Below are 72,089 nucleotides of genomic sequence, written 5' to 3'. Positions count from 1 at the left end.
TAATGCTGATCAAGAAACAAGCAAAGAACTACAATAATGACCCCCAAATTGAAGGAAACTGCGAATATTCAACAGGGTGGTTGCAGAAATTTAAGAAAAGACACAATATTAAATTTTTAAAGATTTGTGGTGATAAAATATCTCCTGACACAAAGCATCAGAAAAATTCATTGATGAGTTTGCCAAGATCATTGCTGATGGAAATCTGATGCCAGAGTAAAACATCACTGTTTTGGCTTTATAGCCGCGGAAAGACACTGACCACAGCTGATGAGACAGCCACTACAGGAAGTAAGGGCGCCAAGGACAGAATAGCTGTGCTAGGATGTGCTAACGCATAAACTTGCTATGCTAGGCAAAAGTTTTCATCCTTCCTGCTTTCAAGTATATTTCTTACCAGTCCACTATTATGCTACAAAAAGACATGAATAACCAAGGACATCTTTTCTGATCGATTTTACAAACAGTTAGTACCCGTGGCTGTACTCACCGCAGGGAAGCTGGATTGGATAATGACTGCAAGATTTTGTTGTTCCTTGACAACTGTTCTGCTCATCTTCCAGCTGAAATACTCATCAAAAATAATACTAATATCATGTATTTTCCCTCAAATGTGACTAATTAATTCAGCCATGTGATCAGGGTATCCTTAGATAAAAGAACACTTCCTTGAATAGCATGCTAGCAGCAGTGAACAGAGGCATGGTGTGGAAGGTTTCCAAAGGAGTTTAGCATGAAGGATGCCATATATGCTGTGCCAGTGCTTGGAACACAATGACTAAAGACACAAGTGTGCATGTGTGACTATGTTCAGTGATGATTATGAATAAGGTGGTGACTTTGAAAGATTCCTGTGTTAAGTGAAAAAAAAAAATGATGTCTGGCCTCCTTACACATGCAAAAAATATACCTTCAGAGTCTGTCATCTGTCAGTAAGCTAGAAGAAGTGGATATTAAAGAAATTTGAACATCAATAATGAGGCTCCAGTTGTTCATTCATTGACCAATGGTGACACAGCCTAAATAATTCTGAATCAAGTTGGTTGTGATAATAGTGACAATGAAGATGAGGTTGTTAACACTGTAGAAAAAGTGCCTACAGATGACATGATAGAAATATGTGATAGGCTTCTTGAAGGACTAGAGCAGCATACATTCATAACAAAATAAGAAATCTTGTCAGTTTATAAAATTAAAGAGAGACTTCCAAGACAAAAACCATTTTTTTTTTAACTGGAAAACATCTTTCATTTCACCTTCACATTTTTAAGCTAATATCTACAGCAAGTACAGACCAAAATTTTACTATTTCTCTGACTATGATCACCAATTGCTTCTTGAACCCTTGTTTAAAGATCTCTTTAAGGCACCTAAAGATTTATCTGAAAAACCATTGTTAATGAGGCAGACGACACTGGAGAAAACATTTTGAAAAGCCTTCCAACAGAATGCCTCCTCATCCCTAGAGGACTCACTTCTGGTCTCTCAGATGCTTCTGATATTTCTTCTCACCTAAAAAAAAAAAAAATTACTGTATACTGTAACCTTTCAATAAAAATGCAGCATCCTAGGTAGAGACTGAATGCCTTCTATTGTTTGTTGTTGTTACTGTTTAACAGCTGATGGAGGTATTCTGGTGGAGCTGTTGTGTTGCTTAGTTAACCTGAACACACTATTTTTTCATTATATTAATGGTATGCCATCTTTTTTTACTAAGTACTTAAGTGTAAGAAAATGATTGTTTTTTGGTAGCATATAAATTCAGAGTCAAGAGTGATGGTGATGTCAAACAGTAACAGATTGTCCACATGGGTGACAGAAATCATGACACCTTTCCTTTTTGATGGTTCAATATACACAAACTTTGTTTCATGCACAAAACTATTAAAAACATTGTATAAAATTACCTTCAGGCTACGTGTACAATGTGTCTATGAAACATAAATAAATTCTGTGTTTAAATTTGGGTCCTACCCCAAGATATCTCATTATGTATAAGCAAATATTCCAAAATCTGGAAAAATCTGAAATCTGAAACACTTCTGGTACCAAGAATTTCAAATAAGGGATACTCAATTTTGTATGTGTGTGTGTGTACACCAGGGAGAGATATATATCAGTGGCTGATGTGTGTGTGTGTGTGTGTGTGTGTACTTTTTCTAGCAGGTAACTTGATGAAAATAGTGCTTGATTCTTGCATATTTATTTTTCTTATATATAATTTGAACATAAAACCAAAAGGCACTATAAGAATATATTTAAAGCACATTTGGACAGGGTAAATTAAGGTGCAGGTTATTTTTTGTTTCATTAGCATTTGTACTAATTCTATGGATATTTAGAATTTTCTAATTGGAAAAGCCATAATAAGACGATTTTCAGACCCTCCTTGGTTTTTACTTAGAAGTGAAGACTCTTAATAAATTTGCTGCCTTACTCTTTTATTGCTACTTCTATTATTCTTGATTCTTATGACAGCTCTAGTTCTAATTCTTTGCTAATATATCTTATCTGTTATAAAAAAAATTAGTAGCAGTCCAATAGTTGGACAAGCCCATAAAGATTTTCAACATCTTTTCTGTCAGACATTCTATAAAAGTGTCTGCCAGCAATATTCTTAAATTGAGACATTTCATGTGAAAATCTGATATGATTACTTAATGAATATGTAAATCCAAACTTGACTGGACATACTTAGTGTCAAATTTAACTATAAGATTTAGCTTTCAGTAAAAATTTAAAAGTTATAACAACACAGTAATAACCAAACATTAAATTAAGACAAAGTTGATGATTTATTCATTACAACAATAGTAGCTAACATTCATTGAACTCTTCTGGGCACTTTACATAAATTATTTCATTAAATTCTCACAGAAATTCTTTAGCTTGATATTATAATTATTTATATTTTGAAGATGAGGCCCAGAGAAATGTAGTTTCTCAGAAACACAAACTGATGATAAGAGTTTTTCTTATCTAGTTATGCCTGTTTGTAGCTTAATATCTTAACCATCAATCTGCTTTTCTTCAATTATCAAATATTTTAGGCAATAATAATCCTGATTTTTTTCTTACTAAACTATAACCACCTTAATTGTTTCATTCATTTATCCAATATATATCAATTGAGCAGCTATAATGTGCAAGATATTTTTTAGGAATCAAGGACAAAAGACATAAAAAGGGAAGACATGTTCCACTGCTTTCACGAATCTTCCATCTGATAGGTTTAATAAACACATACTGAGTGGCTGACTAATGGAAGTAGGCCTGCTCATCTTTCTCCTTTAAATTTCTGTTTTTCTACTGTTTGCTTGAAAACCATAAAAGAGAGATTTTTAGAATTGTTTGTAAACTAAAGATATGGACTTAAATAAAGGATTGAAGAAATCACCTATAAATAAACTAAATCAATCAATTAGGATTCTTTTGGTTGCCAGTGACAGAAAACTCACATGGATGTTTGTAAATAATTGCATGTTGTAAAAAGAAAAGATATTGGCTAACACAGGGGTAGATCAGACAGACATTAAACTTCACCAGGATAAATTTCCAGGCTCTGCTCCCTTTGGAGACCCTGATGGTAGTTCACCTCCCATCCTTTAGCAAAATTCCTTGTTGCTTCCAAGCCACTGATCATTTCAAGTCCAGCAGTGAGGAGAGGATCTACCTTGGCATTTTCACAACAAAACTCCTGAAGTGTACTTTGATTGGACCAGCTCTCCTGCTCACTACTGAAACAAGGTCAGTGGCCAAATCACGATTGCTTCTCAAGCTAGTATGAGTCTAGCCCTGAAGTAGGGAAGGTAATCCAATTCAAAACTCTTGGTTGAAAAATGGTGGGGTAGGGAAAAGTTCCCTATACATGGGATAAGCTTTATTGTATTAATTTTTTTATGTCTATTTTGATTGCTCAGAGACTTTTGCAAATTATTATTTTTTCTTTTTTTTTGGCCAGGTTTTAATTTACATAGAGTAGGCTGCCAGTGTGCTTAATTCTAGATAATTGTGTTATTATTGAAAAACTGTGCTGAACCAAATCTTTTATTTAGCAAATATTGACTAAATGCCAGCCTTCTATTGGTTAGGTATACCAAGAAATTAGCCAAAAGAGTATAAGACACTGTTTTTGGTTTTGAAAAATAGCTATTCTTGGACTTAATGAACTATAATAAACAATCTAGCCAAGATTATCTAAAGCTTGCTTTTCTAAAAGTAGTTAAAGCACTGACTAGGGGATGGACATGCTTGTAGCTCTGATTCAGGTGGGGCAAAGGCAATATATATAACCTAAACTTTTGTTGCCCCATAATATTCTGAAATTAAAATATATATACATACAAATATATACACACATATTTTAAAAAAGCTTATTAAGCTTGTATTTTGATTTTTTTTCCAACATGGAGAAAAATTATTTTAATGGGACTTTGGTTATGAAAAAGTAAAGCAAAGATACTATTTTGGAATGAAAAAATTAAAAAGATAAAGAGTTACCAGTTTTGTATAATATTGTAAATACTTTCTTTCCTGTGAGAGAAACTGCATTAATGCTGATTGTTTCCTTTATGAAAATGGATCTTAGCTAAATTTAGATTTAAGACAATGTCTCTGAAAATTATTTATTTTGAAGAGACACGTCTATTTGTCGTCCTGCCCTTATTTAAACAGTTACAAGGAATAAAACAGGACAAGATAAAGGTGAGAAGCAAAAATTGACCTTAAGCAGACGGAATGACTCTGTAAGAGCAGGACTGAGATTGCTGAACAACTTGGATTGTTCAGCTGCAGTTATCTCACATGATATTCTTCTATACCGGGAAATTTACCCATGTAGAAAGATACTGTGTCCTGGTGGGTATACTCGGTTGTATATTCTCAGGTGCGTGTTACCTAGAACAAGACCCACTATATTAATAAGAGCCAAGATTTCCGAAGTTGGCATTCCAGTGGTCATTCAGGATGGAAAGGAAGGATTTGGAATTAAGACCTGAGCATCTAGAAAAAAGAACTTCCTCCAATGAATTTCTTTTTAAATAGAAACTGATCTTTGTAACCAGAAGCCAAGAACAGAAGTAGCCAATAGGGTACCCACCCAAACCCACTGAAGGCTTAACTATTAAACCCTGGGAGTATTCATATGTAGTTTTGAGCTTTAATTATTTTTTAAAATTGTATTGAAGCTTTCTTCTATTATTCCCCAAGTCTTAAATCAAGTCTTTTTAAATGCTAAGGTAGGGGAGAGAGAAAGTTAAGAAATGAGCCCATATCCATATTTGAAGCACCATTGCCACACCCGCCTAAAAGTGACAGAGGAAGGGAACATAAAACAATAAAAGTAGGGAGTTAAGATGGCAATAAGCAACCCATACAAATTTGTAGGCTATCTAGGCATTTGGGGGTAACTTGGTGGCACTTGGAATGAAGATCATTTTGCAGACTAAGCTCCCTGAAATCATACAGAATAGGAGTTCAGATTATTTTTGAAGTATGAATCCATAAGTAGATACAATAATACAATGTCAAAACAGATACAGATAGGTAGATTTAGAGTGTTAGGCAATGTTGGAATCCTATAAAACATGATTTGAAGAACAATGTATAATCACACAAAAAGATGTTCAGTAAACATTGGTAATAATACAAGGTAATATGAATGCTAATACTATAGTAAAGTTTTATAAACATATATAAGTATTATAGAAAGAGAAAGGAGTAGACGGAATTATACAAAGCTGTTAAAAGACTTTATCAATAGTTTATAGGGTTATGTTTTTTCTTTCATTTTGTTAACTAGTATAGAATTTCAATAATAAATATGTATTACTGTTAGGTAGACAGTGAGGGACCTCCGGCTCTCCTGGGGACAAAAGTGGGCACCTGTAGCAATCGCCACACCTGGGTAAGGAGGGAATGCCCTACCAAACTGCCAGTCAGAACTTAATATGCCAACTGCAAAAGAATGCAGAGGATTCCCTAGCCCCGGAGCCAAGCAACACAGGCACAATAGGGTCTGGAAGGTGACCTAGAACAACCTAAAGCTAATTATTATGTCATTAGCTTAAATCTACATTGTGATTCAGCCCCACAAATGGGCTTTCAGAGAGGTTCACAGGAGATTTGCATTCACAGTAAGACTCAGGTTATATAACTTCCAACTGTCTATCAAAGTGATTCTACTGTGATGTTTGAACTATGAGGAAAGTCCAGCCTAGGCACTATAAAACAGGACTCCAGACCATAATGAGGTCCCTCCTGTTATGACAGGGGGTCTCTTCTTTGTTGCGAACGTATCTTACTTTACTCAATAAACTTCACGTCATGCTTGCCTTAGTTTGGTGTGTTTGGTCATTCGTCGGCCAAAAGCATACCAAGAACCGAGAACAGACAACTTACTAAAATGATCCAACATTACCTTTGGAAAATAGAAATGGACACTTTCAACTAAGTTATAACTAATTTTAAAAAATGTGAGTACTTAGAGTGACAGTCCAGGATATTTGTGGGACAGTAATATATAATAGTCGAACACTGTACTTGAATGCCTTCTCACTATAATAGCTCATCTCATAAAACTTCTCTCAAGTTGGATATAAAATAATTTTATGAGTCAGGTTTGAAAGTGAAGTTGGAAATGGGGTAGAGGGAATAAAGAGGAAGTAGTGTCAATGCAAGTCTCAAAAAAGTCTCCCCATGATGTTAGAAATCACTTTCAATGAACATTTTCTTGTACATTGAATCATTTAACCTGAGAAAGACTATCAGTATGTTTGAATCCCTGCCAACATTGCTAATGGTGGCATCTCAGCTATATCTCGGTTAACGTGGAAAAAAAATCAATTTATTATAATTACTGAATTAAATAATTTATATTCCTTTTATTTTAAGACATTCTAATCAAGTAGAGTTAAACAACAGATAATCACCTTTCTTAAGAAGGAGCTGTCTGAATGTTTGTGTCCTGCCCAAAATTCATATGTTGAAATCCCAACCCCTCAAAGTGATGGTAGTAAGAGATTAGGGCCTTTTGGCTTGTGAATAAGTCATGAGAGGGTTAGTGCCCTTACAAAAGAGGCCCTAGATAGCTGCCTTGCCCCTTCTACCATGTGCTGACACAGTGTGAAAGAACCATCCATGAGCCAGAAAATGGGACCTCACCAGATACTGAGTCTGCTGGTGCCTTGATCTTAAACTTCCCAGATTCCTGAACTATTAATAATAAGTTTTTATTGTTTATGAGCTACCCAGTTTATGGTATTTTATTAAACCAGTCTGGATGAACTAAGACAAGAGGAAAAGATGGGAAAAAAATATTCCCTTTAGCAGCTGAAAGAAAATTAACCATAGTTCTTTCTTTTAGCCAATAATATGTCACATTAAGGCACAAAGGAAAAAAGAATATTAAAAAATACTTCATTTTTTAAGTCTACTTGATTCAGTAGCTCATTTTTTCAAAAAGTAAATAAGAAAATAATTCTTTCTAAATATTACCATAAGGATAACTATTATTGCCTTAAAGTATTATTATTCACTTTTACATGCCTGCAATTTTAACACATTTTGGTAAATTTAACTTACCAAGGCATATATATCTATTCAACCCATTCTAAGTAATTTATTTTTATAAAATTAATTTTAATAATTCAAAAATATGATCCTTTGAAGGATGATTATCTAATTTGTAGGCTCCTTGACATTTTCTTTTTGGTCTTTTATACCAGAAGACTTTTGATAATTTTGCTAAAGAAAGGAGAAGTTGGACAGGCACAATAGCATGGAACCCAACAGTTTCTATTCCCAAGATGAAGAGTTGAAAGGGAACCAAAAGGGACATACACTTCACATCAATGTAAAGTGACCAACAATCAGAAAAAAAGACAAGGTTCTTGCTCAAGAATGGGAAATATATGGTCTAACTCCCAGCCTAAATTAAAACATATTTTGGAACCAGCACATAAAGGATTTGATGTTGAAAGAATAAGAAAAATCTGTTAATAATGAATATATTAAGAGATCTTTCTAAATATTTTTAATAGAAAAGTACAGGTATAGTAACAAGGGCTCAGTGGAATAACAGAAATGCTAAAATGCATTGCTATGCAAAAGATGAGCTAGTCAGGAGGATAGAGTACATAATGGAATGAAGAAAAATAAGATATAGGCAATTCTTATTTTATGATTAAACTTTCATCCTCCTATCATCCTACTAGTTAGTCTAAAAATCACATACACGACAATTTCTCCAATTTGGGGCCCTCATTCTTCAGTTTCTGAAGGCTTAAAGCAGACAATATTTTGCCTTGCTTAGGACAAACTTGCCATCTAGTGAAAATAACTGGTAACTACAGAATGTGAGAATATGCCCAGTGCACTCAAACATGCGTACACTACCTCAAAACTTAAACTATCTTTTTCTTTTTGAAAATTCAATTATAAAGTTCCTCTTATTAACTGTCATTTGGAGATACAATGATGGTCAAAAATTAACATGGTTCTTAAAAGTATATGGGAGAAGATAGATGTCATTCAAATAATCACCAATTATATGTAAAAATGACAACAAATATAACAACTTCTATAGCACTATGTGCCATATTAATTCATCCAATATTCATAACAAGCCTATGGGATATATATATCATCATCTCTATTTTACAGATTTGAAAATTGAGGCACACAGATTCAGTAACTTACCCTAAGTCACACAACAGAGCAGGAATATAAACCACAGATACTGACCCCAAAATCTGTGCTTTTAGCCAGCTCTGAATGTAAAACTGAAAGTGTAATAAACGCAATAAAGATAAATATATGATTGGACAACCTTCATTCATTCATTTCTTCATTTGTTTATTCATGTATTCAGCAAGTATTTATTGAGTACCTACAATGTGTCCAGTACTATTTTGGGACAGAGGATAAAGTAACAAACATGACAAAGGCCCTAACCTCATAGAGCTTATATCATAAACACACACACATTAATATATATTTCTAAGCTGTTATATTACAAGAAGTTATCATGGTAGAGTAAGTGATTAATGATCAGTAAGTGAGGAGGAACACCATTTCCAGAGCAGTCATGAAAGTCCTGAGGAAAAGACATCTGAATAAAGACTGAATAAATTTGAAGGATATGAGCATCCAGAAGAAGAATGTTAGAGAGAGAACAAATGGAAAGGACATTCAGAGGGATTCTATTTTTTGTTTGACAACCTCACCCCTACTGCAGCAAGAGTGACTAAAGGGACATGCTCATGAAGCAGGGTAGTAGGACATGAGATTACACAAGTACCTAGAAAGGCTTTGTATCACAAAATAAATACTTTAGATTTCGTTCCAATTGCAATGAGAAACCAATTAAAGATTTCAAAAAGGGAAGTAATGTGATATAATTTATGTTTTTAAACAACACACTGGTTATTGTGAGAAGACTGTAAAGTACCTAGGGTAGAAGCAAAGCCTCTTCCAACATTCCAGGTAAGAGATAATGACGAAGAGATAATGATGAAATCTAATAGTCAATCAAAACAAATTTGCAAATAATTATGTAACAGTGAAACTATAAGTGCCATAACAGAAGGCAAAGAGTATACAGGAAATCAAATGAAGTCACATTTGATAAGGTCACATTAAGATAAGGATCAAGAAAATCATTATGGGGTGGCATACGTAGCAAATTGAGTATAAAGACACAAGAATATGTGGATGTCTTCAAGGTGTAAATAGTTCAGCTTCAATATAGCATAAGGTGAACATAAGGGTGAAACAGGAATCAAATGGAAAAATTAAAAGGATTAGGGTATAAAAATTAATCTCTCCTTTATTTTTATTTGTTTTCTCTTCTTTCTTATACAGCTTCCAGAAGAGCCCTGCCACAACTCAGTTATACGCTGGTTTCTATGTAATATGGTATACAGGACTTTTTAATGTCTCCAAGAGTGTTGGGCACAGAAAATGTTTTGCAGACATTACTAATAAATCTGCTCAAAGACCACCAGATTATGACAGATCTATGGTCTGAAAAAGTTAGGGTTACTAATTTGCTGCACGTAAGAGGAATAGCAGGACATTTCACCAATGAAGAGCTAGCATTCTAATTGGTTTTGGAGCAAAGTGGGATTTAAATAAAATTTAAATGAACAGTTCTTTGACAGGCTGAAAGCAAAGCAGAGCTGTTATTTACCATCAGGCCCAGACTGAGAAGTAGGCATGGGGTCCCGTTTCCTTGGAAACTATAAAATTAAGATGAATGTGGAATCATGTGTTTGAAGACGCATTATTCGAAGCTTTGCACCTGGGTAGAAAATTGAGACTGCTTCTCTGTGTCAAAGCACCGACACAGCTCAGCTCCCCAGGAAACAGTAGGCTGTTCCCATCTCACTCACATGATTTCATAAAGCAAAGTTTCTGATAGTCTATGATTTTAGAGAAAAAACTTTTTCAGTGCTGTCATTGGAGTTAATTAACAAAAGAAGTCTTTTTTACAGTTTTATACCACTATAGCTTTTAACGTATTTATTAAAGTTTAATTTTATAAAATCCCTTGGTTTTGCTGTGATTCCGGAGTAAGCCTGTCTTGGGAATGAATGAGGAGGAGACCACAGGAACTTAAGAGAGGTAAGTCGGGGAATACACTGTCATTTGCTCAGGCCACTTGTAAGCTGTTCCTAAGAACTTTGAGCCTTCCTGGAAAATAAATGACATCCAGACCAGCAAATCACCATAGGAGGTAGCTGGACTCACTCCAAGTGTATAGGGCCCTACCCAAGTTTCTCTGCTGGGATGGGGTGAATGACATCAAGTGGTTAGAAAGAAAAACTTAAGAGGAATCATGTAAGTGGTCAGCCAGAAAGTATATCACTGGTATCATGAAACTATATAGCAGAGAGATTGCAGGGCCCTCTAAAGCAGTGGTCCCCAACTTTTTTTGGCACCAGGCACTGGTTTCATGGAAGACGATTTTCCAAAGGGGTGGGGGGGGGTAGGTTGGGGTGGGTGGAGCGGCTGTAAATACAGATGAAGCTTCATGAAGCTTCCCTTGCTCTCCCTCTGCTCACCTCCTGCTGTGCAGCTCCTCACCACCATCACCACCACCACTTCCTCAGTTTCGTAGACAATTTTTTCCACAGGTGTAGGGGGGGACAAGGGGGAAAGTGGTGGTGGCGGCAGAGTTCTGGGGCCTGGTCCCTAACAGGCCACAGACCAGTATCGCAGCTCTAAAGGACAACTAAAGTGCCCCATATATTTGGTTGCCTGCCATGAGAGGACATTAACACCCAAGAGAGAACTGCCTCTTTTCCCAAAGGATTCTCAAACAGGAAGAGAAGGAGGTGAAGGGACAGGGAAAGAAAAACTGTTTCCTTCACCACTACAGGTTTTTTCTAAGCTTAGAGAAATATTTAAGCTTAGAAGTGAGATTAGTATTTAAAATTTGACTGAAAGGGAATCTTAATTATAAATAAAAGACTGTATTTAAATTCAAAATCAATAGGAAAGCTAAGCATTATGGCAGAGAAGGGAGATCCAATACAGCATATTTGAAGCTGTAAAATAAAGGATTTTTTTTGTTTTTGTTTTTTTGAATTTTTTTTCTGGCAGGTCCGTTAAGTTCAGCTAATTCAACCGTTCATCAAATTGGTTACATAGAGATGCTTTTACTTCTATAAGATATATTTGAAAAGCAGAATTGCTGGGTCAAAAAACATGTTTACATTTTATCCAAACAAATACTAGGATTTACTTTTCCAAAAGCTTGTGACAAAAATTTGCCCTCACATACACACCATTAGATTTTATGGCTTTGTAAAATGTTTTCCAGTTTGATAATTGAGAATTAGTATCTTCTTGTGGGGTCTAATTGGCATTCTCCTTACTACTGGTGAGGTTAAACATCTTCCCATACATTAATGGGCTGTCTAGATTTCCTTTATTTGAAAATTACCTGTTTATATTCTTTACACATTTTTTCTATAAATTTGTCTTTGTTTTCCTAATTATTCTGGTAACAACTATATTTTCTGACACTTTAACATTTGTCTGTAATTTAAGTTTTACATATTATATGAGAAGGTAGTCTAGCATTGTCATCTTACAGAAAGACAACTATTTATGCCAATACCATTTATTGATGGAACCATTTACTCTAGGCATCTTCTGAAATGTTTAACACATTTCAATTTTTTGATTGACCAATAAATATTTAAATGTATAGGCTTATATGTAGGAAAATAGCCTTCCAGGTGGCATGTATTTTAAAAATGTATATGTTAAAAAATGGATTACTAATTATAAATGTAGTTAAGAAAATATTTTAGAACACAGATATTTTTCTGGTGCTACTTCCCACGGCTGGATTCCATGCCAGAATAGCAAACATAAGCAAGTTATATCCCATTATAAAAGGTTGATTATCCTAGCAATAGCCAAAAGTTCATATAAATCCAACCTCTGTTCACTTGTTATTTAAAGGCAAGAAATAAACCTATAAATGACTACACATAAAATCCATACAGTCATCTCTCAATAAGTAACAAAAAAAATGACATTTTTATCTTTCTAATAATTTTGCATGGAAATCTTTGAGTTCGTTTCTTAAAGTTGTCATATAAACCAATGCGTATATAATCCCTGGCTGTCAGCATGATGTATTTTATTTTCTTGTGAATAACACTGATTTACATGTTTTAACATTAGTGATCATTAAGCTATTTGTGAGGCACTATGTTAATGCTTGGAGGATATAAAGATGAATATAGCAATTCCTTCTTCAAGGAGTTTATTATTAATAAGTAAATTATATACACAATTAATAATAAAATCTATATATGGTAACTTCTATGACAGGTGAAAACTACTATAATTATAAATGGGATGAAGACATAAATTCTGCCTTAGGAAAAAGAAAAAGTCTTTGGTGATGTTTGTTTTAAGTTACTAAGTTTCGAGGTAGCTTATTATACAGCAACAACCAAATCACTGAAAAATCTAGTCTCCAGTCTTTCAGCCCCTTCAATACAGAGAAAAGAACAGAAGAGGCAGAGATGGTGCTGACTGAAAATAGACAATTCATTGAGACGGTCCCATTTGAGCACCTGAAGAAAGCCAGAGAGCTAACCAGGCAGCTATCTGTGGGAAAAACACTCCTGAAAGAGAGAATAGCAAGTGCAAAGATCTCAGTCATGGGTCTGAAGAGTTCAAGAACAGCCAAGAGGTCAGTGTGTCTATAGTAAAGTAAAAGAGGAGAAGAACAGATGAAGTCAGAAAAGTAATATATTGGGGGAGTCAGATCATGTAAGGTCTTATAGCTAAGAAGAATTTCAGCTTTTATTCTAACTAAGACGAAAAGCCACTGCAGGGTTTTGAGGATTTAACAGAATCACTCTGGTTGTGATAAAAATATATTGAAGAAGTGTATTTTTAATCACAATAGAATGGACTTTGATATGGTAAAAATTAATCCTAAAGTATCAGTGCCTTTAACATAAAAAGTTATTTCCCAATTAGGAAAAGTTTGATGAGAGTCAGGCAATTCTGTAAGGAAGCTGTCATTGATGTGGTGACTTGGTATTCTAGGCTATGTTTATCTTGCAGCTCTACCACCTCAATATGTGGCCGCCTTGCCTGGTCACCATGTTCACACCCACTTTTCTGTGCTAGTCTGAAATTGAAGCATGATGTTTTCACTGACATACCATTAACCAGAATGAATCACAAAGTCCCACCTAACAACAAGGGAGTTCAGAAATGTAGAAGGACACATGAAATAATTATTGAGCCTTACTGTGTCTGTCCAGTGGGCAATGGCAAAAGTAGGAGACTAGCCATGAAGCTATTACAATATTCCCAATCATGCTGCTTGGACAAGGATGGTAATAACAGTGGAGATAGTGAAAAATGGTCAAATACTGAATATATTTTAAAGAAAAGGCAAAGAAAATATGCTGAATGGCAAGGCATGTGATATAAAAGACACAGGAGTCACAGGTGACTAAAGTGGAAAACAACTGAAGAAGTTTTCAAGTATATCAAGAGCTCAGTTGTAGACATATTACATTTGAAAAGCTTATACAAAACCGAGAGAATGTCAAGTAAGCAGTTCAATACATGGATTTGAAGAGTTTAGGGAAGAGGTACAGGCTGGAGATGCAATTTGGTAGTCATCAATATACGGGTGGTTTTTAAAGCCATAAAACTGGATGAGATGACCTGGCTAGTATGCGTAGGCAAAAAGAAAATAGATCTAGCCCTGGGAAATTCCATCCTTTGGTGGTCAAGGAGATGAGGCGGAACCAGTAAAATAAGCAAAAAGAATGAGCAGAATGATAGGAGAAATATTTGGCAAGAATGCTACCCAGCAAGCCAAATAAGGGCAGTTTGGTTTTTTTCGTTGTTTGTGGGGTTTTTTCTTTGTTTTTTGGGGGGCGTTGTTTTTACAGCAGAGAGTGAACAACTGTGTTTAGTGAGTGAAGCTTATAAATAAAGTAGGATAAGATCTGAGAAATGACTCCTAGATTTGGAAATATGTAGAGGTCACTGACGACCTCAAGAGGGAAAATTTCAGAAGCATAGTGGGAGGGAACAAACTTGACTGGAATAGACTAAACAGAATATGGGAGAAAAAAAATTGGAGACAACAAATAAAAATCACTGTTTCTAAGAGTTTTGCTATTAACAGAAAGAAAAGGAGTGGCAGCTAGAAAGTGCAAAAAGAGTGTTTTAAAAAAATTATTTTATTTATTCACTTTTGCTTTTACAAAAGGGTAAATGATATTATATGTATGTACTGATGAGTAAGACTAGTAGATTACATGAGAAGGTAGGCGATCTAGTTCCCAAGTGAGAGGTTACTAAACATACATAGGGAGGACATGAGGGCAACTTGGCTGTGACATCTGTCACCTATTGATGACCATGTGGATTCGGCTGATCTGGCTGCATAGGTGGGGGGGTTCCCCTTCCTCCCTCACTGCTCCACATGCATCCCTCCCAAAGCCACACACTCTATCGAGGAAGATGGGCTTACTTGATACAGAAGGACTATTCTCTTGTAAGGACATACAAGCAGCAGCGCTCCCCTGCTAGAACCTCCGAACAAGCCCTGAAGGAAGACAGGGAAAAGCCTGCAATGGATAGTGTTTAAAACAGCATGACCACTCCAATCAGTTTGTACCACTACTCTGTCTCTATTTTATTTTTCCAATGCACTATTATTCTCTGAAAGGAATTCTATTTACATGTTTTAGTCTGCCTTAATACTAGAATGTAAGCATCAACAGGGCAAGGATTGTCTCTCTTGTTCCTCCTCTCAACTACTCAATGTTGGCATTCCCCATGTATCTATACTGGATTCTCTTCCATCTACCCTCTCTCTCATCCTTTGGGTATAAATACCATATAGGTTAATGACAGATAAGTATCCAGTGGTGAACTTTCCCCAGAATGCCATATATACACATCCAACTACCTAACTGAAACAGAGATACTGAACAGGTACCTTAAACTTAACACATGTTCCTCCAACCCCCATACCCCCACTACAGTTCCTGACCTAGCTACACTTTAGGCAGCCTTCTCATGCTCAGTAAACGGCATCATCTTCTACAGATACTAGATAGTTTGAGACTTAAGCCAAAAATTCAGAACTTACCATTGATTACTCTCCTTCATATCCAAGCTCCTATCAATTTTACTTCCAGAATATCTCTAAATTCTAGCTCTTTCTCTGCATGCCTACTTTTACCAAACTATTTCCAGCAGTTTTTTGGTTTTTTTTTTTGCCTGGACTTCTACAGTAGTCCAGTTGGTCTTCCTGCTTCTAGTCTATACTTCTAGTCACAGTACAACCAAAGAGAAATTTTCACACCTAAAATTTGATCACCCCTCCACACACACACACACACACACACACACACATCTATTAATTTGCTTTTCCGATAATCAAGGTTCTGAACAAACCTACGTGGTCTGGCTCTGCCTACTTGATATTTTGAGGGGCAGGGGGTTCTCCTCATGTTTTTTTTTCCTCGTTTTGATTAATGTCTATCCCTCTCCTGTCCCCAACCAATAATGCTCCATGAAAGCAAAACTTCGATATACTGTTTATCGCTGGATCTTTAACATCCACGCAAGTACCAAATAAAATGAGCAGTAAGAGGCACCCTGGTTTTCCAGACTATAGGAGCTGCACCTAGAATAGTCTCTCTCCTTAGAATCCTCAAGGCCCTCTGATTGGGGTAAAGGGATACACTTCCGACCCTCTTGGAATGATCTGTCTCCTCCCTCTATTGAGAATCTAGGCAGAATATTGGATCAGAGTGTAACCCACAGTCAGAAAACCAGGAGTCAAATCCCAGTTCTTCCCCTCACTAGCTATGTAACTTAGCATCAGTGTTCTCAACTGTAAAACGGGGAAAAGAGCACCTACATACATACGTATAACTTATTTATTACGGTACCTCTTCTTGCAGGCTGCCAATTCTGTGAAATGAACCGGGGCAGGAACTTACCAGGTTGTTAAATGCCCACTGATTCAAGGAAACACAACACTCCTCGTCTCAACTTTTTGTCCTTTACCCTTTCTTCTACATGGGCCCCAATGTGCTAAAGAACCGGCTAGCTTTACGTTTAACCACCCAGGACTGCAGAACACACGCCGTATTTCCCTATCACGTTCTCCTCCCAGCCGGCCAGGCAGATTCACTCTCGCAAGGCGGGGGAACATCCCAGCCCCGCGGCTCCAGACGCGCTCGCCGCTCGCACATGCGCAGTAGTCCGTCCTTGTGTCCTTGGACGCCCACCTTCTCTCCTTTAACAATTTTTGTTAATCTTGGCGCGCCTCTGGGACAGTTTTTGCTTTCAATACTGAAATCAGCAGCTACGTGGAATTTAAATCACTTTGCTTTCACATCACTGTAGCACGCGCCCTTCATCCTGAGGAGTCTCTGACCAGGCGCCGCTGACTTGTGGCCCAGTTCTCGCGAGAAGGCGACTATCTCGCGGTATTTCCTTGTTTCCAGAATCCTTAGCGCGAGGCGGAAAAATACTCTTAGCTTCTGGTGATGCTGCAGTCTGACTAAGGCTCCCTCTCTCGATTTCTCTGTTGTTGTTTGTCCAAGGAAAATGGCAGCCCCCGAGCAGCCGCTGCCATTATCAAGGGGATGCCCGAGCTCCACTTCGCTTTCGTCGCCTCGGGGTGACCGAACCCTTCTGGTGAGGCATCTGCCGGCCGAGTTGACCGCTGAGGAGAAAGAGGACTTGCTGAAGTACTTTGGGGCACAGTCAGTGCGCGTCCTGTCGGATAAGGGGCGACTGGTAAGGGCGCGCCCCTCCCGAGTGTCCCGGGAAGGCCCTTGGACAGTGACCCGGGGAAGGGGAGCGCATACAGAAGGAGGAGGACAGAAACGGGTGGGGACGATGCGCTTGTGTGGCGGGAGCTTCCCCATCTTTCCTCTTTTGTATCAAAATATCTTGCGTGCAAAGTGAGGTTGTAACTGGCTCGAGTCTGGCTTAGTCACAGCACTGCGGAAAAGGGCAAGTGAGAACGGCAAAGCAGAAAGGAAAATAGCTTAGTTATGTTCCCTTTTCGGACCCATCCCGAGAACCTCTCAACGCTTCTCGATTTGGGGGTATTTCTTTTATACTCAGAGTACTCTTGCAAGTATGCAACAAGGGATTTTTTTTTTTTTAAATACTGGTTCATTTACAAGCCAGTGTTAAGTCATTCACCAAAATAGAGTTTAAACTCCAGCTGTCATTTAAGTAATCTCGATCCAAGATTTCTACTAGATTTTTGATAAGGAGGCTCGTGATAAAAAAATTCCCTATGGCATCGTCTAAAGAACAGTATTTTAAGACTGTTAAAAGTTCCTGCGCAGGAAGTTACACTATTGCTTTATTTTGCTTTATACCTAAAGGTGTTTTAGATGGATTTGTCTTCATTAAAATAGCAATAGTGCTGTTATCAGTGCTTTTAAAGTCTTCCCAAGTGATTTTAATGTTAATGCACAGCCAGAGTTGAGAGTCACAGAGTTAGAAGACCAGTTTTGATCCGTTTAAGTGTCGTATTTACCGACAAATACAAATAGAAGATTCTATATGGTTTACATTAAGTACAGTTAATTAGGTCATCTTGGATCAGATTAGACAAAATAGAATGTGTGATATGTTACTCAAGCCACTTCCAATAAGCATGGACAAGAACTCTTCCTTAGCATAATGATTCATTTACTTTTGACTTATTTTCCTGATGGTTTAGACTTCTCTTGTTGAACCTTATTACAAAGATAAAGCACAAAGGAAACATACACTTTGAGGAATGATTTCTCTGTTGGTAAACGTTTTTAAAGTTTGCATTGGGATGTATAAAGGAAAGTGTAAGATCTCTAGGTGTGTCATAAACGGGAGATATTATATATTTTTAGATGGTTAAGCATGATTTCCTATGTGTAGTAGAGGTTTTTAAACTTCTGGTCTGTTGAACTATTTGTAGATATAAAATATGCTATGTATGTATAAACCTTTGTCTGAAGAAGTTTGCATAGCTTTCATTTCAGAAGTCTGACCCCAAAAGTATTGAAAACCACTGCACTGAAGTTAATAATCAGTTAAATGGTCTCAATTTTCCAACCTTCCTTATGATTTTGTGAATGTGTCAAATCACTCTACGGATAAAATGTAAACTTCGTTATGGAAAACTGAAATTATTTTGGAAGTAATTTGTACCTTAACACCTTAATTGTTTTTCAGAAACATACAGCTTTTGCTACTTTTCCTAATGAAAAAGCAGCTATAAAGGTATGACTTTTTCTTTACTATTAAAGTTATCAATAATATTCTGTTATGTGATCTTGGTCCAAAAGTGGGAGGCAAGTTAAACTGTACTTTTTAAAGGCAGAAGGATTTGTATTACAAGCATTTGCCTGACAGGCTACATTTGATTTGTCAGTTGGCAGATCTTGCCTAGTGTTTAGGCATTGGGATGTAAGAATAGTAGATTAACTATAAAGCAAATTAAAATTAACTGCATATGTAATTAAAAGTAACAAATTCTAAGTGATAGATTTGTAACTATTTCTGTAACTTTTTACAATTTTATATACATATAAAATTCCAGAGATCATTTACAAAAGAGATAACCTTTCAGGTAGACCTCTAACGATTAGTTGGATTTTGAGAAGAATACAGGGGGAGATGGGCCTTCCAGGTTTAGAGAACACTAAGTAAAGCTGTGGGACGTGGAAATTTATAAGTGGGGCAGGAACTAAGGGTTGAGATGTAAATAGGACTTGCAAAATAGATTGAGTCTAAATTTGGATGGGAGAGAGGTATTGAATTGGGTTTAGTAAGTGGGCACTTGGTACTTTTGAGCTAGCTCATGATATCATCAGGCCTGTAAACTCTACGTGGTAGAGTTTATATCATGGCTTGAATGTGGAGAAATACTAGAGGTAGGAGACCAAATGGAAAGCTGTTACACAATGACGAAAGCAAGAATAAGCATCTGAAGAAAGCAACGAAAAGACAAAGGGGGAAGTAAATATATGCTTGGTAGAGACTGAGTTTGTAGATTTTATGATGTAGGGATTGAGAGAGAGAGAATAGTTCAAGATATTTGGACTGAGTTATTGAGTTGTTACATTAGCTGACTTGAGGAGCCAGAGTAAGAGGATGTTTACAAAGGTATGTAATGAATTAAAATGTCATCTTTTAACTTTGAGGAATTATTGGGCTGCTTCTATGTAAATATTTAGTAAATATTTAAAAATATTAGTTTACTGAGGCAAGGTCAAGAAAGGAAAGTTTCTTCAACCATGTGAATAGATACAATGAGCCAGGAGAGAAGACTAGGAGAGAGTAGTTAAAGTAGGAGAACTAGAAAAGAAATTATCATGGATGCAAAGAGAAGAGAGTTTTAAGAAGATGAGATCCTGTGTGATACAAACTGAAGAATGAACAGTCTATTGGTTAAGGACTTTTTAACCATGAAACAATAAAAATGACCTAAATTCTTATCTATAAGGAAAAGGGATACCTTAAATTTTAGTATATCCATATACTGGCTTGTAACTGAGAATGATGTCAAAGGGTATGTATTATATTAATGGGAATAATAACCCAGATAGAGTATATGAATAAAATTGTGAAGCATTGGGTATAATGGAACCTCAGATTTTTTTGAAAACTAATAGTATGTATACATGTTAGTATACACACACACACGAACACACAAAAAACATGGCAGAACTATACACCAATTTGTTAAAAAAATATCTTTCTCTGAGAGTGGGATTGTAGAAGACTTTCTCATTATATGTATTTTTATAATTATAGGGAATTTTTTTTTTCAGGAAAAAAGACCTTTTTTTAAACATAGTAAAAAAAATTGTAAATAAAAAATGATAATGAAAACATTGTTTTAGGGTCAAGATTAACTTGGAGGAAAGGACATGGAGCCAGTCATTATCTTGGATAATGTTTTTAGTGAAAGGAAAAGGTAAGAGATTAATGGCAGTGATAGGCTAGAGTCTACTTGACCTTATTGGTAACTGATAGATTAAAAAAACAAAAGGAAAAATGTTTAAGAACAAAGTAGGTAGCTGAGAGAGGCAGGGGGATTAGTTAACATTAAAAATGAGAAGCCATGAACCCTTGAGAATAAGAAAATGTGTGATACCCGTTTTGAGAGTAAGAAAGTTGAAGCAATTCAGGTTAGATGATCTCTATTTCAGGTAATTAAGGGTTTAGTGATAATGAAAAAGTCTAGAGTTCATTTAGGGTCTTGAAAATTATTGAAACATTTTAAAACTTGCTTTGTTTGATGACATAAGGAGTCAAATAAGGATACATAAAGATGATAGAATGAAATTGTAGTCCCAATTAAGGCATATATTTCCATGTATTCAAAAAATATTAAGTGCCTGCTATGTGCTAAGTGCTGTTTTAGGTCTTAGGATATATGTGAACAAAACAAAGATAACCTCATTGGAGCTCACATTCTCAAAAAGGAAGACAGACCATAAATAATAAACTTAATTGTTTAATATTTTAGAAGATGGTAAATGCTGTGGGGAAAAAAGAAAAAGTAGAGCAGTAAATCAGGAGTGCTGAGTGGGGAGGGATCAGGTTACATTTAGAGTGGTTAAGGTCATATTTGAGCAACAGTTTGAAGAAGATGAAGGGAGTTAACTAAAGGAATATCTGAGAGAAGTGCTTTCTGGTTAGACGAACAGCTGGAATAGAGGCTTTGGGGTGTGACAATGTTTAAAAGAATCACTTTGGCTGTTGGGTTGAGAATAGACTGAAGGAGAAGGGTAGAAACAGGGAAATCTGTGAAAATATTATTGTGGTAATTCAGCCCAGAGATGATGATTGCTTGAATCACAGTGATAGAAATGGAGGTAGTAAGCAGGGGTTAGATTCTGGATATATTTTGGAGATAGAAGCAAACAGGATTTCTTAATGGCTTGCATATGGAATGTGGGAAAGAAGCATTATGGATGATTATAAGATTTTTTTCCTGAATAACTAAAGGAATGGAATTATTGTCAACTGAAATGGAGAAGACTCTAGGTGAAGCACGCTGGGGTGGGAGAGAGTTTAGTGATTCAGTTTCTGAAACTGAATCACTGTTGACTTTGAAATGTTTCTTACACACCTGAGGGGAGCCAGCCATTATTTGGATATGTGTTCCTGGACTTCAGGACAGAAGTCTGGGCTGAAGTTATAAATTGGTGAATCATCAGCATAGAGGTGGTATTTAAACTTAGGATGCTAGAGTAGATCACCAAGAAAATGCACTTAGATAGAGAGGAAGACCAAGACTAGAGCTCTGGAGCATTCCAACATTAAGAGTGTGAGAAGACACAAGCCAAAGAGATTGAGGAATAGATACCAGTGAGCTAGGAAGAAAGCTATAAGAAAGTAGGGTGTCTTGAAGCCACGTGAATGACATATCAAGTGAGTGATCAACTATCTTAAATGCAGTAAAGTGAAGACTAAGAGTTGACCATTAGCTTGGCAATACTGAATTTGCGATTGGCTGCTATAGGCAATGTCAGTGGATTGATTAAAGCGTAAGACTGGTTGGAATAGGTCTGAGACTGAATGGGAGGAGAGGAATTGTAGATACAAGGTTTAGATAACTTTTTAGGCATTTTAGTGTGAGTAATAAAAAGAAAATTAGGATAGGAGAAATAGGAGTGTGTTTTTATACTCATGTGGATAATCCAATAGAGGACAGAAAATAATGTAGGTGAGAGCACCCCCCTGTACATTTCCAGAGAGTAGCTAAAGAAAGACCCTTGAAAAGAATAGATGGGATTTAGGATACAAGTCAAGCAGCTGGATTTAGATAAACACAGGGAGAGTTAATACATGGTAACAGATGGAACATAGAATATGGATGCATAAGCTGGTAAGTGGGGATTTATGGTGGGAATCCAAAATTCTCATCTTACCATGTCACTTCATTTGTCTGAAAGTAGGAAATGAGGTACTAGGCTAAAAGAATGAAAGAGGAATATTGTGAGGTTAAGGAACAAGGAGAAAGTAAAAAATGTTCTGAAATATTAGTAGAAAAAATGGACTAAGATTGTAGTATGTAATTGTGTGGCATCATTAGGGCCACCCTGACATTAGTGGTTGTTCTTATATTAATAAATTTAAAGTGAGGCGAGGCAGATTTGTTAATGATTATTATCTAGCCATTTTCGGTCTCCTGGGTATAAGCAGAGTTGACAGAGAGTTGGATTTAGCCAGATTTTTTTTTTTGCCAAGTTATAGGAAGCAGTTCTTTATAAAGTAATAAAGCCTTGGTAGCCTGAGTTTAAAAATAAGTAAGAAATAGCTAAAGTAATGATTACAACATTAACAAAAAAAAATACATAAATTATTTTTGTAAATAGTCTCTAACAAATCATTTTTGACACAATTATGAAATTTTTATTCTTCTAACTTCAGGCATTAACAAGACTCCATCAGCTGAAACTTTTAGGTCATACTTTAGTTGTTGAATTTGCAAAAGAGCAAGATCGAGTACATTCTCCATGTCCCACATTAGGCTCTGAAAAAAAGAAAAGGTATGTAGATACTCGGTTTCCCTAACATTTTTAAAGTGACTTTTAAATCAATTGTACAGTTATTGGATTGTTTTTAAATTAGCAAGTAAAAAATTTGAAACAGTAATGATACATTTCTCTATTAAATCTAGTACAGTAAAATAATACCTTTATTTTTGCTCCTGGTTATGCATTAGGAACTACAGTGTTGATTTAATATTAGAGATTAATAAATGTAAACTGGGAAGGGAGTGGGCAGAAATGAATTCAACTTCAACTATAAATGGAGGGATGGTAAGTAGTGTGAAGTCTTTGTATTAGAAATAGCACAATGTCATGAATGGGCATGGATTTTGAAATCAAAGACTGATATTTGATTCCCAGCTGTGACTCTAGTTATACCTTCACAAATTTGCTTTACTCTAGTGGTTCTCAATGTGTGGCCCCTAGACCAGCTGCATCATCTGAGAACTTGATTGAAATACAAAATCTTGGGCCTTAACTGAATCAGAAACTTAAATGTGTTAAGAGGGGGGAGGTTGTGGTAGGGTGGAGGAAGGCTCTAGAAGCCTAAGAGTTTTAATAAACTCTCCAAATGATTATGGTACACAATAAAAAAATTTGAGTACCACTATTTAATACCATGTAAACTTCAATTCTCTTTTTGGTCAATGAAAATTATTATGCCATCTTCGTAGGCTTGCAGTGTGCCCAATATAATAATAATAATATAGAAGGGATTCAGTAAAGGTTAATTCTAGTTCCATTTCTTTTTGTTGGTGTTTGCTTGAAAAATACTTGGAAATTTTTTTTAATGCAACTGTTTTATAATGCCATGTTTGAAAAGTATGCAGTTTTGCACTCTTTCTGAAGATAAGGTCAACTTTAATGCTGTATATCCTAGGTCTGATGACCCTGTTGAAGAGGATAAAGAAAAGAAAGAACTTGGCTGTTTAACAATAGAAAATGGGATTGCACCAAACCATGGGTTGGCTTTTTTTGTTTATTTTTTGTTCTTTTTCTTTTATATGTATACATATTGCAAATAAGATTATTTTTAAAATAAAGGTATTTTAATGTCCTGTATAGTTTTAATATGTTGAATAAACCTTTTCAGTTATGAGTTTGTCATTGAATTCAGTTCAAAGAAATCATCTACTAAAATATTTAAGGCTACAAGCTCTGATAAGAAATGCAGTACTTCATTTTTCTTTAATACAATCAGAATACAAGTTTCTTTTTAAACGTACTTATTTGAATCTTTTAGGAACAAGGTAAAAATAATAGTACTGTATTGTTTGAGCAATTTTGCATCTTACTAAGATACCTAACATGAATATTGATATGAAATTATTGAAACATGATAAGCATTTAAAATTCTTTTTTATATTTTAGGCTGACTTTTCCTCTTAATTCATGCCTCAAGTATATGTACCCACCACCTTCCAGCACAATCCTAGCAAACATAGTAAATGCTTTGGCAAGTGTGCCTAAGTTTTATGTTCAGGTAAGTAGAGTGAAGGTTATTTTCCTCAAAGTACTTATTTGTATAGCATGATCCTTTATTTTCCATGCTGATTCTCATACTTATTTACTTGTTTATGTTACTAGTCATCAGACTAATTCCAGACAGGCAATGATGTTACAGTATTTTGAAGGTAATAAAATAAAAATTACTAATTTCAAGTATGGGCTTTTATAAACTGTAGCATAAATAGGTACTATTAAATGGAAGCTAATTTGGGAAATGTCATCTCTGGTAATTCTCTGTTACTTTAGAATACACCTTCAGCATAGAGATTCTTAAAGGAAAAGGTATAGTGGACCCCTCAGCAAGTGCTTAAAAATATTCCCAGTAATAAGATACTACTTTGAAGTACAAAATATAGATGATGTTTAGTTTCTTTATTGTGCTTCTCCACGTTTCATAATTTCATAATAATCAGGGGAAAACATAAAAACATTTCAGTAGGTTTTATATTGCAAGAACATAACATTTTTAGTAATGGGAATAATTGTATTTGTAAAAATGACACACTTTAATAACGTTAATCTGAGTTCCCATTTTACCTTGTCCTACAATTATAAAAGCAAGAGATGGGGCTTCTTTTATAATAAATTAATCAATAGTGTTATTACAAAGATATTAGTACATAAAATATAAGATGTGAATTGAATAATTTTATAATAAATGATTTTAAGTGTTTTTTTTTTTTTTTTAACACTTTGAGGTGCTTCATCTTATGAATAAAATGAATTTGCCCACACCTTTTGGACCAATTACTGCACGACCTCCCATGGTAAGAAGCTCTTAGAACTTTTAAGGGTCAAAATGTCTCTTCCTGAGTGGGATTATTGAAGCTAAATTATACAAGTGTGGTAGCAACCTCTGATCTGAACTGAAAACAAGGAACAAATAGAAAGTAATGTGATAATAGAAAAGCTGAGAACTGAAAGTGAGGAAAGCCAGAATATGCAAGAAATGTTTTTGGTAATAGAGGCCATTATGTCTTCCAGTGTTGTCCAGTTCTTTAATTTAGAACACTGTGCCATCCTGTAAGATAATTACATTTAACTAAATTATCCAAAAATTCTGTTCTGATTTTGTTGCAAGTAGAACTTCACTTGCAAAAGACAAAAAGGATTGTTAATATTTTTATTAGGATTTACTGTGCAAATCTATCAGTAACTTAGATAGTAGGCTCTGCCTGCTCTTGAATAATTTTAGTTATTTTGCTAGAATACTCTTAGTATATAATAGCAATGCAAAATTACTTTGAGTGTTGACATGTAAATAGAGAATTCGTTTTGGGTTTGATTGCTTTTCTAATGAAATTACTATTAGCTTCATAATTTTTCTTTGTAACTTTAACACCTACTCAGCGCTTGGTATGTTGCAGGGGTATTAATTAAGGTTATGCTGGCTGCTGTTGAACAAAACTTAAATTCTTTGTCATTTAATACAATAAAAATTATTTCTTGGTCATATCAAGTATATTCCAAAAGCAGGGGAGAGGGATATTCTGCTCTACTGAGCCACTCAAAAACCCTGAGTTGTTTTCACGATGTACCTTCCTAGGATGATGAGGGCATTCACAGTCTGCTGGAAGGAACAGAATTATATGTGGGAGGTTTTTTGTGCTCCCATTCCACTGGCTAAAACTCAGTTAATTGTAACTGCAGAGGATGTTTGGAAATTTAGTCCAGCTGAGTGCCAAGGAAGAAGAAATAAGTTTTATGATCAGCTAGTAATCTGCCACAGGCAGTATTTCCAGAATACGTGTAGAATATGTAAAAGAATATTATGAGATAGAAATGAGAATCAAATATTCAAGTGGAATTGGCTTGTCTACTCCATAAATGTCATAGATTGCTATCGCATATTTGTTTTTTTCTTTTATTAGTATGAAGACTATATGCTGTTGCATGCACCTCTTCCACCCACATCTCCTAAGCCACCTGAGGAACCTCCTTTGCCAGATGAGGATGAGGAGTTATCTAGTAAAGAATCAGAATATGAAAGCAGTGACGATGAGGACCGACGGAGGTTTGTAATGTGAAATAATATTTGTTTTTTAGATTCTAAGAAACATTGAATGTGGGAAAGAGACTCTTGTTTTTCATAAATTTTGCATATAATTGTTCATAATTTGGGGTATAGAATTTGAGGATAGAATTTATCTATCCTCAGCTCCCCAACCTCTTACGCATATATAGTAGCTACAGATTGAACCCTAAGAATAAATATTAAGACCTAAGGGAAAATTTTTAAATTATGCATAATTTTTCAGATTAATGTTTATGGTATTACATAGTCAAGCCTCAATATTTGTGGATTTCAAATTTGCCTACTTGCTAAAATTTATTTGTAACCCCCAAATCAATACTTGCAGTGCTATTGTAGTCTTTCATGGACATAGACCATGGACATGTGCAGCATGGTAAAAAATTTGAGTCACTTGACACACAAGTTTCCAGATGAGGTCAAATAAAGTGACCCTCTACCCCTGCCTTCTTTTTTTCAGTTCTTTCACTAGAAACAAGTATCCTTTTCACAGTCTATTTGGACATCATCTTTTTCACATTTTTGAGCCTTTTGTTGATGATTGTGCTGTTTAAAATGGCCCTCAAGAATAGTGTTGAAGTGCTATCTAGCGTTGCTAAGCTCAAGATGGATATGATGTGCCTTATTAAGAAAATACATATTCAGACAATGCTGTTATTAAAAAAAAAAAATACACGTGTTAAATAAGCTTCTTTCAGGCCAGAGTTGTGGTGGTGTTGACTGTGAATTCAGTGTTAATGAATCAACAATGTATATTTTGTAAGGTGTCCTCAAACATAAACACTTATAAAACCAGGTAGTGTATTGATCAGATGATGAAATATTGTAAGTAGAGGCTTCCAGAAACCTAACTCTGAATTTCCCTAACGGCAGTGATTCAGTATTCACTAATTTGATGTTTGCAGTGATCTTATAGATCATAACTACCGTAAATAATGAGCATCAATTGTATTCATGTTTTGACACCGTATTCCCCTGGACTCTATTCACCTCAGAATAATTTCTAGAGCAATTCTGTAGGTTTTATACAAAACTATTCATAGTAATTACTGCAGATGAATTGTTCTTTTATTGGTTGTTCTTTCTTGACAATCTATACATAGTTTTTTAAAAGTTCTTGCAAAAAATGGTAAGTTGTTAATAATGTTCAGGTATATAAGGCACAACCTCGCTTAGGACAGGAATTGCCAGTTTTTTTATAGGTCCAAGGAGTAAATATTTTTGACTTTGTGATCCAGATGGTCCCTGTGCAGCTACTCAGTTATACACTTGTAGTAGGAAAGCCATGGACAATACCTAAATGAGTGGATGCAGCCTTGTTACAGCAAAACTTTATTTACAAAAACAGGCAGCCACCTGGATTTGGTCCTTGGCCTATAGTTAGCCAACCCCTAGTGTACAAGACTGTTACAGGCAAATGATGGAAATCTCAGAAAACTACATAGAAGTCAGGTAAAGAATGAGGGGTTGACAGGAGTCAGCACTCAGAGATTTTGGGCAACATATACAAATAATCAGCAGTAATTTGACTAATGAAGAGTATCTCTTAAACAGAGACATTTAGGGAAATTGGCAGTTCCTAATAGATGGTAACTTTAACTTGTTGCTAAATAAAGAATAAAGTGTTGCACTGGGTTAATTACTTAACCTCTATGAACTTTACTTTCTTTAAAAAAGTAATGGTAGTAATTAGAAATGCTATGTGTAGGCTGGCCAAACCTTTTTTTGTTTGTTTGTTTTTGTTTTGTTTATTTAGGTTTCCATTTAGGCATATAGTGTGAAATTCTGCCAATAATTCATCTTGAGTCATGAGAGAGACCATAGCCTTTACATGTACCAATCTCTGATTTCATGCTTCTCTATTATCTTTTGGAAATGTAGCAAACCTAATAAAAACCAAAAACAAACAAACAAACAAACAAACAAACCCCAAATGATACAGGTTCTCTAATCCAAAATTTGAGATGATACTGCATCTCTCATCCAAAAGTTTGAAATCTAAAATGCTTCAGAATCCAAAACTTTTTGAGCACTAGTATGACACAGCATGCATGGCTGGGGTAGTAACACCTTTGCTTTCTGCTGATTCACTTTACACAAACTTTATTTCATGTACAAAATTATTAAAAATACTGTATAAAATTGCCTTCAGGCTGTGTGTGTGTAAGGTGTATGTGAGACATAAATGAATTTCATGTTTAGACTGGGGTTCCATGCAGGGGTGGGGACCCTGCTGCCTCAAGGCCACATGTGGCCCTCTAGATCCCCAAATGCGGCCCGTCCGCTGAATCCAAACTTCAAAGAACAATCCCCTTTATTAAAGAAGGTTTGTTCTGTAAAATTTGGATTCAGTCAAAATATATATACTGTATATCATGTCATTTTATATATGCAAATATTCCAAAATCCAAAAAAATCTGAAGTCCAAAACACTTTGGGTCCCAAACATTTCAGATAAGCGATGCTCAACCTGTACTATTCCTTTATTCAGCAAATATTTATTGATTATCTAATATATGACTGGCATTATTGTAAAGCCTTGGTATACTTTGGGTGAATAACTAGTGGTTTTTGAATTTCTGCTCTCAAAGATACTAAAATGCCTAGACAAGATTTATCCTTAATATTAAATATTCATACTCTTAGTGGAGAAAAGCTATGTACAAGATGTCTATTGTCACTCTCTCATTGGTACTTGTAAGTTCCTTTGGAGTGTAGTATATTATGTATTTGAAAACTTTATTCTCATGTAGTTTAAGTTACCTTATTTATGTAATTGATTTGTAACAATTATGTACAAAATGCTTTTAAAGGGAATGCTTCAGTCCAGGCTCTGTTTAATAATTAGAGTATGGATTAAAATAATTTTACTGTGTTGGTAAGGTTTTTTAAATATCAGTCAAGCAAAGAACAAGAAAGTCACATAGATTGTATTTTATCTTGTTCAGCTGTTTGGCATGAAGTCTAGCCATTTCATTTGGATAACTAATAATCTTTATAATGAAACATTTTTTTAAATTGATAGGTTGTAATTCAGTAAATTTTAATTCCTTTAAAGTAATATGAAAGTTGAGCAAGGCAATTTAGAATTTGAACTTCTGTCAAATAGATTATCTCTTACTTGATGGCTTAGAATTTATACTTATTCCATATTCCAAATAAGACTAGTAAATTGTTTTATCTGTCAATTTATATGCCAAAATTCAAATTTAAGTTTAACAGAAACAGTGGTAAATAGCTTTGCTTCTAAATAAGGAAATCTTGTTTATCATCCCTCTCCTCAATGTAGAATGAACAAGCTAATGGAACTAGCAAATCTTCAGCCCAAAAGACCAAAAACAGTAAAGCAACGCCATGTGAGAAAAAAGCAAAAGATAAAGGATATGTTGAATACACCTTCGTCTGCTTCACACAGGTAATTTTATTTAGAATTATGAAATGAGGGTTGTTCATGTGTAATTTGTTTATGTGCTTAACTCACATCATTACTCAATCTGCCTTTTGTTTCCTGTTGGTCTGCTTGGTTCACCATTGGCTTCCTAGTTGCCAAATTTACAAGTTTTCATAATTCTCTCACAATTGACCAGCATTTGATACTATCAACTACCCTAGGTCTCAGAATTTTATTAATTTTACTCTACCATTCTGTTTTTTGTCTCCAACTTACTGCCTCTCTTCTGTTTTTAGTTCCTTCATTTCTTTCTGTCTCTCTCACTGCCCCTCCTTTCCCCCTTACACTCTCATCTTTTTTGTGCATTCCATATGCTTCTGTCCATGTTTGTCTTCTGTTCATAAATTTATATTTCTTGTTAATCTCATCATTTTTGTGATTTCACTTGTTGTAGCTAATAAATACTAAATCTCTCTCTAGATTTAATCTCTGTCCTGAGACCGAAAGTCTTTATTTCCAGCTTCCTATCTGCAGACTCAAAATGTCTTATAGGCACTTAACAATAGTGTCTAAAATGAAACTCATTTACTTTCCTTTCACTATCTCTTGCTTTTTTCTCCTCCTGCATTCACAGTTTTGATAATGGAATCGACAATATGTTTATGTAAAATTATTTAGTTTCTCCTAACTCCATTACCTAATATCCAACATTTTTCAAATTAAAAGTACCCACCAAATAAAAATTCATGTATCTTAACTTGACACACAGGACCCACCAGAGTGCTTTTAAATATTTATTTATTTTATTTTATTTTTTTTTTTGAGACAGAGTCTCACTCTGTTGCCCAGGCTAGAGTGAGTGCCGTGGCGTCAGCCTAGCTCACAGCAACCTCAAACTCCTGAGCTCAAGCGATCCTCCTGTCTCAGCCTCCCGAGTAGCTGGGACTACAGGCAGGTGCCACCATGCCCGGCTAATTTTTTCTATATATATTTTTAGCTGTCCATATAATTTCTTTCTATTTTTAGTAGAGGTGGGGTCTCGCTCTTGCTCAGGCTGGTCTCGAACTCCTGAGCTCAAACGATCCGCCCACCTCGGCCTCCCAGAGTGCTAGGATTACAGGCGTGAGCCACCGCGCCCGGCCTTAAATATTTATTGAATGTGTGGTAAGGTTCTGTGTGAAATAATGTGTGTGGTTTGAAGAATGCTTCTAATGCTGTCTTTTCAAACAGTGAGTTAATAGTCTTATAGGCAATAAATGATATGCATGGATAATTACTGCATTAACAATTATAATACATGACATAAGAAAAAGATATAATCTATGAACTGAATGGTTGTGAGAAAAGAAAGGTCATAGCCAGTTGAGAAATCTGAAAAGGTTTTAAGAGAGAAGAGACATTTGACCTGGTCCTTGAAGGATGAGACGCAAAACTTAGACAGGGAAAGGATATCTTGGTAAATGGAAAAGTAAAAGGGAAATTTCCAGAGGTAAGAAAATTTGTTGAATAGGGATAAAAATGATGACAGGGAAAGCTAAAATGTTGTGGAGAAATTTGCCTTAAATTTTACGTTAGGGACTTTGAATTTACTGAGGAAGCCATGGGAATGCCATTGATATTTAAAAAATTAAGAATTCCCTTTGAACTGTGCTATCTTATAATAAACTTCATAGGGATAAGAAGATTTGGGATGGCGGTGAGGGCCATAGTTATGCAAGAATGTTGTTAGATATAAATTAACTTTCCACTGTATTTTGGCTATATTGTTATAGTCCAGAAGCTGCCAATGAAATATTTGTTATTAAGTATGTTTCATTTGAAGTGTGTTGCCCTTTTTTTCTTTAATCTCTAGCAGTGCTGAATAATAGAAATAAATAATGTGAGCCACGTTAAATTTTTTAATAGTCACATTGAAACAGTGAAAAGAAACAGATGAAATTAATATTGCTAATATGACTTATTTAACTCATATCCAAAATATTATTTCAGCGTATAATCAATATAAAAAGTTATTGAGATTTTACTTTATTTTTTCATGCAATGTCATTAAAATCTTATGTGTGTTTTATACTTATACCATATTTTAATGTGGACAGCAACATTTTAATTGCTCATTGGCCATATGTGACTGGCGGCTACTCTATTAGTTATCGTAACACTATCATATAGTGTATAAAATATAGTACATTAAAAATGTTTACATTAAACATAGAATGAGCTATTTTCATATATTTATAAATATCCTGAGGTTTAGGATTAATAGGTCCTTTTTCTGTCATTTATGTAGTGACTTTATACAAATTATTAATATCCCTTAACCTCAGTATTTTTAATCTTTAAAGTAGGAATTTAATAATACCTATATTTGAGCATTTGTTAGGCTTTGTTGAAGTATTAAATCTAAGTCACTTTGTGTGATATCTATAGTATAGTGAATCGTTTTTCAGTGTTAGCTTTTTAAGGATTTTATTTGCAATTACAAACTAACGTCGTGATTGTTTTTAAATAGCAACTTACATCCAGTGCTGTTACCTTCAGATGTATTTGACCAACCACAACCTGTAGGTAATAAAAGAATTGAATTCCATATATCTACTGACATGCCAGCTGCATTTAAGAAAGATTTAAAAAAGGAACAGAATTGTGAAGAAAACAATTATGGTAAGGATATTCTTGTTCTTTCATATGCTGAAATTAGCTTTTTGTGTTAGAGTTAAGTTTTTATATAATGTTTTTGTATTTTAGTAATTGTCAACTTTTAAAATATGCAGTTAGGTCTTCCTCAATATGATGGACTAATATCCATTTTCAGTTTTTTTATATAGTTAAAATAGATGCTAAGTGGCAAGATTTTCACTGTTACCTTTTGCTAGTAATGATCTCTAGAGTGAAATTTAGTGGTTTCTGTTGGTGTTTACACTAAAAATAGAATAGTGTCTTGCAGTGCGACTCTCTTTTGAGTTGTATATTTCACGTAAATTTTTTTTTATTCAAAAGACAGGGAAGATTCTTTGCCAAAGATACTATTCTTAAGTTTAAAAATAATGTATTGATTTTTTTTTGCTTGTTTTAGCCATTAATTTGATATTATGTTGTTATAGTGTTCTTTTGTTGTTTAAATCTTTGAAATTTCAGAAATAATACACATTTTTAGAAAAGTAATCAAAACAGAAACATATAAAGTAAACTTTTCAAAAAGTTAAAATTCAAACCGCACTCTCTTTTGTCCCACTACACAGAGGTAAATACTGTTAGTAATTTGGTGTGTATATATGGATGTGTCTGTGTATATCCTTCCAGACCTTACATGTATAAACACATTTTTCTCTTATTTATCATTCACTCAATAACAACTTATTGGAAGTTAGTTTTATAGTGGCTCTATGGACAAGTTAGGCATGGTCTCATCTCTTTTGGAGTTTACAGTCTAGTGGGGGTAGCTTACTATGTTAAAACATAAAAGCATATACTTTATTTTTTTATGGCTTCATAATTATCCATAGTATAGGTTGTTTCCATTCTTTACTATTACAGAAAATAATGGAATGTACATTTTTGTACATTAATCTTTGAGTACTTGTGTAAATATAGGATAGAATTCTAGTAAGTATTGCAAATGTAGTAAATGAAAAACAATAGCTAGTTTTAATTCCTGTCTCTGACAGTTAGTGAGAACACATTGCCTTTTCAGATAGCTCCTTTCTTGTTTCAATATTTATGTTTTTATTATTCTTAGTTTTTTATATCATGGCTAGTGACCCTTTGACACAAATTTTTATTTTTAAACTTAATTTACTCAAAGATTTATAACTTGATGAGATGGGGACAGTCATCCCATTATGCATCAGTGTCGAAGCAATATTGAAGTACCAGTGGAAGCAATTTAAACATTTTTCTGTTTTTGATGCCTTCGGGTCACAGGATTCCTGTTTATACAACCTTTTGTTTTTTCTTTTACGTTATAAGGAGACTTTTATAATCTGAAATGTAACATATTCTTTGCATCATTTTCACAGACTCTTTAGAGCTTTTTTTGTTTTTGTTTTTTAGGTGGTATAACTAGAATGTTTGTAGTAAATGCTTAACCCTATCCTTCCAAACTCTTTTTTCCAAGCTAGTTTAATTCTTGCTGCTGCTAAAATTCATATTTTATGAATGAAATTCAGTGTTGCTATCTAAAAGAAAAAAGTTGCAGTGGTTTTGAATTTTCTTAATTGAATGAGTAATTTCTTAAATGTTTAAATACTTGTTTTTCTTCACTACTTACAGGATCAAGAGAAGAATTGGCTTTCAAGGGAGTTAATAGATTTTTTTTTTTTTTTTTTTGGTATTTTCAAATGGAAATGTCTTATTTTATGATGTTTATTCCAGTGTAATGTGCTGATCTTAACTTTTTAATCATCATTGAGAAGGTTGAAGGTTGTTTCACATATTCTGATGTGGCGTTAGTCTTCATAAATGTATAAATAATCTTGGGAGAACAGATCCCCGTAACAGAATGCCTTTGTTAATTATGTCATTTATTTATTTAATTGAAAATTTCTTTTTGTTCACACAGTTATTAATACTTCAGAGTAGGTAGGTTAAACAAAATACCTGTTACTGACCCTGAAAGCATGCACACTGTCCACCCACTGAACATTTTCATCAGATGCCCCTCTGGCGCCTCAAACTAAATGTGTTGAAAGTGAATTAATTTTCTTTCACATTTCAGGCCCTCTAAGTAGCATCACACAGGAACCATTTGGGTATCTAGCTATTGTCTTTGGCTGTTTTCGTGCTTCAGTGGCAGAGCTGAATAGTCATTACAGAAACCATATGGCCTATGAAGCCTAAAATACTTACTATTTGGACCTTTATAGAAAAATTTGCCTATGCCAGTTCTAAAACATTGAGAAATACCAAAGCATTTTAGGGCCAAAAATACTTACTAAATTAAAAATGGAGGGATAAAACCTCAAAAGCTATTTTGAAGTGAGAGATTTTTAATGGCTGTTAATGTTGAACTTAGATTTGCCTGCTACTGAAGTTGATGCACCAAATATGGGATTTGGAAAAATCTTCCCCAAACCTAACTTGAACATCACAGAGGAGATTAAAGAAGACTCTGATGAAATGCCATCAGAATGCATTTCTAGAAGAGAGTTGGAAAAAGGCAGAATTTCTAGAGAAGGTAATGTCATGAAATAAATAAAGCACATAGTCCATTTTTCATTTCTTTCACTCTACAGAAACAAAATAAATTTGTATCATATCATTTACCTTTATTTAAGGCACATACTTCAAAACATCTCTCCAGTTAATGTTTGTAATCTTTTTTGTTTTTTAATACTCATACTTCATAGGGTAGAATATTCCTTTCCATACAATGTTTCCCATCTATATTTGTTTGGAAAAAATTTTTTTCATTTCTATAACATTTATATGGCATTTAAGACACAATTTATATATACCACAAGTCTGGAGTTACATATTCATGAAACAGTTGATAGATCATCACAAATACTGTGTCTGAGATACATGCAAAGTATGGAAAAAAAAAGTTTGTGATTAAACATGTTTCAGGCTTTTATATAAAATAATATAGTTTTTTATTTCTAAAGGATTTTTACTGTTTTAGTATATTTTAAGAAAATATTTAGAGGTTTTAGATTGGTGTATAACACAAAATATTCCCTATAATAATAGGAAATAGACTTGCAACTATTTTTTTATTTTACTATATTTTATTTCCAATAAAATTCCAATAGCAATTTTACACAACATCTGCTTGTCAAGAGCAGATTACTGACATTAAGTAGGAGGAGCTATAGAGGGGTTTGCAGACCACAGTTTGTCTGAAATACCTGATTATTGTATCTGAGTACTTCATTCTTGCATTTGAATATGAAGGTGGCTGGTGGTTTGAGAAATTCACTTTTAGCACAGTAAATATACAAACGATTGATAACAGATATGCTTTTTAGTCTTTTTAATAAAGCAGCTCATCTTAAAGGGCCATTAATAGTAGATACTTTATTGGACAAATTTTAGTTATATTAGGTGCCTGAAATTTTTAGAACAAAAGTTAAATTTTTTTTATATAATCAATTCAGATTTTTAATGAGTATTTTTATGCTCATTTGTAATATTGTTACTAAGTCCTATGGTTTTAACATTTTTGTAAGGCTTATTTTGTCTATGCAACAGTAATTTTTGAATGTTACAGGTTTTTTTTTTTTTAAATTGGTGAAAACATTTTAATTTTTTACCCTTGTTTTGTTTTTAAATAAGAAATGGAAATGCTTTCAGTGTTCAGAAGTTATGAACCTGGTGAACCGAACTGTAGAATTTATGTAAAGAATTTAGCTAAACATGTCCAAGAAAAGGTAAGTTGCAGTTTATAAGTTGATTTTTTTTCCATTATGTAAATGAAAATAATTTGAAGGTTTTATAGTTGATACGTTAGTGTTTTTAAAAGTCTGTATGAAACCACCTTTAAGAGTATTTTTTACTCTTCAGGGCATGCCAGATTGCTTAATATTTTCAGGTTAATATTTTATTAAAGTAATATTTTCATAGCTTGGAATTAATTTCTTAGGGCTGCCATAACAAATTATCACAAAGTGAGTAGCTTAAACAACAGATACATTGCCTCAGTTCTGGAGGCTAACTCTGGAGGCTAAATCTAGGGTGGCAGGATTGGTTCCTTTTGAGGGCTATGAGGGAAGTCTGTGTTCGGTGTTTCACTTCTCCCACAGCTTCTACTGATTTGCCACCAGTGTTTGGCCTTCTTGGCATGTAGTGGCAGCATCACCCCAATTTCTGCCTTCATCTTCATTCATATAGTGTTCTCCCTGTATGCATGTCTATGTCCAAATTTCCCCTTTTTGTAAGGCCACCAGTCATACTGTATTAAAAAGCCTACTTTATTCCAAATGTGACCTTATTTATTTATTTATTTATTTTAAATGTATTTCCTGGCTTCCTTATTTGTCTTTTTCATGTTGCCATTCTAGGACCTTAAATTTATTTTTGGAAGATATGTTGACTTTTCATCAGAAACACAACGGATCATGTAAGTGACAGTGATAATCTCAAATTATTTTGTTTTTATCTGTTAGGAATTTATCTTTTTTAATCCAACATTTTGCTTTCAGAGATAAAAATTATACGAAGAAGTTGATGTATTCTGTTGCACAATGAATCTTTTGGATGTCTAGAACAGAGGTTGACAAACTTTTCTGTAAATGGGCAAATAGTAAAAATTTAATATTTTTATTTTATTGCAGAACGTACTGTGTCTGCAGCTACTCAATTTTGTAGTTGTAGTGTGAAAGTATCCATAAATAATATCTAAACGAATATTCATGGCTGTGTTCGGATAAAACTCTTTACAGAAACAGACTTTGAGATAATTTCTTTGTCCCAATTCTCCCTCTAGAGCTGTGGTTCTGACTTTAACATCTCAAACTTTAAACATTAACTCGAGAGCTTAGTAAAACAGTTTTCTAGGTCCATCCGCAGAGAGTCTGGTTTTCTAGGTTTCATGGGTAAGGACCACAAATTTGTGTTTCTAAAAAGTTCTTGGATGATGCAGAAGCTGCTGGTCCAGAGACTCTACTTTAAAAACCATTGTTTTAATGATTTATCCAGGAATATATAGCAATGAGGCAAAATTTTTAAAATTCTTATGGTGGCAGTAAATTCTCATCTTTTAACTGAACTGCATTATGCCAGGCTCCCAATTTTGTGAAAACAAAAAGGAGGGATGTGATTTGTAAATGACATAAAAGCTAATGTTTGGAGTTAGAATTTTCATTCTTTAAAATTCCATATATGTTAATTCCAAAGTAAGAAAGATTCCTTGTCATATAAATTAAAAGTAGGAAGAAATAGAAAAGATACGGTAAGAGACTTTTGAGTGGAGGTAAAATAGAGAAGTGACTGTAACTAGTTAATTTTGTTTTAATTATCAAGTGAAACCAGTGCTTTTAAAATCTCATTTGGCCTCTATATCGTTTTATATAAGTATGCACAAATAGAACCAGGTCTTAAAATTCTCTATTTACACTCATTAGTGGCAGATCTCTTTTCTTATCAGGATGCCAAAAGTCTTTTTTTTTTTTTTTTCTGGCCATGCAAAATACTGGGTGGTTGTTGTCATCTTTGAGTCATGATTATTAAAAAAGGAAAAATAGTTGTATGTGCATATGTATATATAAATACATGTGTGTGTATGTGTAGATATGTACATTCTTTCAATTTCCAGTAGTGCCTGTAATTAGAATTCAAGGGAATAGAGAAAGCTGTAGACATCAAAATAAGTTATTTCCCACGAGACTAGTTATGTGATTTTTAACATTTTAGTACATTTTTTAATTGATACTTTTTTATATTTTATATTCTTTTGCTGGTCCCATAGACTAAATAGTAGGCACTATTTCAGTTGTAAATTACAATCTGATTTTTCTAATTAGTTTTTGAACATAATTTTCTCTCAAAAATTTTGAAAAATGAGTACACTGTGAAATAGAAAACTATATTAGGTTTTTGTTTCTGTCTCTGACTTTAGACTTTAGCTATCTGCTCTGAAGAGTCCCTCAGTCTCTGTAGGCATCACCTCTAAAATGATGATTTTGACTAGATAATCAGGTTCCTTCTTTCTCTGCAATTCTATAATTGCTTATAATAATATAATGAATTCTATAATTGTTTACAATTGGCTCCTGTCAGCCCTTCTATTTTTGGTTGTATAATTTGTTTTTTGTCACTTGAGCAGACAGTACTGAAATGACTGCAGAATACTTTTAAAAAATAGAGAAATGAAATAAAAACTTAAGTTTGCTTTTATAGTTACTTGTAACATAATTTTAAATCACATAAATACATTTATGATAGTTAAAAAAATAGATATATAGATACATCATCAAACTCATATTTACCTATTTGTAGAATCAATTTTAGAATAGAATACAAAATATAATTTTAGAAAAACTGAAGAAGTAATATGCTAATTAGAGAGTATAGTCACTTTTAATTTGAAATAGCAAAATTTAAATTGTGCAACACATTTTCATTTACTTCGTCAAAATTGACATTCTTTGAATCAAAACTACTCTTTCTTCCTTGACTTCTAGGTTTGATATACGCTTGATGAAAGAAGGTCGCATGAAGGGACAAGCTTTTATTGGACTTCCAAATGAAAAAGCAGCAGCAAAAGCCTTAAAGGAAGCTAATGGATATGTTCTCTTTGGAAAACCCATGGTGGTTGTATCCTTTAAATCAATCTGTTTCAAAACTATATAACTTTTAGAAGAAGGATATCACTGACACTAATTTTTGTTATCCTTTAGAAATTTCAACATTGGAATTTTAGCTTAAGATGTTCAGTTATAGTTAAACATGGCTTAGCTGAGTCAGATGAAAGATAATTTAGATTTTTATTGGAAAATGAAAGAACTTCAGCAGCATGAGGTGGTTAAATTTCAGCCAAGTTTAAACTTTTATGCAACTCAAAGTATATACTCATGCTAAGCCTAAGAGACTAGAGTATACAGAAATACATTTGGAGTCATTAAATAAAGAACTCATTATAGTTTTATTTAAATGTGTAATTCACATTTCTACTTGAAAATTTTAATAACCAGAATGTATCACTGATTAACCATCTTGCTTTTAGTAGTTAATGCAATTTGAAAACTAGAAATCTGTAATGTAAGTAAAGAAGCAAGGTCCAGGTATAAAAAAAAATAATGACTATAAAGAAAAGATTAATTTTTTTATTTCCCTTCAAAGTTATGGATGTAAGCAGGAGGCAATCAGACTTTACTCCTACCCTACATTACAAAGTTTTTGCTAATTATTTAGAAAAGATTAACATCATGTTCGTGAAGGAAACCTTAATTTTAAAATATTAGCAATTTGCTCGATCTGCTAGACCAAAACAAGATTCTAAAGATGGAAAAAGAAAGCATTAAAAATTAATAAAGGTAAGTGTGCATAAAACATAATAAAAAGACAACTATTTCTTGAGATAAAATTAAAGAAGGATAAAATCCTGATAGAGTAGTAATTCGGGTGTCTTTTAAGATTTTTTAAGGAAATATCTATGTAGTTAATTTCCATTAAATTTCAAAATTATAATTACAGAGTAAAAAGCTCATTTATATGTAAAAATTAAGTTTGGAGAATGAATTTTATAAGGGGAGCATGTCTATTACTCTTTACTTTTTCTGCCTAGAATAAAACAGTGGTTCTTAAACTTTAACGTGTATTACAATCACTTGGAGAGCTGATAAAACAGATTGCTAGGCTTCTTCTCCCTTCCCCCCAAGAATTGCTCATTAAGTAGGTCTGAGGTGGGGACCTAGAGTGACCCACAGTTCCATGTTTCCCGTGACTGAGGGGTTTCCCAAGAGGCTGGACTTTCAGTGCTGAAATGGGAAACTTGCCAGTCAGGACAAGTTGGTCATCTGTGGTGACACTTGAGATTTTTGCATAACTAATGACCCTTGGTAATGGTAAGGCATCTATCTGGTCCAGGGACCACACTTTGAAAACTCCCAAGGTAAACATTTAAAGCTAAATTTTCTAACTTAAAATTCAATAGTGCTAAATATATAAAATTCATTGCTAACACACTTGATGAAAATGTTGGTGGAGTTAAATCTTTTGTCTTTGAAACAAGTAATTTTCATATATACTTACATAATTTAATGATTAAAAATGATAGAATTAAACACTTAATATTTCAAAGTTTGTGTTTAAGAAATGAGTGGAAATATATTCTGTTTTTTACTTTAAATCTTCTTTTGTAAACTGGAAGAACATGAAGTAAATTGGTCAGAATTACTGGTGTTTAGCTGAAGAAAATAAGAGAAAATTAAATAAGAAAATTTTCCTTAATTTTTAGTCCCTCTGTGAGGTGCTTGAATATTTGAATTTTGTTATATTTATACTTGGGTAGTCAGAAGTCTTATAAATACCTTAGAGGAAAAATTAAATAATTTCAGTTTGTATTTTAAAACATCATTTATTTATAAATCCAATGCTGAAAAATAAGAAAAAAAATTAAACTGCATTCTGCTGTTCTTCTTTAGAAGCATTCCTGCGTAAATACTGCTGTAATACTGTCATGCAAAGTGTATCCTTTCTTGTCGTATCCTTTTTGGGGCAGCTTTTTTTGTTTTTTGTTTTTTCCTAGAAATGTTTGTCCCTCTCCCACCTATTGATTCAGATTAAGCTATACTTTTTTATACTTTAGTCAGATGAAATATTTCTAAATTTATTTGTGTAGATTGAACAAATCATTTATGTGTTTTTTAGATTTGTTGTTGAATTTTTTATACTGTCCTTTAGGTTATATAATTTCTCCCAAGAAAGTTAGTGAATCAGGTCAACTTACCTGAAGAATGTATGCATTTGCCTTTAATTCAGAATGTGGTCTTGTTTCTTCTATTTGTGTATTTCCTAAACCTAATTCAGTAATATAGGCTTTCTGTTTTATGGTACATCTGGTTTAAGTGTTCTATATAATGTATTGTTAAATTTGATTGGGGAAGGGAATTTTTTTCTTTTAAAATGTCCATGTAGTGAAAATTAAAATAGCTGGATTTCTATGTAAATTCTAAATGAGAATAGCAGACCTCACATCTGAGGTCTTATTACTGAAATCTCTTTTGGCATAGATAGCAAGTAGAAGTATCTCTGTTCTTTCCTTTTTCTAAACAAATAAACAAAGAAGAATAAGAAAAAAATAACAGAAGGGAGAAGATATAAGTTGACTCGTGAAAAGAAAAACAATCCTGATAGATCATAAGAACAGTGGTCTCCAGACTGGTGGATGACCAGACTGACCCAGAATAGTGGTTCTCAATCTTGGCTGCACATTGGAATAATCTGGAAACTTTTAAAAACATACTGCTTTAAAAAAAAAAAAAAAAATCTTAAAAGAATATATTGATGCCTGGTTCCCTCCCTCATAGTTTTGATTTAATTGGTTTGGAGTACAGCATGGATGCTGGAATTTTTGAAACCTCTCAGTGTGATTATAATGTACAGGCAAGGTTGAGAACCACCAAGGAAGAGTTTTTATGCATAAAGATTCCTAGACTCCATCCTGGAACTAATATATCAAAATCTCTGGGAATGAGATCTAAGAATCTGATTTGAAAAAGTATCCAAGTTTCCTTAGTAATTTCTAAGGATTGAATAGTTTACATACTACTTTGTTTGAGTAAAATGGTTAGACACCTCATACCAACCTAGCCAGCCATCCTACCTTTTATAAGTAGGAAAATAAAGGATTGGAGCCCGTACATTTCTTTGAAAATTATTAGTACTATTAAAATAACTCAAAATTATGTAAATTATCATTATTACCCTAAAAGCACAAAAGACTATATAGATATTGAAATTGTAATTATTTTTCTATAGGCATAATTAACATTTTTTTAAATATTATGAATAAGTTTGTGTATAAGTTCATTTAGGTAATTAAATTTTGTTGTACTGACATGATTCACTAATTTTCCTAATATCAATGTTTTAGTTATTTTTAAATAAGCTGTTTTATAATTATGATTATTTTAATGGACTTTTATGGTGTTTTAGGTTCCTTTTGAATTCCGTATCTTTCAAGTGCTTTCCAACTTTGAGGGGAAGAATTTGACCACCTGGACTATGGAACTGTGCGTCACAGCTTTGAAAGTGTATTTAAAAATTCAGTCTATATGCCTTTAAATCAGTTTATTGGAACTATATTGCCTGTATTTTAATGACCTTCCTCAAATATAATAAATTATTTTCCTCCAGTAACGTAGTATTTGAAATTTTTCTTTATATATCCTTGCCCTAATTTCATACTCCATTTTTGTACCCCCAGATCTGTCATCTATCAGAACATCATTCAAAGGTGAAAATATTTCCCATGTGAAATTACTGTTTCCTTAGTGAAATTAGTTTAAGCTGTATGTAAATTAGAAAAAGTTTTGATATTTTTCAAGATTTGTTTTTATTGCTGCTCTCCTGAGTATATAATAACAGCTTCTCCATAAGTTGCTGTCTAAAAGCTCGGATCTTCTGTAAAAATTGTGTTGTGATTCACAGCTTATTCCCTTTTACTTAACAATATTATGAAGTGGGGAGAGTAAGAACATTAAAGATAGGAATTAGAAGTATGAAGAAGTGAACCCTGGAACATGCCAATGTTTAGATAAAAAGTAAGTAAGGAACCACTAAAGAAACTGAGAAGGAATAGCTAGAAGCTAAATGAAGAAAGTTCTCAAGCAGGAAAGGATGATCAAATATTAATACTATGTTAGCTCTGTTGAGGCAGAAAAGAGTGTTTAGGATTAAGCATTGGATCAAGCAACATTTGTGACATTGACCTTGGCAAACTGATTTGATGAATCGCAGGAGTTAGAGGAGGTATCTAAGAGAATGATAGAGAGGAATTTACTGTAGTGAGAATTGAAGACAATTCTTAAGGAGTCTTGCTTTTCAAGGAGATGTGAGAAATGTATTGTTGTTCATGGACGGTAGTGTAGTATCATGAAATTGTTTGTTTTTAAAGATTGAAGATATAGCAAGTTTGTATGCTAATGGGACTGATTATTGAAGAGAAAAGACGATGTAGGGAAGAGGGATATTGCTGGAGCTGTATGTCTAGTATATAAATAGAAAGTTTAGTTTTAAAAATAGTCACACAGGTAGCTCATTAGTTACAGTAGGATGAAGGACAGATTACGTAGGTCTAGATGTTTGTAGTTGGGTAGATAGGAGCACATCAAAGTTTTGTTATATTTTTTCAGTGAAGTAGGAAGCAAGTTCATGAAGAGGGAGGAAATCATGAAGGATTGAGAAAAGAAAAGGAAATGTAAAACAGACACTAGAAAAGTAGGAGCGTAAACATACCCTTAGAAGGAATGCTAGGTAGTACCTAAGTACCTACTTTCACTTGCAGTCTGTGGTTGATAATTTAAGAGAGATCAGTCAATGTAGTTTTGTGTTTTTTTCCAGTATGGCATAGATGCCATCACTGAGTAGGCACAGAGTTGAATTTAAAGAAAATTGAGATTTCCCTAGGTGAACACAGCAAAGTTGGAGATGAGCTAAGGTGTTGATATATTCAAGAGAATGATTATAAAGGAGGGACATGGAAAGTAATCTAGATAAAGAGTGAAGTGAGAAAATAAGAGTGAGGCACAGTAGAAAATGGTATGATCAATTGTAGATTACAGTAGGGTTGACGATGTCTTTACTTGAGGTAGGAGCTACAAATTTGGGAGATTGAAATAATAGGGTGACTGAAATTGGGAATATTAGAATACAGTACTTAATGCTTATGAGTTTTAAGATGTGGAGATGGGAGTAGGGTAGAGGTAAGGTGATAGGAGAAGATGAATTCCAGAAATTGATATGCTAGGGTATTGAAAGGATTATCTAAGTGAATTTTTAAATCTCAGAAGAAGCTATGCTGAGTACTTACAGTAATTATTTTATCTTTACCACCTTAGAAGGGGATAGCACTTCCCTTTGTGAGTAATGGAAAGTTCTTTAATGTGTCGACTATAAAATGTTCCATTACATTTAATTCCCTTTACTAATGCATATAAAAATATAGTGACCTCAGTAGGCTCGTCCAATAGAGATGAGAGCTAACCCCAAGTGTCAGACACCTAAGATTTAGAACTAACAGGTGTTAGGAGGAATAGAGAGTACTTACTCCAAGTACATAAGCTACTAAATAGTCTACCCTGACATTGCCTAAAAACAAACTGTATTAGAGATACAGCATTCACAGAAAGGTAGTAGAAAATCTTAAAAAATGAAAAAAAATTCAGGTATTGAAAAAATCGGGAAAGAGACCCTGTGCATAACAAATAAGGTTTATGACAATGGGAGAAAATGTAGGAAATTAAGATTTTAGAACATCTATGATTAATATACAAAGACTTGAAGCATTTATATCCATTTTAAAAATATTAGAAATGGGGCAACGTTGTCTGGTTCCAGTTCTAAGTGAGAATGCTTTCAATTTTTCCCCATTTAGTATGATGTTGGCTGTGGGTTTGTCATATATGGCTTGTACCATTTTTAGGTAGGCCCCGTCTATGCCTATTTTGTTAAGCGTTCTTATCATAAAAGGGTGTTGAATTTTGTCAAATGCTTTTTCTGCATCTATTGAGAGGATCATATGGTCTTTGTTTTTGCTTCTATTTGTGTGGCAAATTACATTTACAGATTTTCATGTTAAACCATCCCTGCATCTCTGGTATGAAACCCACTTGGTCATGATGGATTATTTTCTTGATAAACACCTGGATTCAGTTTGCTAGGATTTTGAGAATTTTTGCATCTATGTTCATAAGGGTTATTGGTCTGTAGTTTTCTTTTTTTGTTGCGTCCTTTCCTGGTTTTGGTATCAGAATTATGTTGGCTTCATAAAATGTGTTGGGGAGGATTCCATCCTTCTTGATGTGTGGAATAACTTTTGTAGGATAGGCACCAGTTCTTCTTTGTAGGTGTAAAATTCGGGTGTGAAACCATCTGGTCCAGGGCTTTTCTTTTTGGGAAGGTTTTTTTTATTGCTGTTTCGATTTCAGTTCTTGATTGATATTGGTCTGTTCCGGAATCCTATTTCTTCCTGATTGAGCCTATTTTTGCATGAATCTATTTAGAACTCAGGAAAATCAGCAAGAAAAAAATCAAACAACCCTATCAAAAAGTGGGCAAAGGATATGAATAGAAAATTAAGACAGAAGAATGGCCAAAAAACATATGAAAAAATACTCAACATCTCTAATCATCAGGGAAATGCAAATCAAAACGACAATGAGATATCACTTAACTCCAGTAAAAATGGCCTTTATCAAAAAGTCCCAAAACAATAAATGTTGGCGTGGATGCGGAGAGACAGGATTACTCATCTGGTGGGACTGCAAACTAGTACAACCTCTGTGGAAAGCAATATGGAGATACCTAAAACAGATACAAGTAACCTACCATTTGATCCAGCAATCCCATTATTGGGCATCTACCCAAAAGAACAAAAGACATTCTATAAAAAAGACATCTGCACTTGAATGTTTATAACAGCGCAATTCACAATTGCAAAGATGTGGAAACAACCCAAGTGCCCATCAATACATGAGTGGATTAATAAAATGTGGTATATGTATACCATGGAGTACTACTCAGCTCTAAAAAACAGTGGTGATCTAGCACCTCTTGTATTTTCCTGGATAGAGCTGGAACCCATTCTACTAAGTGAAGTATCCCAAGAATGGAAAAATAAGCACCACATGTACTCACCATCAAATTGGTTTCACTGATCATCATCTAAGAGCACATTTAGGAATAACATTAATCGGGTATCGGGCAGATGTGGGGGGGGTGGGAATACAGATGCATAATGAGTGCGATGTGCACCGTCTAGGAGATTGACATGCTTCAAGCTCTGATTCAGGGGGGAGCAGGGGCAAGGGCAATATACGTAACCTAAACTTTTGTGCCCCCATAATATGCTGAAATAAAAAAAAAAAAAAGAAAGAAATGAAATAAGGGGTATTTGACAAGAAAAAATTTAATTTTTAAACATTTTAAAATAGTGCTTAATATAGTATTTATATACCAGAATTTTTGAAAATCCAAAAAGTTCAAGAAGAAGATTTAAGCAATTTTATGAAACTTTTCAGGGCTTAGGAAAAGATACACAAAATACCATTATATATTGTTTATAGAAACATAAGGTAAAGTAAATTGCAAAAAAACATTCATGGAAATGATCATACCAACTGTGGAAGACCTTGAATATCTTGCTATGGAAGGAAAGGAGAATGGAGGGAAAGGAGATTGAGGTTGAGTGAGAAGCTTCTGCATATATTGTGTTTTTCTTTTAAAAAAGATATTTAAACTCAATTATTTTTCCCAGGTTCATACCAACGAAAATACTGTTACAGTTTTTATTTCTGATCTCATACTTACACACAGAATGTATTATTGTTCACAAATACTGGTGCTCATCCTTGCAAGTGAAATTGAAATCCTGTTGAATTGGGAGTATCCCTGTGATTTGCTTTGACACTGAAATGTGAGCAAAAATAATGTTTTACTTTGGCGCCTCCTGGATTGTTAAAACGCGTCTAAATGAAGTTTCCGTGACATAGTGCAAAGGGACTAATAAAAAGAGTCCCCTTGTTGATCTGAGATGAACGTGAGAAGTAAATGTGATTGTTTTATAGGGCACTGAAAATTTTATTTTTTTGTTAGTGTAGAATAACCTGTTCTGTCCTGACTGACACAGCCACTAAGTTTCCTGAAGCTCTTTGATTATCATAAGACATTTGCCTTGGGATATAGAAAGTCAAGAGAAGAATAAATCAAACGACCAGAGAATGTTAACAGTAAAAGACTACTGGAATAAATTAGTTCAGTGGTTTCTACACCTTAGGTTCTAAGTAACCAGTAAAATTTCCAAAAATTGTGTAAAAAGATATTTCAATATAAAAAGTAAAGACATTTAACTTTAGGAAAAAATCTGCCATTAATAAATTGTTCTATTTCGTCCTTCCCTCCCTCCCTTCCTTCCTTCCTTCTTTCCTTCCTTCCTTTCTTCCTTCTTTCCCCATTTATCCAACTCTAATCTTATCTTATTAAATGAGATCTAAGGATGAGACAAGTAGCAGCATTTACTGTCAGCTCTCTCTATTCATGGCTTCCACAGCTGTGGATTCAACCAACTACGGACTGAAAATACTGGAAGAGAAAAAAAAGGATGATTGCATTTGTACTGAACATGTATAGACTTTTTTTGTGTCATTGTTTCCTAAACAACACAATATAATCACCATTTACATATAGCATTTGCATTGCATTAGGTGTTACAAGTAATCTAGAGATGATTTGCAGTGGTCTCCAACCTTTTTGGCACCAGGGACCAGTTTCATGGAAGATAATTTTTCCATGGATGGGGAGGGGGTGAGATGGGGAGCAGAGCTCTGTGGTCCAGTCCCTTACAGGCCATGGGCTGATTGCGGATCACAGATTTAAAGTATACAGGAGGATGCACATAGGTTACATGTAAATACTACTTTATCTAAAGGACTTAGTATTTGTAGATTTTGGTATCTTCAGTGGGTCCTGGAATCGATCCCCCATGGATACTGAGAGATGAGGGATGACTTTAAAATAATTACTTTAAAAATTAATAAAACCTTTTGCATGGTAAATATGGACATGCATCACATATATGATTGTAGTCCCGTAAGATCATAGTACTGTATTTTTACTATAACTTTTCTATGTTTAGATACACAAATATGTTACAATCGCCTACAGTATTCAATACAGTAACATGCTGTACAGGTTTGTAGCCTAGGAGCAATAGGCTACATATCATCTAGGTTTGTGGAAGTACATTCTGACATTTCTACAATAATGGAATCACCTAAGTACACATTTCTCAGGACATAACCTTGCCATTAAATGAAGCATAACTGTAGTTAGAGAAAAAGATAGTGCAAGTATACCTTTGGCACTACCCTAATTCTTACCAACATCCACGATTACTTAAATTTGCACTGGAAAAACTATTCACAAAACAAGTGATAGACTAGGAGGATTTACGTGCAATATATAACAATAACAAGAACATAAGAACTCCAAGTACTCCAAAAGAAGAAACGAAATCTAAAAACAAAAATAGATGGGAAAAAGAACAGGTAAATCTCAAGAGGAAACCCAAATGGGCAAAAAAAAAAAAAAAAAAAAAAAAAAAAGTGAAATGATACTCAGCCTTGCTAATAATTTGGAAAATACAAAGTAAAATAAATCATTTTACATCTATTAGAAAGCCAAAAATTAGAGGCTCAATAATGTCAATTTGTGGTGAGAGTATGGTAAAAGGTACTATGATAAACTGTGTCACTACTAGATAGAGTACAAATTGGTACCTATATATGGGCAATTTTGTATAATATTAAAATTTAATGTGTTTTAATTTCCACTTCTCTAGCCTATAGAAATACCCATTTGTACAAGAGACATGAACACAAATAATCATAACATTTCTCATAACAGCAAAATCTTTGGAAATAAATGTTCATCACATTGAAAAATGGCTAAATAAAATAGAGTGGACAAGAGCCTACTATGTGATCTTAGTCCAATTAGCATATTCTGTATTATTTCAATCCTTTAAAAGACTCACCTTCTGACCCTGTATCAGAAAATTGTAAAAGAATGTGTTCTTTTGTATGTCCATTTGGTCAAGTTAATTAAAAGTTCTGTTCAAATCTGCTTCTTCTAACAGTTACTGAGGTTGATACATTAAGAATCTCCCATTATACTTGTAGATTTATTATCTATTATTTCTTAGTATTCTGACAAGTTTTTGCTTTTCTTAACCTAAGTTACAAGAGGAATAAACACTTGTTGATTTATTAGTCAGAGACAAACATATTTAATTATGAAGTGTAACTATTTTATTTTTGGCATTAATTTGACCTTAGATTTATTTTGTCCAATACTAATAAAGCTACACTAGCTTTCCTTTGGTTAGAATTTGCATGGTTTATTGTGTTCTAGCTTTTTATCTTTACTTCTTTTGTATCCCCATTTTTAAAAATCATGTCTGAAAATGCTTGTCTTTTAACAAACATTTATTACATTTACACTAAATGTAATTATTGTTATATTTGTGTTTAAATCCACTTTCTTAATTCCCCACTCATTCTTTTTTTCATATTCTTGCCTTAACTTACTTTTTATTAATCATTTTTTACTCTTTACCAGAGTAGAAATTATGTACTCTTTCTATTCTGTTAATGGTTAACGCTGAAATTATACCATGCATATTTTCAAAGTCCAAAGTGAATGCCTGTGGCCATTGCCAAATGCAAGAAAGTGACCTTAAAACACTTCAACATTATCCTATTCCAGTTTATAGTCATTATTTTTATTTTTGAAATTGCTCTCATGTTTTTAATCCTACAAGACATTATTTTTTTTAATAATTCTTACCACTCCTGTAATCTTCTAAACGATAATACTACCTTAGCAGAACTTTTAGATTTTAAAATGTTTTCACATATAATATTTTATTTGGTTTTCATAGCAACCCAATGAGGGAGAATGACTGAGTAGTATGTAAGAGGTCATTGTGGAGTAAGGCTGCTTGGCTTTGAATTTCAGTCCCAATAGCTATTTCAGTTTGACCATGTACAAATCCTATTACTTAATCTTTCAGTGCCTCTGTTTTCTCATTTTAAAAATAAATGGTGATAATCATAATTCTATCTTGTAAGGTAAAAGTGTGTGAGGAATCAAAGTGATAATGCAAGGAAATGACACATAATAAGTAACGCAATGCATATTGTTGGTAGTTTTAGTATTTTAATCACTATTTATCAATAATGCTATCCTCACGTTCTAAGGACCTAAATGAAATCTATAGACTTTAATTTTTTTTTCTAATGTTCACCTAATAGATGGTGAAGCATGGATTTAAAATAAAATTTTTGATTTAGTGACTTAGTTTACATTCTTGTCCCATTTAACTACCTTGACCCAGTCCTATGCTAATCTGGTCTTTAAGGTTATTTTAGCAAAATTATTTTTTTCCTATATATTGATATAAATGGTTCAGGAAAGAAAAAGATTAGTTGAGATTGGGAGAGGATATTGTAGAAAGATAGGAAGACAAAGAGAAAGCAAACAGAGTAAGCGTTACAGTATAATAAGAAGAGATGCAGGGCAGCAAATTGAGCAGAGGGAAGACAGTGGTTTGCTTAGGAAATAGGAGTATAGTGGCCAGCCTGGTGTCATCGTGGAACCCAGACTAGTTGTACAAATTAGAATTGGAAAATTGGAGCAGGTCTGTAGGGCTGCATATTGACAGGAAGAGATTATAGAAAATCAATAAAATCCTAAATCCAGGATTTTTTTTTTTTTTCCCAGCTGAAGAGAAACCAAATACAGAACTCCGAGATTTTTTGTTACTTTATGATTGAAAAACACTGAACTGTGGATTTGGAAGATTGCTGACTTAAAGAAGTCAAAGTGGTAAGTTATTTTAATGTTTTTTTGGAGTATCATATCGGTTCCCTCTGTAACCCTGCCTTTTGTCTTTAAATAAATCGTTTCTGTCATATGATTTGATATAGCTCAAGGTTTCAGAGTCTATTTTAGGCTTGTTGACAACTTATGTTTCAGTGTCCTCCAGGACAAAAGGTACTATTTATATTGGAAATGTGTCTTAGCCTTGGCCCAAAAAGTTTCTCTGATTTCAGAGATCTGGTAGGCAAACTTAATTATCTTTGCCTGTTTTCTCTGACCTTCACATGAGATATATCTTGAGTCAGGTTTATTTCATTCTTTTTTCTTTTATTTATTTTGAGGGGAGGGCTGGTGAGTAAAGGTTTACTGTTTTAAGAAAACTTTGCATAATTCAATGTAAAACTCAGGGGAATTATGACTTTTTTTTTTAGTAAGAGAAACCACTAACTTGACCAAGTCCTATAGTAATATTACTACCTAAAGCTTTAGAGTATTGAAAACTGGGAAAATAGAAAAAAAAATAAAAGTCAAAGCATTTAGAGATGAATATAAATGATAAAATAGCATGCATAGATGTGAGATTAAAGTATTTCTATTAAAATTTTTAATATTCTATAAAATGACTTGCTATAAAGATATTTAACTATGAGACATTTAGGCTAAGCATGAAATAAGGAGAGTAAATAACTTGTATTTTCTTGGTCAATGTTAATTCATTTGCATGTTAAAAATTCATTCTCTGGTACAGATATGAGGCTAGCTTGAATGGGGGAAAATTTTTTAAATAACTGATATTTATATATGTAGAAAGGAAGTTATAGAAAGACACAAGTTTTTTGGAAGTTGCTACTTTTGCTTAATATTTAATAGAGCTCTTTATTTAAGACATGACTTTGGTGCTATTTAAGTAGACTTTAAGCTAAATGACTAAATTTGTGGTACTTGATGTGTTCAGAGAAATCCTGAATTTACACTAGAGTCTTCCCTCTATAATACCATGTCATATTATGGACATTAAATAAAATAACAAATACCTCTTATGTAATATTAATTGGAAAAAAATACTTTTGAGAACATCAGAAACTGAGTAATTTTAAGTTAACAGAATTTTCTTCTTCTTGACATTGGATGTGTTTTATTGAAACTTCATCTACAAATACTCTTTAAGGATTATTGCCTTTTTTGTTAGGATATTATCAAATGTCCTATTTCACATTTTTCAAGGAATTCCTAAGATATCTCATTTGGCCCATTATAGTAACCATTTAAGCTTTAGAGTAAAGATAATTTCTTTGTAGAGCAATCCAGGAAATATGCAATATGAGCAATAGAACATTGATATTAACCACCGTGGATAGCTATTCTGAGGATAACTCTTTTGGGATAATTATTCTAGAAAATAGACATAACAACTATTTCAAATCCTTATTTTTTATTTTGTTTTTGATGCCAAAGACATCAAGGATTTGTTTGCAGATTGTACTTAACAAGATATACATATAGTTTAGTTTTTTTAATGCCTCTCCTGTGGGGTTTATAGCTCTTCATATTGCTTGCTTAAGTTGAAAATTAAGATTAAATGAGAAAATGTATGACACTGCATGACCCTTAGTAGAAACTTGTTATAGGTTTATATAACTTCACCTATCTTGGAATGCTAACAAAACTCCCCACATTTCTGCAAGTTATCCCTTATTTTAAGAACATCCTAAATACATTGTGAAAAACACTGATTTGGTATTAAAAGAACAGTTCAGAGTTAACTGATGAGAAAGTAATGAGAAGTATACTTCAAAACCAACATGGACTTGCCAGAAATTCTTTAGGGGGTGGTGGGGAGGGAAGAAAGGAAATAAAATGTGGAAAAAAATTGCAGGTGGAGCACATTGCTGGTTCTTTCTCATCTCTATCCATTTCTCTAGGGGAAATGAAAATAATTCTGTGAAGTAGAAAATATTATGAGAAATTTGGAAGAGTGGGATGGAAAGACAAAATGGCCAAGTGATAATAGAGTGATGGTGGGAAGACAGTTTATGGCAGTTTTAATAGGACCAATAGTAAAAATAACAATAATAACATTATAACAACCAAATATATTGGGCTTTTACTGTATCCACACACTGGGGTAACAGTTTTATTTGTGTTATCTGTTTAGAGTTGAGTATATCATACAATTACTAACATAAGATTAATTTATTAACAAAAATCATTGAGTACATGATCCATGTTATGCTAATGACTTACACAATATATGGAACTTAGAATTTGTATGTTACAGCCATTTGTTGAGCACATAAGGCAATGCCAGTCATTTTGCTAGGTTCTGGTAATATTTGATGTGACATCTACCTTCAAGAAGCTTCATCCAGAATGGTGGACATGCAAATATTTAATCCATTACAATATAGTGACAATGTAAATCAAATATATTAAAAATGGCCACTCAATGAATGATATTTCCCAGTATCCACAACTATGTAGAGTCTCTTTCTACATAAACTTTCCACATAAGATTAGCTTGAGACTTACTTTGTCCAATGGGATGCCAGCAAATAAGACGCAAACAGATGATTTGATGAAGACATAAAAAGTCTGTTTCTCCAATTCATGGGCATTTAAATTCCAAATAGTTTTTAAAATCTTAATGCAGATATTTAAATGACCAAAATTTGGGTTGGAGGTGGGAAACAGCTGAATTTTTGAAATGGATGCATGACATAATATTTCTTTTTGAAATGGAAACATTACAGACATTTGCAAATACATAGTTAAAGCAATATTTGGGATATTCAATTCAGTTGCCTCTGATTGTTATTTACCTTTTGTTAGTGAGGGACATCAGAAGTAAAATCTAATCCTAATTAAATAATACGTCAATAAGCACTGTTTATATACATATAATGCCAGAGGTTTGAAAAGGTTAGTATTCTCACACCAAGAAAAATCATTAAGTTCTAAAGGTCATTTAGATTATTTTTATGGGAGATTTTTTTGTATGTTCCTCACCTGTTGAGTTACCATTATTACTGATAATCCTTTTCAGATTATGAATAAACAGTTTGTGCTCTAAGTATTTATTCATGCTAATATTAACTTTGTAAACTGTGCTTCTTACAGGAGTATAAATAGTTTCTGAAAAGGACACTGACAACTTCAAAGCAAAATGAAGTTCTTTCTGTTGCTTTCAGCCATTGGGTTCTGCTGGGCTCAGTATTCCCCAAATACTCAAACAGGACGGACATCTATTGTCCATCTGTTTGAGTGGCGCTGGGTTGATATTGCTCTTGAATGTGAGCGATACTTAGCTCCCAATGGATTTGGTGGTGTTCAGGTAGGTATTGTTTATGGTATAAATTGCTGAGTTCTCTGTGCTTACAGTAAATGGTATTCTGATCCGTGTCTGTCAAGCTGAAGCACCATCTTATAATACTTCATCTATAAATACTCTAAGTAACACAGTTTTCTGCAGAAGAAACAATTAAATATTGTTGGAAATTTTATATGTTGTTTCTGATATCTTTTTTCAGCAGGAAATTTCCAATATGCTGTTAATATTTTCAAGTGGTTGAAAAGAAATGTAGTTGCATCTATAAGGATTCAAAAATAATTTTATGTCATCAATTAGTTTCTAGAACATCTAATGATATAAAGTAAGCCATAATTTGATTCTTATGAATATTGCTTTATTTATAGGTCTCTCCACCCAATGAAAATATTGTAGTTAGCAGCCCTTTTAGACCTTGGTGGGAAAGATACCAACCAGTTAGCTATAAATTATGCACAAGATCTGGAAATGAAGATGAATTCAAAAACATGGTGACTAGATGTAACAATGTTGGTGTAAGTGAATTTAAATTTCTTTTAACATTTTTATATAAGAAAGTAATTTCTCTCTCCTGCTTTTTGCTCCTTTTGAGCAGAAAGTTTTCCATATTTTAAATTATTTCATTTTATGTCATACTTTAGTTGTAACTCAAAATGAACTATTGCTTTGTGTTCAACTTTTGTAAATATTTGTGTATGTGCCATTTATCTACTAAGGAAGAGATAAGTTAAAGTTGAAAGCAGAATTTACTGATAAAAGCAAAACATCACCTTTCAGCCCTTATAACTATACACATTTCCTGGAAACACTTTTCTGGTTAGGAATTGAGAATTCCAGTTAAAGTATTTGCTATCATTTTTGTGTGACTTGTGTCTCCACGTATAATTCTTGTGTCTTCTCCCCCATAGGTTTTTCAGTGGTGAATAGCTATTTTCTCATTTTAACGAGGAGCATAAATGAGAGACTAATATCTACCTTCCTCTCTTCAGATGCTAAGTAGACAGTAGAAGCTAAGTGCTGCTTTCTCCTGGTGACCCACTGAAATTTCGCAAACCAATAATCTCTTCTGCCTCAACTGATTTTTACCTCCCCAAATGGCTCTTTGCATTTATTCCTATTTATGGTGGTTTCTGGTTCTCTTAATGTATCATTCCTGTGAATATTTGACCAAGTGTCTAGAATGGATATAGGTTTTCAGCTCACATGAGTTTCTTTTCATACTTGACCTTTGGTATTTTAGGAAAATAAGTTATAAAATAGCAAGGAAATATTTTGGAATTTAATTAACATGCTGTAAACTTTAATAAATAAGTCTTTAGGTTTCTACCTTTCTATAAGTCAAACTGAAGTAGAAAATTGGTTTTTCAGGTCCGTATTTATGTGGATGCTGTAATTAATCATATGACTGGTAGTGGTGCGAGTGCAGGAACAAGCAGTACTTGTGGAAGTTACTTCAACCCTGGAAATAGGGATTTTCCAGCAGTCCCTTATTCTGGCTGGGACTTTAATGATGGTAAATGTACAACTGGAAGTGGAGAAGTTGAGAACTATAATGATGCTTATCAGGTAATTTTTTTTAAAAATAGTGATCTGAATAAAGAGCTATGTATGCTTTTAATTATAGATATGCAGCATATTGAATTCCATTTTCAGTATTAGTTTAGACCCCTCAGGAAAACAGCTTACCAGGTCTGACTGCTTAAAAATAGGAAATTCAAATCAATATTTAAAAATTTTCCCCTAATTAATTAAAACGATTATCTACTTTACTTCCTATATTCTCCATTTTATGCTAGAAAATATTTCAAAGATATGTCCATAGTAGAATGTCAATATCCCAAGAGTCTAGTGCAAACAAGGAACTATAGAAATTTCTATTGATGAATAAGTGAATGAATGGTCCAGTGGATTCTCAGGTGAAAGATGATGTTTTATGAATCAGTCACAAAATTTTCACCCCAACAGGTCAGAGATTGTCGTCTGGTTGGTCTTCTTGATCTTGCACTGGAGAAAGATTATGTGCGTTCCACGATTGCTAACTATATGAACCATCTCATTGACATTGGTGTAGCAGGTTTCAGAATTGATGCTTCCAAGCACATGTGGCCTGGAGACATAAAGGCAGTTTTGGATAAACTGCATAATCTAAACACAAGTTGGTTCCCTGAAGGAAGTAAACCTTTCATTTACCAGGAGGTACATCTCTATATATATGTGTGTGTGTGTTTGTGTGTGTGTATAAAATAATATTTTATAAAATTAATGGAAGACTTAATTAAATATGCAATTTCTGTAGATTAATGGCTGAGTCATTTATGTAGAGCAGTGTTCTTTAGCTTCCTTTTATTCAGATACAGTACATCTAATTCTTTATCAAAATAGGTTCTATGGAAGTACAGAGAATTTATTTAGGCTACAAACTTCACTGTGCCATTTACTATCTCTCCAGAGACTGTTATGGAAGACTGAGAATCATATAGTTGTTGTTGTCTTGAGCTGATCTATCTGAGTTTAAATCTTGGCTGTACCACCATTAGCTATGTTAGTTTTTAGGCAAATTAATTAAACTCTCTGTGCAACAGTTATTTCACGTGAAGAAAAGGGCTAATGATAATGGTTGTGTTTTTTATTTCCTTTAGAGAATTAAATGAGTTAATATTTATCAAGCGCTGAGAAATGTTGTCGGTCAGATAGTAAATGCCATGTTAATGTGATCTATTGTTATTTATGTGCAAGAATAAAAATTAGGTCAGCATTCTCTCAGTGCAACAGGTCACCTTGTGATTATGTTTCTTTTAATGTCATAGCATCTAATTCATCAAAACAAGTAAGAATTTTGGTATAAGGAAAACCATTTTGAGTATTTCAAATAACATAAATAGTTTAAAGCTGTTTTCTATATAATATGAATTTTTGGTTAGAATGGTTTACAGTTCTTATATAAAATGATATTTTTTTCCTATCTTTCTACTAGGTAATTGATCTGGGTGGTGAGGCAATTACAAGCAGTGAGTACTTTGGAAATGGCCGTGTGACAGAATTCAAGTATGGTGCAAAACTAGGCACAGTTATTCGCAAGTGGAACGGAGAGAAGATGTGTTACTTAAAGTAAATAAAATACAATTTGTCCTTTGAATTATTTCATAAGGCTATTAGTCATATTACCTCCATATGGGTTACCTTCTTAGAACCTTCCTATTTAGAAAACTGTCGGATCAGTTATTAATTTAAATGTCATAGTGTCACAAACCCCAATTGATCTTCTTTTATATTTAGAATGTCAGTCACAAGAAAGTATGCCTAGAAACCCAAGATATTACCAAGGGATTTTAATCTATGTATGATATTAGTATACTAGATTTGACTAACATTTGCATATCATCTTTTAAAGCCAGATTATTATTAAAATAATCATACTATTTATAAAGTACCTAAAATGTGACCGTATTATAGAATTTACATATGTCAATTCATTAGTTTTAAATATTGAAATGTTTATAACAATACAGTATTGAAGCCTATTTTAATCCAGGTTGCCATTCTGCATAATGTCATATGGATGTTGACCCTTGTAAAGTTCATCTAAATGACAATATACTGAAATCTTTCTAAAAGGACCTTTGTTTATAACAAAAATCTATAGCTGTAACATGAATGGAATACAAGTAATCCATACATATATAGAAACATGGATTGTATTTGCAGATTGTGTTTGTGTATGAGTGTGTGTGTATCCCTTACAGAATAAACATTTAATTAGGGAGAGAATTTAATCTGAATATGCTATACAGAAAGAGATGCACATTTAGATTCCTCTAAAGTTATTGTAAGGGAATACATAGATGTATATATTATTTTTTTTAATAGGAACTGGGGAGAAGGTTGGGGTTTCATGCCTTCTGACCGAGCACTTGTCTTTGTGGATAACCATGACAATCAACGAGGACATGGAGCTGGAGGAGCATCTATTCTTACATTCTGGGACTCTAGGTAGGAAACAAAGTTCTCTAGTGTTTTTACCTACCTTTCGATCATGGTAAGAATATTCTATTCTTCTATGATAATATTTTGTGACTTTCAGACTTTATAAAATGGCAGTTGGATTTATGCTTGCTCATCCTTATGGATTTACACGAGTAATGTCAAGCTTCCGTTGGCCAAGATATTTTGAAAATGGAAACGTAAGTTTTGAAGTTGTTCAAAAGATCTTTTGCTTAATAAAAAGGAGGGAATTTTGTCCTAATTTAACATGAGGCTATTACATCCAATATGTCTTCATCAAATATTAAGTGTAAACCTGATGCAGAACTCTGATTTGAGTAATGCAGAAAATAGTAAAAAAGTAAAATTCATATTCTCTGTTGTCAAAGAGGATGAAAGCTGTTTCAGAAATATAACAAACAATCCCTACCCCCAAGAGAAAATACTGAAAGATAAGAGCAAGATACAGGGAGTAAAATATGTACTTCTAAGAAATACCTATCTCATGGGGTTGATATGAGGAATATGCACACTAACGCTTGTAAAGAACTTAAAACTTCACCTGCCCATAGTGAAAGCAATATAGATATTTGTTAAATACTTAAAAAAAAAAGTTTTATGGAATGCAAAGAAATGATTCAGTTGAGATGAGGTTAAATAGGGAAAGTACCTTACAAGAGGAAGAAAATTACATGTATTATATTCAAGAAAATTACATAGATGATAGTAAAGAATTTACAAACTATTTCAGGAAAGGTAAGAATGAGAAAAATAATGGGGAATGTGGTAAAGGCATTAATCTAACTAGCAATTTCCAAAAGGAACCAAGAAGTAGGATTATGAAGATATTTAGAAAACAAATAAAGGGCTTTCCTTTTCAACCGAAAATTTCAGAAGCAGCCATCATACAGAAACTGCACACCTAAAGCAGAAATTTCGCATCCCTACAAGTCAGACAGATATCTATCTAGTTGTTTCTAGATTCCTTTGAATTTGTGAAGCTTACTACTTTGTAGAGTATATTTTACTGTTAGATTTAATGTTTAGAACATGTCCCTTTATATTGCGCCAACTTCATATAGTTTCCACTAATAGGTCTTATTTTTGATGTCAGGAGTCATCACCTATTTCCTTTCCTCTTTTTCCTGTGACATTTCCACTTCCTGAGACTTCTGCATGCTAAAAACTCTTGGTTTTGTTCACTATTCAGCATAAGACACGATTTTAAGACAGGCACTGTTAATGCTCCTAGACTTTTTTTTTTTTTCCCCCTGTGAATATCTTTAAAAATGCCAGTCAGAAAAACATGCTAATAAAAATTTGGTCAGTTTTGTAAGAAACATTAGGATGGGTAAATTAGTACATTTATCCAAAAGGAAGTATGAATTTAACAATGATCATATTCAAGGCATTTTCCCATACATTATTTAATTTTTATAGCAACCAAGCAATATCTCCATTTTACAGATAAGGAAACTGAGGCACAGAGAAGTTTTTCTCAGCTGGTAGTGATGGAGACTATGTTTTAGTCCTGGTGTTTCTGACACTAAAGCCCTTGCCATTTCAATGACATTGCACGGCTTACAGTGATTTTAGGAAGACACTGCAGTTCCTCGAGAAGAAAATGAGAGGATAAAAAGTTGTTATTCTGGTTTAAAATGTGGCACTAAAGAACCAGAGGATAGAGAGATGAGGAAGACTCAGTAAAAGGCTGCAAAAATAAGGAAAGTGTTAGATCCTAAATAAAGACACTGCCCAGACACAAGTAGCAGGATAAATTGACTTTGGTGTAATGGAGAAGGAAGAGGCAAATACATATACGTTAAAACATGAGGGTTTCTCTTCTTCCTAATTAAGGATGTTAATGATTGGGTTGGGCCACCAAATAATGATGGAGTCATTAAAGAAGTTACTATTAATGCGGACACTACTTGTGGCAATGACTGGGTCTGTGAACATCGATGGCGTCAAATAAGGTAAGAATAGTTATTTAGAGCTGGCCTCTAATAGTAAAGTTTCTTTAACATTTTATTTCTAACTGTTGAAGTTGAAAAAGAGCAATATTTTTTATGATATTGTGTTTTTAGGAACATGGTTATTTTCCGTAATGTAGTTGATGGTGAGGCTTTTACAAACTGGTGGGATAATGATAGCAACCAAGTGGCTTTTGGAAGAGGAAACAAAGGATTCATTGTATTTAACAATGATGACTGGTGAGTAGATATCCATTCAAAATAATGTTTTATACTTGTATGTTCTTAGTTTATTCTTTTCTGCTCATTTACTTTCTTTTGTATCTGAAAAATCCTTTAATTAGTGGAAAAAGAAGACATAGGGATCAGAAAAGGGCAGAAGAAAAATGATGATGCCTCTTATTCTTTTGTTCTACTGTTTTTATAAGGGCTTTCTGTTGTAAGTAGAGTTTGTGTTGTGTACCTTCATAGTATCATATGCATATGTATAATGCACATATATATGCTCACACCTATAAACCCCACAAAATATACAAGGTAGTTAATATAAGGATTGTGAAATCATTAAAGGAGCATGTCTTATGGTCCTGTTTTGTTTTTGTTTTTTTAAATCATGGAACAATGCTGCCTCAATACTGAAATATCTTTTTTTTTTTTTATAACAGCTCTTTCCTCAGCTACTTCTCTATCTAGTTCTTTAGTATACTTTCTTCACTTTTGTCTCTCTGTGAGAAATATTTTTTAAAGCATTTGTGTAAAGAATATGTATCTTATGGTTAACGATTTGCTTCAGGAGATATTTGAGTTTTAGTTCTGAAACTTCACTTTACTGGCCTTTCATTTGTGATACTTATATCCTCTTCCTTTAGTGTAATGGTTCCCTCATATAAAGCTTGGAAGACGTCTTTGCAAGCAGTTGAAATGTCTTAGTGCAAGGCCAACCTCTATCTATTCCAGTTCATTCTATCCTAAATTACATTTTACTAGCCAAAAATAAATGAATAAATAAATCAGATGTATCTCTTTCTTCCCAAAAGAGTCTATGGCTAATTTTTTATTTTCTTTTGTGAATGAGACAACCAAAATGAATTTATATGAGACAGCTTTATATTCCAAACTATGTACTTCTTCATAGAAAAGCTAGATCATTTTTACCTCCAGTGCAAATTCTTTTTAGCCTCTTGAAAAAAAAAAAAAAAGATTTTGAAAAAATAATCCACTTAAATTCTTTAATCAGTATTTTTTTAAGTTTGTATGAGGACAAATATGGAATGTAGTACTTTTATCAAAGCGTGGTAATTCCTGCAAATCTTCACTGATATTATTTAACTTTCATTTCTTTGGTAATATTCACTAGTAACTATGGAATTGGAGGTTCTTCTGTGAGCTTCCTTTTGGTCCTGAAAAAGCTATTCGCATCTACTGGAGAGGTCTTTGTGTTTGTATTTTCTTCTTACTGAGACTACTGCTTAGAATTCCATAGCACAAAGTTAACCTGTTTATTTGTTTTACAGATAGTCTGTATTCTTGCTTTTAATTGTGTTGAATTTAAGTTAAATCTTAAATTTTATTTTACAGGTCTTTATCTTTAACTTTACAAACTGGTCTTCCTGCTGGCACATACTGTGATATTATTTCTGGAGATAAAATTGATGGCAATTGCACAGGAATTAAAATCTATGTTTCCAATGATGGCACAGCTAATTTTTCTATTAGTAACTCTGCTGAAGATCCATTTATTGCAATTCATGCTGAATCTAAATTGTAAAATTCAAATTAAATGCATATACTCAAAACAATAACCACGTCCGTTGTTTCTTATATATAAACTCTTAATTTTTAGTAAAAGCTGTAATAAGTAGTCAACTTGAAAAACTCAGAAAAGCATAAATGATCATTTATAATTACATGATTATAAGATAATTACAATCAACATGTTGTAGAAGTTAGAAGACTAACTTTAACATATTTTTCATAGGAATTTCTAAGAACTCAGAAAGGCATCTTAACAAATATGTTTGTCATCATTAACACCGTTTGCCCAGCTATGTATCTCTAAATTCTGTCAGTCTTCCATAGAGTATTTCATCAATTAAGTAGGGATAACTGATTTAATGTTGATTCCCATGCAACGTGAGTGCATTTGTACGGTTTCACAACATAAAAATACTTTGTGGTTAATGGAGTTGAAAAATAGAAGAGACCTAAATTATACAATCTACAGTTCTTAATTATACTTTTTCTATAGTCTTTACTCTTTTTCATATTTTTTCTAATGACTTTGACTTTTAGTTGTATGGCTATTTGTTCCTACTCATAACCTCTATCATGGATGTTTATTTAGAGCTTTCATGACACCATGTGGTCAGGCTTTTTCCTAATCCTCTAGCTGTTCATTCTCTTTTGTCTTGACTTTATGGGATTTGTTTGGGCTCCCTCCTAGGTCTTCTTATAACTCTCAGTTGTTTTGCTTCTGCTCAAACGAGAACATACAGGACAAAACTCAGAAATTCTTTCTTTCTTTCACCTATAAACTTATCTATCCCTGCTGTGAAGCAGATTCATTGTGCATTGGTTACCACCTCAGCTCACTCATCTTGGGCTGCAGTCTACTACTTGCATGAGTCCAGTGAGACAGAACACACACAGACAAGAAATTGCATGAAGCAGGTTTATTACTTACAGACATGCAGCAAGGGACAAAAGAAGCCCAGGATTCATGATAAGCCAGCCTTCCAAGGGTCAGAAAGGTTTCCCAGGGTGGATGAAGTCTCAGCTGCATGTGCCCCATTTGCACTGTAGGCAAGGGACCCGAGAGAGCAGCCTGCCCTGGGTTTTATAATGGGGGGGAGGGGAGGCAGGGGTCACATGATGAGCTAGACTAAAGCAATGAAGAACATCCTGTTATAGGAGGAATAGTAGCAGAGCCTGGGCTGTTTTTCCAGTTCCTCCTTATCTCAGGATGCTGGATTCCAAGCACATTCTACAGTTATTCTTGAGAACTGTAGGTGAGAAAGAGTGAAGAACTGAGCCAGTCCGTGGCCACCTGGAGAACTGTCCTGCATTTGCCCCTCGCATTTTCTTCTTTCCCCCTGTCATTGCAGTTTTAAGCTGCGATGCTTTCAATTTTTCTACATTCGTTATGATGTCGGCTGTGGGTTTATCAACTATGACGCTCATCATGTTTAGGTAAATCCCATCTGTGCCTATCTTGTTATGTGTTCTTATCATGAAAGGGTGCTGAATTTTGTGGAATGCTTTTTCTGCATCTATTGAGAGGATCATACAGTCTTTATCTTTGCTTCTATTTTTGTGGTGAATTACATTTATAGATTTGCCTATGTTGAACCATCCCTGCATCTCTGGGATGAAGCCCACTTCGTCCTGATGTATTATTTTTTTGATAAGCACATAAATTCAGTTTGCTAGGATTTTCTTTAGAATTTTTGCATCTACATTCATAAGGATATTGGTCTGTAGTTTTCTTTTTTTGTTGCATCCTTTCCCAGTGTTGGTGTCAGGGTGACGTTGGCTTCATAAAACATGTTGGGGAGGATTTCTTCCTTCTCATTGTTGTGGAATAATTTCTGCAGGATAGGCACCAGTTTTTCTTTATAGGTCCAGTAAAATTCAGGTGTGAAACCATCTGCTTCAGGACATATTTTTTAGGAAGGTTTTTTATTGCTGCTTCAATTTCAGTACTTGATATTGGTCTGTTCAGGAATTCTATTTCTTCCTAATTGAGCCTAGGGAGGCTGTGTGTTTCTAAAAATTTTTTCATTTCCTCCATGTTTTCAAGTTTATGTGCATAGAGGTTTTTATGGTATTCATAGATGATACTTTGTATTTCCATGGTATCAGTTGTAATTTCTCCTTTTTCATTCCTAATGGAGCTTATTAGAATCCTTGCTTTTCTGCTTCTCATTATTCTAGCAAGAGGTGTGTCAATTTGTTTATTTTTGCAAAGAACCAACTTTTTGTTTTAACAATCTTCTGTATAGGATTTGTAGGAATGCCTCCATCAAAAATCTCAACCTCAGCTTTGTATATTAGAATCAGGTATCCTATTTGCACTCTAGGGCCACAAGTAAAGATTAAATAAATCTGTATGTTACAGTGAAAACCCCTATCAACCAATCTGGCACATACTTATTATTTTACAGCACTCTTTTAGGTGCTTTAAAACATATTACTCATGTTCAAGTACAAAGGATAGTTGGAAAAGCAAAATATAACTATATGATATATTAATAAAGATACAGGGAAATAGTTAAAGTAATGCATAATTAAGTATGGAAAGTAAGTTGTTTGGTTTCAAAGGGAGGAGATAATGCCTATTTGAAATAGTCTGAGAAAGTTTAGTGGAAAAAGAATGTCTTGATATAGATAAGGGGGATATGTAAGGAAAAGAAAAGAGGGAAGTTTATTCCAAAAATAAGAAAAGATACAACAAAGGTCTGAAGGAATCAAAGAGACTGTGTGACAGTGAATAGATCAGATGATTAATGAGGACAGAGAGGTAAATTTATGGGATCCTAGTGGAAAATACATTGGAAAGGTAGAATGTGACTGACAACAGAAGAATCCATTTCCTGTCAAGATTTCCCTTTTAGGTTTGATGTGTTCATATCAGCAATGCCATCTCTGAATATAAAGGATGTCTCTATTATGCAAGATAATTATATGTTATCACTGGGATGTTCTAGGAACTAATTATCATTCCTTATATGAATATTCATACATAATTAGTTTCTCAAGTTTTAGTGTACCTTACCTTTATAGTTTGCTTCCCTCCTTCCCCTAGCCTTCAGCTTTGTAGTTTAAGTGAATCTGGATTCCACTGTAGTCTACTGGTATATAAATCTGCTCATCTTTGAATGGCTTCAGATTTGCATGAACCTATATTTCTCAATCCTCACTCTAGGCTTCTATTGGCATGTGTTGAAATAATTGTTTTTGAATGACAATCTGCTTCCTGCTTACTATTTTTATACCATTGGGGAGGGAAATTATAGAACTGTCCCTTGATTTAACTGTCAGTCAAGTAACAACTCAAACATACTATAAAATTAACAGTGTAATGTAAATGTAGCTGCTCCTCAAAAAAAGAAACAGTGAGTAGGGAAAAAGCATCTCCTCCATGCTTTCGGGTATGTTAGGTGAATTATAAGTATTTTTTTTATTAAAGTCAACATTTTTTAAAGGAGAAAAGGAAGGAGAAGAAAAAGAGAACATGAGAAGATAACCTCTGAATTATAGTTCTTTCTGTATTTTTTCACTTTTATTTACTGGTGACATTTTGATAGAAATTCAGAACTTTTCCTAATAGATGGTTTGCTATGGATTTCCTATCCTAGGCCCCATAATTGTCCTTGGTCTTCTTCCTCCTTTTGGAACCCTTCTACCCCTATGCAACATTTAGACACTGGAAACAACAGAGAGAACACTTCATAATGTACAATTTTACTCTTGAATATTATTCCACTAAACTTTTTTTTCTTTTCTTCTTCCTTTCCTTTTTTTAATTTGGTTAAAAGTTTTTTTTTTTCCTTTTTTTGTTGTTGTTATCGGCTAATGTGAAAAAGTAACATGCGTACCAATCTAAGGAGATAGAAGCTTCAATTATATATAGTAAGTGTAAAATAGGATTTTTGTCAGGAGAATGTTACAAACACTTGTAATGCTACAGAGCTTTCATTGTTTCACAGAGCATCACAGAAAGTGCTCCAGTAGCAGGGACCCCCCCCACTCCCATAATGCAACATAAATATGAGATGGGAATAGTAAATAAATGGCCTTAGAAAAGATAACTTCTGGAGTCTAACTTCTGGTATTACCAGTTCTCCCACTGAGCTCACTCTGACCTATAGAGTCAGCTTCTTGTTAAACTACCAAAAGGGAAGAGGAAATGAGTCTTTAAAGAAAATTGAATTTTTCCCTCCTCACTGTCTCAAAAGTTTTAATAGATATTAATGGCTTAATATAATTTCTATTAATTGACTTAAATTTCAATAATTATTTTAAAAATCTTCTGGAGATAATGTCTTAGCCCTTTTAGAAATATTGGTGTCATAATGGGAAAGATACCTTAAGTAAGCCCTGATTAGTCTCCAATCACTAGATGACAGTCACTGCCTACTGTGTCATTTTACATTCACGGTTAAAGAGAATGCTGTAAATGTCAAAATCTGTAATAATCATTTCCACCTACACATCAGCTGAAAAGTTGCATGAAAATATGTTTATTTCTACTTAGTAGTAATGTACACATTCTAGAGATGTAGGCCCTTTAGGAGTGAGAATGACAAAATGTTTTCTTTCCTTCCTTTAAAAGAGTACTCTACCCAGTGAACTAAAATCTTTTATATTCACAATACTTTAAATTTTATTTTTAGCTCATCATAATGGGTTGGAATAATCACAGGTTTGGATAGGAAAAATTATAGATATAAACTATCAAAGATGGCAGAAGATATAGGCCTTTCTTGCTTTAATACATTAAAATATATAATTTTTCTTTTATCCACATTACATTGACAATTTTTAACACAGAACATAATCTGGTAAAGGTATCGCTAAAGGGGCGATAGGAAAAAGACAACATTTTTGATACTATGATTATTTAGGCTAGGGGAAAAGGGATATTTTTTCTGATATATAATTTAGCATAATTATTATTTTTAAGGTATTTATATTTGACTTTAATTAAGATAGACATAAGAAAACTACTTTTAGGAGTAAGGAGAATATTTTTAATTTTCTAGACAGGATTATTATGTAGTAAAGCAGGTTACAAACTTGTTTTTTAACTTGGAAGAACCCCACCCTCTTTATTCCTTAAAAATTGAAACATTTGGCCGGGCGCGGTGGCTCACGCCTGTAATCCTAGCACTCTGGGAGGCCGAGGTGGGCGGATCGTTCGAGCTCAGGAGTTCGAGACCAGCCTGAGCAAGAGCGAGACCCCACCTCTACTAAAAATAGAAAGAAATTATATAGACAGCTAAAAATATATATAGAAAAAATTAGCCGGGCATGGTGGTGCATGCCTGTAGTCCCAGCTACTCGGGAGGCTGAGACAGGAGGATCGCTTGAGCTCAGGAGTTTGAGGTTGCTGTGAGCTAGGCTGACGCCACGGCACTCACTCTAGCCTGGGCAACAGAGTGAGACTCTGTCTCAAAAAAAAAAAAAAAAAAAAAATTGAAACATGTGGAATCTCAATGTATAAAAAACTAGCAATGACGTTTCCTCTGTTTGAATTTGCAGTGGGGTGGAGGGAGCTGGATTGCTTCTCCCACCTCCCCCTCCCTGTCCTGGGTGACTTGAAAGCATTTATATGTTCATGATATGTTGCTTTTAATTCTAAGTATAGGAAGAAAAACATTAAAATGTGATTTTTAAAATATTTTTTAATTCAATACCTTATATGAGAAATGTTTTTGAGAGTTTTAAAAGTTAAACCATTTGAGAATATTATGAAATAATAATCTATCTCATGTAAAAGTGTTCTTACTGTTTCTAAAAGTATCATTTTTATATATTTCACTGAAAATAAGTAGAAAATAAGTATACATAAGTATGCTACTTGTGTAACTCACAAGTAGTATAAAATAGTTTAATATTTCATTTGCTGCTGCAATACTGCTACATAACAACCACAAAATCTCAGCAACCCCAAACAACAAATGTTTATTTTTCTTGCTCCCACGTCTGCAGGTTATTGGAGGCAGTTCTGTTTCATACTGCAGTTTACCCAGGCTTGACTTCAGGCTATGGGTTGGAGTTGGAGTTTTTCTTGAATCAGTGGCTGCTCAAGGCGTTGGTTTTTTTTTTGTGGTGCAAGGAAGAAATATAAGGCAGTAAGTCTAATTATGAAAGAATATTCAAAGCCTTTGCTTACCTTCATGTGCAAACATTACATTGGTCAAAGCAAGATACATGGGAAAGCCCAATATCAATCAAGTGGGAAAATATACTCTGTGTACTTGAAGGGTAGGAAGTGCAAAGACATATGACAAAAAACATGGATGTGTAATTCTTTAACATTGACAGACTGAAGAGTTTGAAATAATAATCCAAACTAAAAATATCAAAGCAGATAAAAGTAAAAATTAAACTCAGCTTTTATCATGGACACTTCAGGACAAATATGATACACTGATTCAGCAATATATTAGATAATACATGTACGTACACACACACTTTCTATTACCATAATTCTAATTGTATAGTTTCCTTTGTAATCAATTGTTACAATAACTTTTAATGATAATATCTTCTAGGCCCACAGGAAACAGAAGTTTTCAAAGTAGGCATACGATGAGTATTTATTGTTTATACCTGTTAAGCATCCTTTCCTCCTTCTTGACAATAGCACATCAATTTACTGTTAAGAAACCACCCATGTTGTCCAGGCATGGTGGACCCCGTTTCTCAGCTTCAAAGATAGGAATGTGTTCTATGCTGGAACGAACAACCAACACATCCCATTCCCTTGTCACAATGCTTGGTTCAGGGATGGGCTCATAAACCGAGCCAGACCAAATAGGAGTCAGCCTTGGGACTTTGAATCCAACTGTTGGGAAAGAGGTGCTGGCAACTGTTGGGAAATGGGTGCTACCTTTTTACTCTGAGTTTGCTGATCTGGTAGGAAGTAAGCTTGACAATGGGTGTGAATAGCTTTGCCACTGCATGAAGGAAAGCCTGCCGGTGAATGAAGCCATGACCTTGGAAAGCCAAGAGGTGAAGAGAAATGTCTTGAGATTTTTTTGAGCTCCTAATTCCAGTCTGAAGCCGTCTGTATCCCTGCACTTCCCAGTTATTAAAGCTAACAAATTTTCTTTGAGCTTGAGTCAATTTGATTGTGTTCATCACTTGATATCGAAAGCATTCATCCTAATACCCATTGCTACTTTTTGTTCTGTAGTTTTTCTCCAATACCCTCTTTCTCTGGACTCACTTTCATCTTGTCTGACACACACGTTTCCTCACATTTCAAGGATCATCTATTTCCCTGTGATTTTAACTTTTTACTATATCTTGGACTCATGATTAATTCGTCGTTTTTCTGAAAGTGAAGACTTGTTGGATAAAATGTGTTCTTTAACCATCAGCTTTGTTTCCTCAGTTAGGTATGTATATTAACTCCCAGATCTCAGTGAAAATGTGTCCCAAGTTTTACATGTTTTGTTGTATATCTAAAACTCTGACTATACCTATTATTGTGGCACTGGCAGATTGCCTTGAAAGTCTCCAAAATTGTCTCTTCCATCTGGAAGGCCTGACACCATATCTCATGCATGAATGTATTCCTCAGAACCATGTGGCATCTGCCATTGTCCTCCTTTATGTTGTGGCTTCACAGGTTTCTGTTAAGCCACCATGTGAAATAGCATTTTAACCATCAGCCCCTTCCTTGCTGATCCTAATTCTTTTTGTAAAAAGGCCATACTGTATTGAAACCACAGTTCCATGACAAAGCCACTAACAGAGTTTATGTATTTAGCGATGCCTGGGAGCTCTTGATATGCCAAAGCCCTGATTTGTTTGGGAAGAATCTCATTTCCCCAACAGATCAGTGGTGTTTTTTAATCCAAATGTATCACAAAGATTTTTGGTTAATATGCATAGTTTCCTTCTTTAGGGGAACTTATCCAAAATCATCTGAGGGGTAGAGGCAACATTATAGGACTCAGAGTCACTCCTTTCCCATTTACACTTTGGTCAAGTTTTGCCTATCTTTCTTTTTTTTATTCTTTTTTCTCTTCTTTCTTTCTTTCTTTCTTTCTTTTTTTTTTTTTTTTGAGGCAGAGTCTCACTCTGTTGCCCGGGCTAGAGTGCCGTGGCGTCAGCCTAGCTCACAGCAACCTCAAACTCCTGGGCTCAAGCGATCCTCCTGCCTCAGCCTCCCGAGTACCTGGGACTACAGACATGCGCCACCATGCCCAGCTAAATTTTTTCTACATATATTTTTAGCTGTCCATATAATTTCTTTCTATTTTTAGTTGAGAGGGGGTCTCGCTCTTGCTCAGGCTGGTCTTGAACTGACCTCGAGCAATCCGCCCTGCTTGACCTCCCAGAGTGCTAGGATTACAGGCGTGAGCCACTGCACCTGGCCAGCCTATCTTTCTTTATGAATTTTTTTTCCTCAAAGTTTCCTGTTCTCTTGGAAAAGAGAGAGATGTCTTGTCCCTGCAGTTCTTCTTCATTAGTTGAATTCTGTCATCAATATGGCTTCTGATCACGTTGAGAATCCCACCATGAAAAAATAAAACATTTCTGATTGGATATATTAGGCTTTATGTATTCTAACAGGCATTAAATTGAATTCTAGGATATAACCTTATGATCTTGTCTTAGTCTCAGAACAACAAATATATTACTGTTGATCATAAAAGCTTAACATTGAAATAGAATAGAGGAGGCAAGCAGGAACACTTCAGAATCTCAATAAATCCATCACTAGCTGTTAGAAATTAGAGCACTATTAGAATTATTTCAATAATCAAACCTTCCTGAGGTCTGCACATTTGTGTTCTTCCAAAATTTCTGTGTTGAAATCCTAAATCCCTGAGGTCACGGTATTAGGAGGTGGGGCCTTTAGAAGGGATTAAGTCATGAGAGTGAAGCCATCATTAGTGCCCTTATCAACAAGGCCCTAGGAAGCTCATTGGCCCCTTCCGCTAAGTAAGGACACAGCCATGATGTGCCCTCTGTGAACCGGGAAGGGGGCCCTCGCCAGACACCGAATCTGGGGGCGCCTTGATCTCGAGTATCCCAGTCTCCAGAACAGTGAGAAATAAACTTCTGTTGTTTATAAGCCACCCAGTTGACCGTATTTTGTTGTAGTAGCCCAAACAGGCTAAGACAGACGTAGTATTTGCTTCCTTTTTTGACTTTCTGGGATTGTTGCTGTGGACTCACTTTAGCACCTAACCCTGCTCCCCCCGTTCTCCAGCACACACGTGTGAACGATTCTACTCGGAATTGACATGTTTCATTCAATCAAACAAATGTATTTGTTATGTTATCAAAACATAAAAGCACTTGTTACAATGTTTAAATGTAAAATATATTTTAACTCGGTACTTTGATTATTATTGTTATTTAATAACTTGCCTTATCATACCCGAACCCAAAGTTTTTTGCAGGGATGCTGATTTATTTGGTAAAATCTATAATTATTTCCCAAATGGAATTGCTCCTAGATGCTGTGAGAGAGGAAAGCAAGCCAGGTTAGATGTTTTGGTAAAGTACTGCCACTGAGGGACTGCTCAGATGCTCTCTGACACAATACTGGACTGAATTCATTAAAGTATAAAGAACTTCTGGCCCAAACTGAGCCCTCTGACAATCTCCCAATAAAATGGAAGCCATAGAGTTACATTCTCTATGTTTAGTGCCTTGTTGTAGCTGATATTCTGTGGTTGAACATATCATTAATATCTATTAACCTCAGAATAAAATGTCATATTGAAGTTGAAGCGGGGTGTTGGGACTTTGCTAAGGAAGATTGCTTTTGTAGATGCAATGAGACGTAAAATGGAACTTCTGTTACTAGTGGTACATTTTATAAGAATTGGTTCGTTCTTTAGGAATTCTGCATAATTCTATCTTAGACACTTGTAGTCCATCAATGTCAGTCCTATCTGTAATTTAATTTGACTAGGATATTTTCTTTTCTCTCTTTGTTTTTGGCAAATGTTATTTTTCTGAATATTTGCTATTCCTGTTCTAATGGAGAATAATTTTTTTTCCT

The 72,089-nt window shown here is 34.1% G+C and overlaps 2 protein-coding genes across 3 annotated transcripts; both read left to right on the top strand.

Moving 5' to 3' along the window:
* The first annotated feature begins 16,812 nt into the window (after positions 1–16,812).
* RNPC3 (RNA binding region (RNP1, RRM) containing 3) lies at positions 16,813–42,814 on the top strand. 2 transcript variants are annotated; one of them, XM_069480878.1, is made up of 15 exons: positions 16,813–17,316; positions 18,751–18,798; positions 22,963–23,081; positions 23,965–24,048; positions 24,456–24,567; positions 25,292–25,360; positions 26,465–26,607; positions 29,915–30,040; positions 32,526–32,677; positions 35,028–35,189; positions 36,290–36,384; positions 37,015–37,073; positions 39,136–39,268; positions 39,916–39,987; positions 42,611–42,814. In XM_069480878.1, the coding sequence occupies exons 1-14, from the start codon at positions 17,125–17,127 to the stop codon at positions 39,973–39,975; spliced, it is 1,554 nt and encodes a 517-aa protein (XP_069336979.1). In that variant the 5' UTR covers positions 16,813–17,124; the 3' UTR covers positions 39,976–39,987; positions 42,611–42,814. The 2 variants fall into 2 exon arrangements, with proteins under 2 accessions (XP_069336979.1, XP_069336980.1); XM_069480879.1 differs by lacking the exon at positions 42,611–42,814 and adding an exon at positions 41,098–42,411 and having other exon boundaries at positions 17,046–17,316.
* Positions 42,815–50,999: 8,185 nt separating this feature from the next.
* On the top strand, positions 51,000–62,135 carry LOC138390908 (alpha-amylase 2B). The gene is made up of 11 exons (XM_069480880.1): positions 51,000–51,061; positions 54,173–54,386; positions 54,749–54,895; positions 55,749–55,946; positions 56,346–56,576; positions 57,355–57,488; positions 58,248–58,370; positions 58,462–58,561; positions 60,219–60,337; positions 60,449–60,574; positions 61,913–62,135. The coding sequence occupies exons 2-11, from the start codon at positions 54,219–54,221 to the stop codon at positions 62,100–62,102; spliced, it is 1,536 nt and encodes a 511-aa protein (XP_069336981.1). The 5' UTR covers positions 51,000–51,061; positions 54,173–54,218; the 3' UTR covers positions 62,103–62,135.
* Positions 62,136–72,089: the final 9,954 nt, after the last annotated feature.

This window comes from Eulemur rufifrons, chromosome 8 (genome assembly GCF_041146395.1).
Source record: "Eulemur rufifrons isolate Redbay chromosome 8, OSU_ERuf_1, whole genome shotgun sequence".
NCBI lineage: Eukaryota > Metazoa > Chordata > Mammalia > Primates > Lemuridae > Eulemur > Eulemur rufifrons.
Note: the sequence above shows the minus strand (reverse complement) of the source record. Positions and strands in the feature narration are given on the sequence as shown.

Excerpts from the sequence above, each read along its gene's own strand:
- RNPC3 (XM_069480878.1), top strand. The coding sequence starts at position 17,125 with ATGGCAGCCCCCGAGCAGCCGCTGCCATTATCAAGGGGATGCCCGAGC. Across the intron at positions 30,041-32,525 it reads CCTTCGTCTGCTTCACACAG|CAACTTACATCCAGTGCTGT; the intron begins GTAATTTTATTT and ends GTTTTTAAATAG. Across the intron at positions 39,269-39,915 it reads TTGGAAAACCCATGGTGGTT|CAATTTGCTCGATCTGCTAG; the intron begins GTATCCTTTAAA and ends TTAAAATATTAG.
- LOC138390908 (XM_069480880.1), top strand. The coding sequence starts at position 54,219 with ATGAAGTTCTTTCTGTTGCTTTCAGCCATTGGGTTCTGCTGGGCTCAG. Across the intron at positions 56,577-57,354 it reads AACCTTTCATTTACCAGGAG|GTAATTGATCTGGGTGGTGA; the intron begins GTACATCTCTAT and ends TCTTTCTACTAG. Across the intron at positions 57,489-58,247 it reads GAGAAGATGTGTTACTTAAA|GAACTGGGGAGAAGGTTGGG; the intron begins GTAAATAAAATA and ends TTTTTTTAATAG.